At 39.2% G+C, this 72089-nt stretch overlaps 3 protein-coding genes across 4 annotated transcripts; 2 read left to right on the top strand and 1 right to left on the bottom strand.

Annotated features, from left to right (window-relative positions):
- The first annotated feature begins 13251 nt into the window (after nucleotides 1-13251).
- LOC138905675 (uncharacterized) lies at nucleotides 13252-13653 on the top strand. The gene has a single exon (XM_070194194.1). The coding sequence runs from the start codon at nucleotides 13252-13254 to the stop codon at nucleotides 13651-13653; it is 402 nt and encodes a 133-aa protein (XP_070050295.1).
- Nucleotides 13654-21639: 7986 nt separating this feature from the next.
- Nucleotides 21640-22770, top strand: LOC138905674 (uncharacterized). The gene is made up of 3 exons (XM_070194192.1): nucleotides 21640-21798; nucleotides 22228-22428; nucleotides 22669-22770. Exons 1-3 carry the CDS (start codon nucleotides 21640-21642, stop codon nucleotides 22768-22770), a joined length of 462 nt encoding a protein of 153 aa, XP_070050293.1.
- A 22596-nt stretch (nucleotides 22771-45366) lies between these two features.
- LOC104088552 (mannose-6-phosphate isomerase 1-like) lies at nucleotides 45367-48870 on the bottom strand. Of its 2 annotated transcripts, XR_001967781.3 has the most exons (6): nucleotides 48352-48806; nucleotides 47541-47708; nucleotides 46716-46928; nucleotides 46300-46566; nucleotides 45445-45811; nucleotides 45367-45413 (listed from the first exon to the last, which is right to left on the bottom strand). XR_001967781.3 is itself a non-coding variant. In XM_009593253.4 (5 exons), exons 1-5 carry the CDS (start codon nucleotides 48658-48660, stop codon nucleotides 45509-45511), a joined length of 1260 nt encoding a protein of 419 aa, XP_009591548.1. In that variant the 5' UTR covers nucleotides 48661-48870; the 3' UTR covers nucleotides 45367-45508. The 2 variants fall into 2 exon arrangements, 1 of the variants encoding a protein (XP_009591548.1); XM_009593253.4 differs by having other exon boundaries at nucleotides 45367-45811; nucleotides 48352-48870.
- Between the last annotated feature and the right edge of the window lie 23219 nt (nucleotides 48871-72089).

Below are 72089 nucleotides of genomic sequence, written 5' to 3'. Positions count from 1 at the left end.
AAAACCGACTCAATGTCACATGCACTCATGGCTTGAACACACAACATCATAGAGAAGTCTAATAATGTTACCTATCCCTCGTGAAACCACGTGCCCTCACAACAAGAACAAAAGAGCGAGTTCAATCCACACATTCGAATCTCATGATCAAATATATTTTAATGACTCACATATATCAAAGAAAATCGCTCACTCTCATAAAGAAGTCACATGCATGCAATTGGTACCATAGGCTTGCCCTTATTGTAAATCTCTACTAATGTAAGCTCGCTCGATCTAGAATCAATTAGAACTTTTTCATGGTTGTAATGTGGGCTAAGGGACGGGTAGGATATATTTTAGGAATAGTGACTCAACCTCCTAAGCACTTTAACACATCACCAAATAACTTAAGCGCACATTCTTCAACACCATTTCAATTTCACAAACAATATCACCCCCAAAACAGTCCCTTTTTCTTTAAGCACTAGTTTAGTTCATACCTACTAGCAAGAACAAGACAACAATTTATTCATTTCTATTTTTCCTTCTTTTTTTTTCTTTTTTTTTTTCCAACTATTTTTTTCAATTTCCGCTAGTGGTGTATTATTTTACAAAACAAGTGCACCTTTCTTCCTTTCATTGGTTCCACTCAAAAGCCACCCCACACTTAGTTCCTTCTTGCTTCTTTTAGCGCTCATCTAACAACTAAAGTTCTTCAAGAGGTAAAAGGATCAAAACAATGTCAATTAAGAATAAAAAGGGTATGGGCTTGTAATGTGGGTACCAAATAAAAGTCAATAGGCTCAAAATGGTTAACTAGGGATAGATTTTATTTGTGATAAGCAATAAGCTCAAAAAGATCAAAGAAAGCCTAAAATCATTTTTCAAACCGAGCATCACCTCAAATTTCGCTTCAACTCACATACCGGGCAAGTTCTAGACACAAGTACAATACATGAACAACACAAAAATCTCACCCCACATGGCACATGACTCACTAAGGACGATCACATTCCGACTCTCAAATAATGTAAGTATTCACGGAGCAACGAGATTTAAGCATTAAGCACAAAGTGAACATAAGTCATGTAAACGATACATAGGTATCACAAAACATGCTATCCAATTTATAAAGGCTTCATGATCAATTTTAAAACATAGGAAAGGCACTACACATGCCAAAGCCTGAATATGCTACTATCAAATAAGTCAAGAGCCCCCTAGGAATCTCATATTTCTTCCTCCATTTATTTTCTAACTCTAATCTATTCTAAAAGAAAAAATTTACTACCCGGTTCAAAATACATCCCATGGAAAAGAACCGATGCACAAAGAAAAATCACAGGGGATTATTACTACCTATACAAAATTTTTACTAATTACTTAAGGCTACTATTTTTTTTTTTAAAACTAATTACTAATTTGAAGAATCAACTGAGAGTTACTCCATATAGATGAATTTACTACTATTACATGCCATTAATCCAGTGAATATTACAGCCCCCAACAGTCAAATTGTAACAGTTAAGTACATTCATCCACAAAAAAATATGAATAACCCCCGCCCCATACTTAGAACTGTGCGTTGTCCCCAATGCACACAAATAAGGTAAAGTAGGGTGAGAAGAAACTCCCTCAAGTCAAGGTGGAAGGCTCATCCGCAGTCTGTGGAAGAGCATCTGCATCCATGCCATTCATCAAGACCCCCTCCGGCCTTGCAATATCATCCTCACGCATAGGGAGAGCTGTCATTGTCCTATCATCACCAACTGGAGCTGATTCTATAGCAGGTGGTACAATGACCTCAGTAGGCCTGGTGTGTGGAGCCTCAGGGACTATAGGAGGAACAGGAGTGGATGGTCCGGCAGTGGACGATGCAATCAGTTGTGAGATGTCTATATCTGCACGTTGAACCAGAGCTCTGAGGAGTAATGATATCTCCCTCATCATCGTGGCCTGCTCAGTCTGGACTCGGCTTAAATCCGCACGAGTCTGACTCAACTCATCCCTGGTGGCACTCAACTCGACACGAGTCGCTATCAACTCAGCCCTGTTCTCTTGCATATCTGCTTGCATCTGCTCAAATAACTGTTGAGTGGTGAGCTTAGAAGACCTTCCCTTGTTTGGCTCTAGAACATGAGTAACATCGTATGGTCCTGGAGCTTTAGCCTCAATGTCGTCATTCTCCTTGTCCCATAGTACTCCCATCTCTGTCAAGAAAGCCGATAAGGTATTTGCAAAGAACAGCCTCCACTTGTAATTCATCCTGGTGCGCTGCATTTGATCATGCATGATGGCTCCTAAGTTGAGTGGTATCCCCTCCAATAAAGCATACAATACTAGTGTGCAGTGTCGAGGGACATCAGTTTTGTGTTGGCATGGCATCAGGCGGTTGCATATGAAATTTAGAGCCACACGTGCTAACGCACTCATGAATTCCTTGGCTATAGAATGGTACTCCATACTCCCATGCTTCCAATTTGCATCCTTCCTAGTAGGGCATAGGACAGACTTAATGTGTGCATAATTTGGTGTTTTGCATATGGAGTCAAACCTATCTATTAGTGTGTGTGGCACCCCTAAGAAATTATTCAGAGCTTCAGCTGACACATTAATATCTACCCCTCGTACTCTCACAATGTTGCCCCTGGAGTGACGCCAATTGGCGTAAAGCTCTCTAACGATAGTGAGGTTGGCTTTGCCGTGACCCTTCAAGATGGTTCCCCATTGTTGCACCTCTCGAATTGATTTTAGAAACTCTGGGTACTTTTTCGTAAGTGTTCCGATGTTGATCGGCTTTTCTGGAATGTACTTCTTTGAACCCAGTATCTTATTATAGGCTCGGAATGCCTTCTCATTAACAAAGTTCTTCTCCCAAGCAACTCGGTCTATGGGTTCACCCTCATCTTCATCACTCATGTCGACATGTAGAAGGTCATTATCCGAATCGGATTCGGACTCAGATTCTGCAGTAATGTTCTCCTTTCCTTTATCAGTCGGATCACTCTTTTTGGAGGCTTTTCTCTGGTATGTCACAGGCTCTCTTATCTCTATCCCTTTGCTTGGTGGATTTAATGATGTTGTTGTAATACCCTTCTTCACTGTCCTCCTGACTAATGGTTCCTCTTCTTCTTGCTCTGAATCATCAATTAACTGCATAGGCTGCAGTTCCTTTTCTTTGTCAGTCCGCTTCCTTTTTTTCTGTGGATTTGGAGCACCTGTTGCCTTTCCGGTGGGCTTTTTGGGTGGTTGTTTGTTATTATCTTTGTCTTGTTGCTTGGATGGTTTACTCGTTGCTGCCATTTATGAACCTGAGTACCTGCAATGCAAAGAAATCAACAATTAGCGTATAAAACAGTGAAGTTTAGCTATAAAGCAGTTGCAACAGCTTGCACTTCCAATTATGCGCAGAGTCATACCATTCAATACTTCATGAAACTATAGCTCATGGCTTTCAGTAGGGATGTGATACTCTATTCAAATTTTACAAATAAGCATTGCGCTATATAGATATCATTATGCCCAACATGAGGTTTATCCGAGCGACGCTCACTAACCATGTCCAATTGCACATAACACCTCACTCGACCCCACACTTATTCTCATAACATATCATTACGCATAGCGCTCACACAATTTAAATCGAGTAACACTTTATAATTCACGATGTCTAGCATGTGCCGGATGTTCAATTTATTTAGACAATATATCATAGGCTCAAAACATTGCTGTACACAATCAACACAAATGACCTCACACTTATTCACTAGCATAGACTAATGTTGCTCGGTTACTCAGACTTACCGATGCCTAAATTTACCTCTCGGGCAATTCGTCGAACAGGTGATATGCAACAATTGTGCCTAGTTTCTTCTATCAGTGGGGTAATTCGACTACCCTCCCAAAATTAATGAGATGAAGGGAATTATAGTTTATCATCTCGCAACCATTACAACCAATAGGAACCAACAGGAACGACAACCAACAGGAACGACATGTGTGACCTTTAAATTGGTAAACTTAACCTAGAGGAATTTGGGGCGGGGGTTCTGTTGCTACCAGCAAGAGAGAAAAGAGAGGGGAGTGAGGAGAGTAAAGAAAAAGAATGAAGAGAAGAGAAATACATACCTGTACGCGAGAGAAGAGAGAAGGTGCGTTCGGTCGCAAGTGAGACGAGAGGGGAGTTTTTATGTTAGAATTGTGTTTTTGGCCTAAGATGTGTTAAAATATAACACTTACCTGTGCGTGCGAGCTTGGACGCGACGCATCCCCACTGCTTTCTCTAAAAATTTGTTGGACGCGACGCGGACGCGATAGGCATGCTTCACTGCCTTGGGCAATTGGTCCGTCAATGTTTTCATGCTGAGGGGGATGCGACGCATCCGCCTCGTTTTCCCATATCTGGACCCTTTTTTTTATATATACATACAAGATCTAATTCCTACAAAACAATGAACTAACTAACTTGGGTGGCCTCCCAAGAAGCGCCTGATTTAACATCGCGGCACGACGCAACACGTTCTTCATGCCTCCACTAAATCCATCGAGGTCTTGTGACGTGCAATGTCACCACCCCAATAGTGTTTTACTCTCTGGCCATTTACCAAGAATGTTGCATTGGAACCCGTATCACACAATTCCACCGCACCATGAGGTTTCACACTAACCACTTCAAACGGACCCGACCATCGAGATTTAAGCTTTCCTGGAAAAAACTTTAGCCTTGAATTAAACAAGAGAACTTCTTGACCTGGCTCAAACTCACGATGTTGGATGTGCTTATCATGCCACCTTTTGGTCTTTTCTTTATACAATTTGGCATTTTCATACGCATGCAATCGAAACTCATCAAGCTCGTTGAGTTGTAGCAATCTCTTCTCACCGGCCAAGTCCATCTCCATATTTAGCTTTTTAATCGCCCAATATGCTTTGTGTTCAAGCTCGACGGGCAGATGGCAGGCCTTCCCATAAACCAACCTGTACGGAGAAGTTCCTATGGGGGTCTTGTATGCAGTGCGATACGCCCATAATGTGTCATCCAGCTTCCTGGCCTAGTCCTTTCTATTCCCACTTACTGTTTTTTCCAAAATCTGCTTTACCTCTCTGTTGGAAACTTCTACTTGACCACTCGTTTGGGGATGATAGGCAGTGGAAACCTTGTGCTTAACTCCATATTTTGCAAGAATATTATTCAGCAATTTGTTACAAAAGTGAGTTCCCCTGTCGCTTATCAACACTCTTGGAGTCCCAAAACATGTGAAGATGTGCTTCTTTACAAAGCTTACCACTACCTTTGCATCATTAGTAGGAAGAGCAATGGCCTCCACCCACTTAGAAACATAGTCGACCGCCACCAAGATGTACCTGTGCCCATTAGAATATGGGAACGGTCCCATGAAATCAATCCCCCAAACATCAAAAAGCTCTACTGCCAGAATATTTTGCAAGGGCATCTCGTGCTTCCTCGTGATAGTTCCGGTTCTTTGGCATCTATCACAATTTTTAACAAAGGCATGTGCATCCTTAAACAATTTTGGCCAATAGAAACCTGATTGTAGCAATTTTTGGGCGGTTCTATTCCCGCCGTGATGACCTCCATATGGCGAAGCATGGCAGTCATGCAGTATAGCATTCATCTCTTCCTTAGGAACACACCTTCGCACCAACTGATCTGCGCACTGCCTATATAAGAATGGCTCATCCCACATGTAGAGCCTTACATCATGTAAGAATCTTCTTCTATTGTCAGGTGTCAATTCTAGTGGCGTCACCCCACTTGCAATAAAATTCACATAATCTGCATACCATGGGGCTTCACCTGAGGTGACTGCTAATAATTGCTCATCGGGAAATGTTTCTTTGATTGGCCCTCCTTCAGCTACATGGTTCCGACTTTCTAATCTGAACAAGTGATCAGCCACTTGATTTTCTGTCCCTTTTCGATCTCGGATCTCTAAGTCAAATTCTTGCAAGAGGAGGACCCAACGAATCAGCCTCGGCTTGGCGTCTTTCTTTTCAAACAAGTATCTGATAGCTGAATGATCTGTGTAGACGATGACTTAGGTTCCCACTAGATAGGATCTGAACTTGTCAAACGCCCACACCACTGCACTAAACTCCTTTTCTGTAACTGTATAATTCATCTGAGCTGGATTCATAGTTTTGCTCGCATAATAAATGGAGTGAAAGATTTTATCCCTCCTTTGCCCCAAAACCGCTCCGATTGCTATGTCACTTGCATCGCACATCAACTCAAATGGTTGTGCCCAATCTGGGCCAATGATAATTGGTGCAGTCACCAATCTTCCCTTCAGCTCCTCAAATGCTTTCAGACATGCATTATCAAACTTGAAGGTGACATCTTTCTCTAGGAGCCTGCATATCGGAGAAGAAATTTTCGAGAAATCTTTAATGAATCGACGATAAAAACCTGCATGGCCCAAGAAACTGTGAATGCCTTTGACGGATGTCGGTGGGGGCAATTTTTCAATCGCCTCCACCTTTGCTTTATCCACCTGTAGACCATCTTTTGACACCTTGTGCCCCAAACCTATACCTTCACGTACCATGAAATGGCACTTTTTCCAGTTTAGCACCAAGTTCGCCTCTTCACACCTAGCAAGCACTTTATCAAGGTTCATCAAACAACTATCAAAAGAACATCCAAACACAGAAAAATCATCCATGAACACTTCTACAAATCTTTCAACCATGTCAGTAAAAATAGCCATCATACACCTTTGAAAAGTCGCAGGTGCATTACAAAGACCAAAGGGCATTCTCTTGAATGCATACGTGCCATAAGGACATGTAAATGTAGTTTTCTCTTGGTCCTCTGGGGCTATAGCAATCTGATTATACCCTGAATAACCGTCCAGGAAACAGTAGTATTCCTGGCCAGCTAACCTATCAAGCATTTGGTCAATAAAGGGAAGGGGAAAGTGGTCTTTCTGGGTGGCATTGTTCAATTTTCTATAATCTATGCAAATTCTCCATCCAGTGACAGTTCTTGTAGGAATTAACTCATTATTTTCATTAACTACTACAGTCATCCCCCCTTTCTTCGGCACACATTGAACGGGGCTTACCCATTTACTATCAGAGATTGAAAATACAATACCTGCATCAAGCCACTTAATCACTTGTTTTCTTACCACTTCTTTCATGATTGGATTTAGTCGGCGTTGATGCTCTACACTTGGCTTGTGTCCGTCCTCCATGAGGATTTTGTGCATACAGAAAGCTGGACTAATGCCTTTAATGTCAGACATTGTCCACCCAATTGCTCGCTTGTGCTCACGTAGCACCCTCAATAGCTTTTCTTCCTACAATTTAGACAAGTGAGAAGAAACAATAACAGGTAAAGTGTTAGAACTACCCAAATAAGCATATTGAAGGTGAGGGGTTGGGGTTTAAGCTCCAATTTTGGAGCTTCTTCAATTGACGGCTTTGGAGGGGGCCACTTGGCCTATTCAGGGGCTCAAACGGGTGTATTCCTTGCATGTAAGCACATGATGCATCTAGGATATGCATCATCTCCTCAACCTCATCATCAATCATCAAGCTATCAAATAACATGATTGCTTTTTCTAGAGAGTCGTCTAGATATACACTCGTGTCGAGAAGTTGCGCATCCACCTCCACAATAGATATCATAGAGAGCTCCTCATAGTGGCGGGGAAGTTGGATTGCTTTGTAGACATTAAAGACTGCTTCCTCGTTGTCCACCCTCATAATCATTTTCCCTTCTCTCACTTTAATTATTGCATCACCAGTAGCCAAGAGAGGTCGTCCCAATATGATTGGAACTTTTTCATCAACCTCAAAATCCAGAATAATGAAGTCAGCTGGGAAGATAAATTTCCCAATTTGCAGCAGCACATCTTCAATCACTCCTTCAGGGTAGGCTATGGACCTATCAGCTAATTGCAACATCACAGTGGTTGGTCTTGGAGCTCCCAGACCCAATTGCTTAAATAAGGACAATGGCATCAGATTTATGCTCGCACCCAAATCACAAAGAGCACGACCCACATCAATATTACCGATTCGCACTGGAATGGTGAAACTGCCAGGATCCTTAAGCTTTTGAGGAAGCTTGTTTTGGACCCTTGAAGTGCACTCCTCAGTAAGTGCAACTGTCTCGAACTCAGTCAATTTCCTCTTGTGAGCCACTATATCTTTTATGTACTTAGCATACTTTGGAATTTCACGAAGTACATCCACTAATGGAATATTTAATTGAACCTGACTCAACATAGAGAGAAATTTGTTGAACATGCGATCGTCATTCTTTTTCTGCAATCTCTGGGGGAAAGGTGGTGGTGGCCTTGCAGTCTCCATTCGCTCTGAACTTGCATCATTATTATTTGACTCGTGTATTGCCTTAGGGGTCAGCTCCCCCTCAGGTATAGGTTTGTCCTTTCTCTTCTTTGGCATTTCCTCTAGTTCCCTCCCATTTCTAAGTGTAACTGCATTAACTTGAGGGTTCTTCTCTGTATCACTGGGAAGAGAGCCTGTAGGTCTAGTATTTTGATCTGCTGCTAACTGCCCCATTTGCCTCTCAAGATTTCTGAAATCGGTCCTGAGCTGTTGATTGTCTAGCAACAACTTTTTCAGCAAGTCATTCGTACTCTCTTCTATTTGTTGGGGTGGCTTCTGAGGCTGATTAAAATTTCCTTGAGGCCTATACTGATTCTGATTCTGTTGATTTCCGCCCCATGAGAAGTTAGGATGATTCCTCCAATTTGGATTGTAAGTGTTCCCATATTGTGCATGTTGATTCATAGGACCTCTGTTTTGTTGCCCCACATAGTATATAGATTCAGGATTCGTGGGGCACATGTCACTCATATGACTGTCACCACATATTTCGCAACAAATAGACATTTGTTGTACATGTTGCGTTTGTTGTGTTGTCATTCGATTCATCTGATTTGCCAGCTTTGCAATATCTGCTCTCATGGCTGAGAAGTTATCAAGCTCAATCAACCCGGCTGACTTCTGTTTAATTGCTCTTCTTGCATCCCCATCTCCTTGCCAATTATGATCATTAGCTGTGAAGTTGTTTAGCAAGAGTTGAATTTCACTGTACGGCCTCGCCATGCAACTACCCCCACAAGCTGAATCCAGATTCATCTTTGATGCCTCGTCTAGCCCATCAACAAAAGTGTGACCCAATACCTCATCAGTCTGACAATGATGCGGGCAGTCTCTGAGTAGCTTCTTATATCTTTCCCAAGCTTGACGAAGTGTCTCACCATCCCATTGTTGGAACCCAAGAATTTGGCTCCTCAGCGATTTTGTCTTCTTAGTAGGGAAAAACTTGATTAGGAATTTCCTTGCTAAATCATCCCAAGTGTGGATTGAGTTTGCGGGCTCCTTTTGCAACCATTCCTTAGCTTCCCCCAATAGTGAAAAAGGAAATAATGTCAGCCTAACATAGTCCTTGGAAACGTTGATAATTGTAAGTGTCCGTAATTTCCAAGAAGTTCTGAATGTGCCTCTGTGGGTCTTCATGAGATAGACCCACATATTGTCCTGTGGATTGAATCAGCTGTACCATGTACTGTTTGAGTTCAAAATGCCCCGTGATTTCAGGCTTCACGATAGCCTGAGTCATATTAGCAAGATTGGGCCTTGCGGCTTCTATCACTGGACGCTCTTCATTACCTGCCATCTCTATTGGCTGTGGTTGAACTACGATGTCCAACTCCCTTTCTATTCTCGTTCTAGCTTCGACTTCCTTTCTCACTCTATGAAGTGTTTGTTCAATTTCTGGATCAAAAGGAAGTAGGTTGTTTGCACTTCTACTCCTCCGCATTCAAGAGAAGAGCCTGCGTTAACACAAAAAAGGCAAACTGAAAATTAAAACTTGAATAAATAAGTAATAAAAGCTTAACTCAGTCAAGTAACTAATTTCTAGGTCCCCGGCAATGGCGCCAAAAACTTGTCGGGACCAAACACACTCACGCAAGTATACGTGGTCGTCAAGTAATAGAGTAGTGAATAGAGTATTGTTCCCACGAGGCTTATGATTAACTTTTGACTAATTTAAACTCAAATAGCTTATCGATTCAAGCGATTTCTTATAAAATAGATAATTGTCTAATTTACTACCTAAAGACTATCAAGTAATGAAATACTAGAAATCAACACAACACTTAAATAGTTTTAAATAACAATCAATGGGAGATAATATTCCAGGGTCACGGGTTATTTAACAATCATGTTCCATTCTTAGCTTAAAATAACTAATTGATTTATCTGGATTGTTGGTTGACAGGGTTGATATTACTCATAAGAATCTGTCGAGCCCTTACTCGCCTATTCAAGCTAACTCAATATCTATATGTCTATGGACTTAAATTTAACAAGAACGCATTTACAATTCCTGTATTGCAACCGAGCAAGGCAATTAGGTATATGTCTATTCCAATTGCGAATCCTTTTCCCGATGCCCGGGTTTAATAACTTGCTCTAGTTTATTCTATATGCAATCTAGGGTTCCCACTTTCGAGTTCAACTCTAGATTCATAGATAGTATTTCACTGTTAGCTACTCAGCAAAATAATTAAAAACAGAATTAAATAAACAACCCAATATGATAAAATCAAATTCGTCAAATTAAACTTCAAACATCAACATTCATGTATACCCATGACCCTAGAACAATAGGGTTCTTAGCCACTCATATTCAGGCAATCATCAAAAATTCACAAGAGTGCATAAGAATCAATAAAAGAAAGAGAGAATAGGAACTCAAGACGAATTCCGTGGTTTTAGAACTTTGTTGTGGCTTTTTCCCCCTCTCCAATATGTTAGATGACCTAAAGGAGGCATTTTTGGCTTATATATTGCGTACAAAAGTCGTGGGCCAAAGTTCTCCTATTCCTAGTCCAAATCGGCTTCAGGGATTGATGCTAAGGTGGATGCGACGCATCCACCTCGTCCTCCATTTCTCAGCTTCACATGCGAGGGTGGATGCGACGCATCCACCTCGTCCTCTACTTCTCAGCTTTGCATGCGAGGGTGGATGAGACGCATCCAACCCTTGTTCCTCCATCTCAGCTTTGCCCAGGTGCGGATGCTATAGAGGATGCTATAGGCCTACTTCACTACTAAGGGTGCATGAAATCTAATTTTTTTCTAGATTGGATGCGACGCATTCAATCTCTCTTCCTCTACCTAGAGCACCTTTTCTTCATATTTTTGCACTCCAAACACCCTAATTCACCACAAACAACTCAATTAGTCATAAAACCAATAATTAAACCATGTTGGGCATTTTAAAGATCAAATAACATCAAAAAGCGGTTAAAACATGGGTAAAGTAACATCAACACATATCAAAATATGCCAAACATCAAGCCACAGCCTGAGGAGTGCGTTCCTGGGGCGTGTGTTCTTACCTCTGATTTTAAGGTCGATAAAGGCTCATCGGTTCCCGGCTGATACAAGCCAGTATCGAGGTATATGTGTTCGATAACTGAGAGGCACCTCAAACAGTTACAGAAAGATTGCAATTGGGAGAACAAAGAAATAATAATTCCTTCTTCTGACGAAGATATCACCACTTACGTCAAAGGGTTATAAGTGTGTATACTTACCCTTTCACGTTGGGTCCCCTCGACTCTGTTATCATTGACTCCTGCCATCAATATCAAATAACCTAAGCCAGGTCCATCCTTCTTTTTGGTGGATCGTTATTTTGATTTGATACTTTATGAATAAAATCGAGGGGATGTCGTTCACCCTCGACCACCTCATCTGATTGTACCATCCTCGCCTTTTTCGCGGAGGGTTAATAAAACTTCAGTGTCGGGCTACCAAGGCTCTATTTTCGAGCATTGATGAGGACAAGGATCGAGGCTGGATGGGCAAGTTCGTTCAAGTAAGACTTCGGACTTGATTTCGATTAAAAATATGCCTTTTCCCGAGGAGTGGAATATGAAACGTAAGTGTAGTTATGTTGTTACTTCCTTCTATTTTGCCCTTTCATTTCTTTTCTCACCGATATTCCTCTTTCTATGATGCAGCGATCTCCTAGATGCCCGGAGCAGTTCCCGATCGATCTCAAGGACTGGGTACAAGCTCTAGCTTCGACCTTCATATACGCCGAGCGCTTATGGCGTGATTTGTCAAAGGGCAAATGGGAGGCCAAAAATCATGGTAAGCCCTTTTCTCGTACCTTTTGGTTGTTCGAACAAGACATTTTCCATATACTTTAATAAAATTTCCCATATGTAGGTGTGGGCAAAGATGCGGTTTTGAGGCCCTCGCCCATCGAGGAAGAGGCTTCGACCTCTGTCCCAAAGCCGGTGAAAGATAATAAGAGGAAAAGAGCCTCTGTTCCCGAAGATCCAAAACTGAAGAAGAGGATGGCTCATAAGCCGAACAAGAATACCATTCCTTTGACCGTAGAATCAGTTATGCATTTAAGGGATGAAGATGAAGAAGAAGAAGAAAATGATGGGTCCGTGCTGGCGGCCCGAACGAAGAAGACCACCAACGTTCCACAAGCAGCTGGATCGATGGTGCTTCATAAGGCTCCGCCTCGAACTGAGGATATATCGGAGAAAGATTCGGGCAGAGTCCCCGAGTTGTTGGAGATCGAAGATGCTTCCCATCGAAGCCAACGGATGGGGGATATGTCTGAAGGGGCTCTCCCCGAATCTCTTCGAACCGAAGAGAATGCTCCAAGTGATTCACTTGGGGCAGTAGCAATCGAAGACTCTCCTACTTTCCCTGCTTTTTCCGTAGGGACGATTCGGAAGCCCAAGCTTTGAGGGCCCTCGAACTAGACAGGCCCCATGATGGATAGGATCCTTTTCATGACCTGTTTACCAGTGTTGAGGACATTGCCGGTACTAGTGATGCATCAGACCTTTTCCATGGGGTGCAGCTGGTTTTGAATCAGGTAAGCCTTAAATTATTTTGTTGGCATTACCTTTATGTTTTCTTTTCTTTCCTAACTTCGTCTTTTCTTTGCAGGCCGCGACAGCTCATCGAGAAGCATGTTATTGGTCCCGAGCCGAGCTGCATTGATATGAGGCCGTTCTTCAATGGGGTACGGAGAAGAGGAACTCCCTTAAACTCCTCTTAGGGCAAAGGGGAGAGGAAATAAATTACCTCTGAGCTGAGTTGGCCAAGGCTCACCAAGATCAGACCGATCTATCCGAGCAGGTAATGATACTTTTAAAAGCCTATGGGCTCGATACCGAAACAATAGCTAATTTTTTGGTCTCACAGCTGCATCAAAAAATTGCAATGATTGAAAAGCTCCGTGAAGAAGTCGATGTGATAAAAGCAGAGTCTTTAAAGTGGAAAGAAGGAATTGACCGCTTTGCTGTAGAGAAAGAAGCTGCCCGATCCCAATTATCATCGGCCGAAAACCAACTTCAAAAAATGAAGGAGAAAGTCTCGGTCCAAGCAAGAATAATAGAGGAGCTTGAGGCTAGGTTGGCCTTTGAACTTGCCAAGGCCGAATCTGATGTCGGAAAGGCAAAGGCCGATGCAGATAAACTCGTGGACGTCTATCGGGCCGATTCTGAAGCTGCCCAAGTCCAAGCAAGAGAGGCAGCCGAGACCGCCGATACTCGAGCACATTGGGTCGTTGAACTTGCTATGTGCCGATCTCGGAGGGAGACCCTCGAGGAGATCCATGTTTGAGGTTTCGACCTCGCTGAAGATATTAAAAGGGCCAAAGAACTCGAAGTCGATGCTGAAGCCTTGGCTTTCGATGATGACGATGATAATGATGAGAGTAAAAGCGGGTCCAGGGGGCCGGTAGAGAAGAGACCGCTCCCGGAGATAGCCAAGAAACTTAGCCCTTAGTTTCTATGTTGCAATCAATCATGTAAACAATCTTGTATATATAAATATGTTTTTGTTTTACCGACTTGCTTCTATTTTGTTTCTTGCCTTGTGAAGATTTTATTCATGCTTTATGAATGTTTTCATAAGAATTTAGGCAATTTAATCGAATTTGGACTTTGTAGCTTTTATAACTGAGTGAGCGCTTACTCAAGCTTGAAATAAGGTAGCCCATAGGCTTATAGCCCATAGGCATAATAGTCGAGTGAGCGCTTGCTATAACTCGGAATAAGAGTAGCCCGTAGGCTTATTAGTCAAGTGAACGTTTCGAACTTGAAGTAATGTAGCCCGTAGGCATAGTGGTCGAGTGAGTACTTGCTCAGACTCAGAATAAGAGTAGCCCGTAGGCTTATTAGTCGAGTAAATGTTTCGAAATCGAAGTAATATAGCCCGTAGGCATAATGGTCGAGTGAGTGCTTGCTCAAACTCGGAATAAGAGTAGCCTGTAGGATTATTAGTCGAGTGAATGTTTTGAACTCTAAGTAATGTAGCCCGTAGGCATAATGGTCGAGCGAGTGCTTGCTCGGACTCGGAATAAAAGTAGCCCGTAGGCTTATTAGTCGAGTGAATATTTCGAACTCGAAGTAATATAGTCCGTAGGCATAATGGTCGAGTGAGTGCTTGCTCAAACTCGAAATAAGAGTAGCCCGTAGGCTTATTAGTCAAGTGAATGTTTCGAACTCGAAGTAATATAGCTTGTAGGCGCAATGGTCGAGTGGGTGCTTGCTCGAACTCGAAATAAGAGTAGCCCGTAGGCTTATTAGTCGAGTGAATGTTCCGAACTCGAAGTAATGTAGCCCGTAGGTGTAATGGTCGAGTGAGTGCTTGCTCGAACTCGAAGTAATGTAGCCCATAGGCTTGATAGTTGAGTGAGTGTTGCTCGAACTCGTTGATTTACCTTAAGCCCGTTTGCATAATAAAACTCGAAATAGGGGGATCTTTCTTGGATATAAGATATCGGTAAAGAAGAAATTTTTCTTTGCAAGTCATTATACATGTGTCCGTGTTTTGTGTCAGGGTTCGGGCCAACTACATGATCATGGTTCGTTTTAACCATTTGGATCTTACAACTTTTCTTATTGGAACCCCGTTGTTTTGAAATAACTTTCTTGCATCAAAACTTGATATATTTGAGGGCTAATGCTCCCCTAGTATTCGAGGTCGATTGTAAAGAGACCTCGGATATTGTTGAATTGTTTCTAAGTTTAGCACGATCACTGGTTGCCTCAATAAAACCTTACCAAAAACCCATTTGGGATAAAACCGGTCTAAGGGAAAAAGAGTGCAACACGTGCTTTCAGACCTAGGGCTTCGTATTGAAGGATCCATCCTAGCTCCTGATCGGACTCCTGCAGGGGTTAGTTTCAAAATGTAAACGAATATATTTAGGGGGGGGTCTCGTACCTTAGCAGTAGTATCGTTTTAGGTGCGACATATTCCAATTGCTTGATAGTTATTTTTCATTTATAATACCGAGCTTGTATGATCCTTTTTCGACCTTTTCGAGAACCTGATACAGTCCTTCCCAGTTTGGTCCTAGTTTTCCTTCGTTTAGATTTCGGGTACTGAGGGTGACTTTCCTTAGCACTAAGTCCCCGAGTTTAAAATGGCGAAGCTTTGTTCTTCGATTATAGTATCTTTCGATTCGCTGCTTTTGGGCGGCCAATTGGACGAGAGCAGCTTCTCGTTTTTCATTCTGTAATTCGAGGGTAGTGTTCATAGCCTCGTTATTTGACTCTTCTATTGTATACCAAAACCTGGCACTGGGTTCCCCGACTTTGAATGGAATCAAGGATTCGGAGCCATATACTAAGGAGAACGGGGTCGCCCCCGTACTAGATTTTGATGTTGTTCGATATGCCCAAAGAACTTCGGGTAGGATTTCTCTCCATTTTCCCTTAGCGTCATTCATCCTCTTCTTTAGGTTTTGAACGATAGTTTTGTTTATTGATTCGGACTTTCCATTCCCACTAGGATGATACAGTGTTGATAATATCCTCTTTATTTTGTGGTCTTCGAGGAATTTCGTCACTTTGCTGTCGACAAACTGTTTCCCATTGTCACACACTATTTCGGCGGGTATCCCGAATCGACATACGATATGATCTCAGATAAAGTCTATAACCTCTTTCTCTCTTACTTTCACAAACGCCTGTACTTCAAACCATTTAGAGAAATAGTCAGTCATAAATAAAATAAACTTAGCTTTACCTGGGACCGATGGCAGAGGGCCGACGATATCCATTCCCTATTTCATGAATGGCCATGGGGATAGGACTGAGTAAAGTTGTTGTTACACCATGTGCGTCCCAAGATGATGTAATGAATATGAGACTTGTTAATCATTATTTAAATAATTTTAAAGTCATAATATGTCTATATATGATGTTTGGATAGAAAATATGAAGTTTGGGAAAAATCGAATTAAAGTTGCGGAAACACCGACTAAGGATTTGCCCTGTAACAGTGCTTTTTGAGAAATATATATCATGTGATATATGAGGTGTTTTTGGGACATATTATATACCAAATTTAAGGTCTTGGAATATAGTTTTCAATGCTCTTAACCGTTCGTTCATATGATAACTGGATAAAAAGATATAAGCGTCGGAAGATGGGCGAATCAGAGGGTGCCAAGCTAGCACCTTTTGACTTTTCAAATGTTGATATATATTTTGTTAACTCGTCTCTCTCTCTCTCTCTCTCTCTCTCTCTCTCTCTCTCTCTCTCTCTCTCTCTCTCTTCATTTTTACATAGCATATGACCAGATAACTCCATAAAAATGGTTCTTGAGCTCTCTAATAGTGCTTCAAACAAGACTATCATCTCGGACACGAAATCAAGAAGCGATAACATTAAAACGATCCCTACGACATAAGTATCGCTATATCGCCTCTCTTTTTCTTTGTAGTTTGAGTTTTGGAAGATACTTAATAGTTAAGAAACGTGTACCTTCTGTATTTAAGTTTTTAAATATCAAGGAATGTTGATAAATTCATTTTCTAATAGTCAGAACTCACGGGACGGTGATCGGAAGCTGTGAGTTCGAGTTATTTGACTGGTAGTGGACTGTTTTGTGGGCTGTTTCGTGTTGCCTTTGGGCTGTATATTTTTCTACTGTTTAATGGAGTTTTAGAGGATAAATTGTATGGAGAAACACCACATAATGATGGAATGGTGGGCTGGTCGTTCGTTGTTATATTTTTTTAAGTTGTTTGACACTACTTTGGTTGTCGTTTTATATATGAAGTAATTAGGATGTGTGGGCTATTTTGTGGTATATTGTGATGGAGATAAGGTTGGAAAATGATTCTTACATTTTTGTATTGTTGTGTTCTTGTTGTTGTTGGTATATGGTATTGGAGGAGGGCCTAGTTACAGGGGAGATGCTGCCCAAATTTACGTAAACGAGCTACTAGTTTAAGTTGAGGACTTAGCCTTTACTATGATTTTGAATCTCCTTATGATGTGGTAGATTGGATTGAGTTATTTGAAGAATTTCTTGGAAGGTATTAAGGACTCAACGGAGTTAAGGTATGTTAAGGCTATCCCTTCTTTCCTTTTGGCATGATCCAAATAATACAAAACGAAACGAGCAAAATACGCAACTTTCATAAATGACTCTATTCATAGAAATACTAGGGGTGTCTATATTCTTGATTCTCCATGTGAATTATTATTATATCATCTATTCATGGGTCTCAGAAAAATACGTATTTGATAAAGTTTGTTCGAAAGGCATATTAATTTTATGATATTCGAGAAATCTTATTAACGTATTTCTTATGCATTTCATGCATTTATACATGTACATTGACCCATGACTAGAAGGCGTTATATACGTGTATATTATATGTATATGGGATATGTGAAAAGGTTATGGCGTTATATACGCACCACCACCTGATCAGCTGGTATACGTTGATGATTTGCCCACAGTGACCGAGATGATATGATGGGATACCCTCAGAGGCTTGATGATGTTATGAACACATATACCTATGCATGGTATGACATTTATACGCACATGCATGACATTATAATATTAAATGATTCACAGATCTATTCAGACTTATATGTCGAGTCTTTTACTCCATGTTTCTCTCATGTCTATGATTTACTGATTTTCATTCCTTACATACTCGGTACTTTATTTGTACTGACGTCCCTTTTGCCTGGGGACGTTGCGTTTCATGCCCGCAGGTCCCGATAGACAGGTTGAGAGTTCTCCTAGTAGGCTATCAGCTTAGTAGAAGGTGTTTGTGCACTCCACTTGCTCCCGAGTTGCCTATTTGGTCAGTATGATTTGAATATGTATTGTTTGGTACGACGGGGCTCTGTCCCGACCTTTATGATATTTTTGTACTCTTAGAGGCTTGTAGACAGATGTCATGTATACAGATACTGGTATGGCCTTATAGGCCAGTACGTAATATGTATAAGTCGGTATATCAAGTTAGGTCACCCTATATTGAGTATTTCCTCATGTTTTGTTCTACTTATCTCACGACAGCCTCTTCGGCTCAATTACCTATGATAGTATGATACAAAAGATACGTTACGTTGGTACTCGGTTGAGTAAGGTACCGGGTGCCCGTCGCGGTCCATTGGTTTGGGTCATGACAAAAGTGGTATCAGAGCAGTTCTGTCCTAGGGAGTCTACAAGCCGTGTCTAGTAGAGTCTTGTTTATGGGTGTGTTGTGCACCACACTTATAAGCAGGAGGCTACGGGGAATTTAGGACTGTCACTCTTTCTTCTTACTCTAGATCGTGTGGTAGAGATCAGTTGTAAGAAATTCAAACTCCAAAGTTCTATTTTATTCGTTATACAACGACATCTACATCTAGAAAGACAGTTGGTAAGAGATTGAAGGTGGTTGTGGAAGAGTTGAGTCAGAGGAACTCGATTTTGTGTCATGCTTATGATGAGTAAATGTAAGGCCTTCAGTAGATATGTGTGTACTACGACGTGTGAGCCTCTTGATAAGGAGCCCTAAGGTATGAATATCTATCTACCCCTATGGTTTAAAAAAAAGGCAACAAGAGAATCAGAAGGTAGATACAAGTTTCAACAAGTTAAAGAAGTTAGGTGAAGAAGGATACGACGTACGCAGTTAGTGAAGATTATCTGTATTTACAATTGAGGCAGAGAAATATAAGCATTCTGAGTTACTTTTAACAATAACAAAAATATATTCACTTGACAACACCCATTTCGGTTATGCCTTGTGGGAGCTAACAGATATAATTTAAGAGAAGGATGTGCTATCAACATCCAGCTGGGGTTAGAGTAACCCAAAATTGTGGATGGATTGTTATCATTAGCTCACATTTCTGAGGGATATTGCAAGCGTGTTAATGGTTCTCCTTGTGAGACACCCAGATAGTGCACTCTAGAATAGTACAATCAGATATGAATACTAGAATATTCAGAAATTTTAGAAGATTGTTATTGGAATCCTAGAAGGGATAAATATTTACCTTTATATGGCTCTCGTCCCTAGTAAAGAGAGAGTGTTAGGCGACCCGAAGAGCCAGTAAGTTGAATCAAGGGGGGCTAAAAGTGAAAGAATGTTTTGAAGAAGTTTTCATAATAAGGTGATAGACAGAAATATTAGCAGGAAAATAAGAAGAAAGTAAATGAAGCATTATGAGTAAGATGTGATAAATGGATGATAACGGTAAATCAAAACATGAAAAGACTACAGATTCTATAGTCAAGTAAAGGAAAAGACAAGAAGTTACATGCCTTGAGACAACAAAAGAGTATAAGCCAAAAAGTCATGTCCCCATTTCGAGAAATGAGTTGGTGACTCAAATGTGATTACGAGAAAGAAAGGTTAGACCCCCGTAGTAATATAAATTAGTATGGGCTAGTGAATAAGATAAACTGAACATGAATTCAGGACCGAAGGATTCGATAATAATTGACATCGTGAGAATTTCAGAGATAGCGTTTCGGTGATAATTGAATGGACAATAGAAGAATAACCTTTAAAGGTCATTCAGGAAGACGTTTCCCTAAAACAAGCATTGTGAGCAAAGTTAAGCTTAAGGGACTAAGTGTGCCAGTTAAACTAGGTGTCACCTTTGTGTGTAAGAAATTAAATTATCCCTGATATAGAAGGGTTACCGCAAGGCAAGTAAGAGTTCGTGAAGATGTGAAAAGACGCCAAATATGAAGAGGTGAAACATTTATAGGTAAATCTTCATAGCAATAAATGTTAGTACTCCCCTAAAGGGGGGAAGATGGTGTGATATGGTATTAAGTCGGAGTTATGTGGTTAAGGTAACTATGAAATATTAAAGGAAGAATGTAGTAGAAAGGCAAAAGGAATAAGATTGCATTTATTCAGATTATGGATATGATACGACTCCAGAACATTATGTAAGCATGACAACGGGGAGAGGCATAAAGGGTTCCATCACTAGAAGTTATTGATAAATAAGTACAAATGAACATTGGATACATAAGGAGCCAGTGTACGGGGTAAGTTAAGACAAAGGATATAACCCAAGAGATATTACGCAGAATATAGATATGAGAATGGACTATCGTGTAGTTAGTAGTTGATTTAGGAAGAACCTAGCCATGGCTAAACAAGAGGATACAGACAAATCAGCAGGTTGTGCACGATAAACATAGTGAAACCCAACATAGGGAATTCAGTCTCGTAAATATGATGACATCGTAATCATTGAGAAATATTCAGATAGGAGTTGGGGTTGTTAAAGGTACCGTATAAGTGTTACCAAAAAAAAAAAGAAAAAAACGGTGCCACTGAGAAGACAGTCAAAAATGTCAGTTCAGAATCAACCTTACGAGCACAAGGGCGTGGAGGTAAGTAATTAAGGATAATTATAGGCTATTAAGAACGTCAAAAATGCTTTCGGGTATATGATGTAATAAGCTCGCAGCTTTACAGAAGTCAAAGGGTCTCTCTTAAGTACTACAAAGAAAGACTAGCTAAGGGAATAAGGAAGAAGGCTTAAACTTAAGCATAGTGACATGAGGAAAAAATGGTCTTGTAACAACAGTCTCACAACAACATTGTAAGCACTCCATAAGAAAGTGGCACTTATCGTGGCTAATGAACTGGAAAATGTTTTTTTCAAAAGATGATATTTAAGATCATATGAGTTACAGGAAATTCCAACATCTGTGGGCAATGAGATAAGACATGTATTCATGCAACAAGTAGCAGAACGACCATGAAAAGTAATCACTTATGTTTAAAGACAACTAAGAAAGTACGAGAAAAATTATCCGACCCACGATTTAGAGTTAGCGGTGATTCGTGCACTAAAGATGTGGATGCACTATTTGTATGGCATTCATGTTGATATCTATATGGATCATAAGAGCCTTAAATATATCTTCAATCAAAAGAAATTGAATTTACGCCAAAGGAGATGGTTGGAGCTACTGAAAGACTATGGCATTGATATTTTATACCATCCAGGAAAGGCGAATGTAGTAGCCGACGTCCTCAACCGTAGATCTATGGGTATCCTGTCATATTTACAGCCAGAGAAGTGTGGGATAGCCCATGAGATTCATCAACTAGCTAGTCTTGGAGTTCGATTACTGGACTCAGGTGATACCAGAGTTACTATTCAGGACACGACAACATCCTCTTTAGTAACTGAAGTGAAGGAACGCCAGTATGGAGTCCTCAGATATCGAGGTCGATTATGTGTTCTAATGTGGCAGGGTTGTGCCAGCAGGTTATGGGAGAAGCTCACTATTCTCATTATTCTATTCATCTAGGAGCGACGAAGATGTATCATGATATCAGGGGAATATACTGGTGGGGCAAAATGAAGAAGGATATAGCAGAGTTTGTTGTTCAGTGCCCAAATTATCAACAAGTTAAGATTGAGCATCAGAAACCCTGTGGATTATTACAGGCTATAGAGATTCTAACTTGTAAATGGGAAGTGATTAATATGGATTTCATCATAGGCTTACCTTGTACCCAATGTAAGTTCGATGCTATATGGGTTATTGTCGATAGACTTACATAAACAGCCTATTTTCTGTCTATCATGACTACCTACTCAGCAGAGGATTATGCAAGGTTTTACATTAGGGAGATAGTACGACTTCATGGTGTCCCTATATCTATTATCTCAGATAGAGGTGCTCAGTTTACAAGTAATTTCTGAAGGTCCTTCCAAAAAGGATTAGAGACTCAGGTAAGTCTTAGTACAATATTTCATCCCCAGACAGATGGTCAGGTTGAACGTACTATTCAGACGTTGGGGGATATGCTACGGGCTTGTGTGATGGATTTCACGGGTAGCTGAGATGATCATCTTCCACCTATTGAGTTTGCATATAATAATAGTTATCATTTCACCATTCAGATGGCTCCATACGAAGCTCTTTACGGACCAAAGTGTAGGTCTCCTAAAGGATGGTTCAAGATTGGGGAAACTAAGTTAGTAGGACCAGAGTTGCTACAACAGGCAGTTGAGAAGATTAAGCTTATAAGGGAAAGGCTATTAGCAGCACAAAGTCGTCAGAAGTCCTATGCAGATAATCGACGAAGAGACTTGGAGTCTCAGGTAGATGACTGGGTATTCCTAAAGGTGTCACCGATGAAAGGCGTTATGAGATTCGGTAAGAAAGGAAAGCTTAGCCCTCGGTACATTGGACCTTATAAGATTATATGCAGAGTAGGCCAAGTAGCATATGAGTTAAACTTGCCTTCCAAATTGGAGTCTGTACATCCAGTATTTCATGTGTCTATACTCCGTAGGTGTATTGGAGATCCCTCTAAAGTCATTCCAATTGATGATGCTCAGGTTACAGAGCAGCTATCATATGAGGAAGCTCCCATTGCTATACTAGATAGACAAGTTCGGAGATTAAGAACTAAGGATGCAGCTTCGATTAAAGTACTTTAGATAAACAATAATGTGGAGGAGATGACTTGGGAAGCTAAAGAAGAAATGAAGACTAGGTATCCTCACTTGTTTCCACTTCCGGAGAAGGATCAGACTGAGACATCGCAGCTTTTAGGTACGTATATGGTACTTGATTCTTATGTTAGATATTGTTATTGGTCGTGTGAGGCCATTGGTGTTATTGATGATTGTGGCCATGTGTGGCTTTGTATTTTTGGGTTTGTTTTGTGACAAGTTGGTATTAGTACCGTTACATAGGATACTCTGCCAAAATTTCTATAGATTTCTGGGAGTTTAACATTCGAGGACGAATGTTTCTATGGGGGGAAGATTGCTACACCCTGTGCGTCCCAAGATAACGTAATAAATATGAGACTTGTTAATCATTATTTAAATAATTTGAAAGTCATAATATGTCTATATATGATGTTTGGATAGAAAATATAAAGTTTGAGAAAAATCGGATTAAAGTTGCGGAAACACCGACTAAGGATTTGCCCTGTAACAGTGCTTTTTGAGAAATATATTTCATGTGATATATGAGGTCTTTTTGGGACATATTATATACCAAATTGAATTTCTTAGAATGTAGTTTCCAACGCTCTTAACCGTTCATTCATACGATATCCGGATAAAAAGATATAAGCATCGGAAGATGGACGAATCAGAGAGTGCCAAGCTAGCACCTTTTGACTTTTCAAAAGTTGATATATATATATTGTTAACTCGTCTCTCTCTCTTTATTTTTACATAGAATCTGACCAGATAACTCCATAAATATTTTGCTTGAGCTCTCTAATAGTGCTTCAAACAAGACTATCATCTCGGACACGAAATCAAGAAGTGATTATATTAAACCGATCCCTACGACGTAAGTATCGCTATATCGCCTCTTTTTTTCTTTGTAGTTTGAGTTTTGGAAGGTACTTAATAGTTAAGAAACGTGTACCTTCTGTATTTAAATGTTTAAATATCAAGGAATGTTGATAAATTTGTTTCCTAATAGTTAGAACTCACGGGACGGTGATCGGAAGCTGTGAGTTCGAGTTATTTGACTGGTAGTGGACTACTTTCTGGGCTGTTTCGTGTTGCCTTTGGGCTGTATATTTTTCTACTGTTTAATGGAGTTTTGGAGGATAAATTGTATGGAGAAACACCACATAATGACGGAATGGTGGGCTGGTCGTTCGTCGTTATATTTTTTTAAGTTGTTTGACACTACTTTGGTTGTCGTTTTATATATGAAGTGATTAGGGTGTGTGGGCTGTTTTGTGGTATATTGTGATGGAGATAAGGTTGGAAAATGATTCTTACATTTTTGTATTGTTGTGTTCTTGTTGTTGTTGGTATATGGTATTGGAGGAGGGCCTTGTTACAGGGGAGATGCTGCCCAAATTTACGTAAACGAACTACTAGATTAAGTTGAGGACTTAGCCTTTACTCAACACTGATTTTAAATCTCCTTATGATGTGGTAGATTGGATTGAGTTGTTTGAAGAATTTCTTGAAAGTTATTAAGGACTCAACAGAGTTAAGGTATGTTAAGGCTATCCCTTCTTTCCTTTTGGCATGATCCAAATAATACAAAATGAAACGAGCAAAATACGCAACTTTCATAAATGACTCTATTCATAGAAATACTAGGGGTGTCTATATTCTTGATTCTCCATGTGAATTATTATTATATCCTCTATTCATGGGTCTCAGAAAAATACGTATTTGATAAAGTTTGTTCGAAAGGCATATTAATTTTATGATATTCGAGAAATCTTATTAACGTATTTCTTATGCATTTCATGCATTTATACATGTACATTGACCCATGACTAGAAGGCGTTATATACGTGTATATTATATGTATATGGGATATGTGAAAAGGTTATGGCGTTATATACGCACCACCACCTGATCAACTGATATACGTTGATGATTTTCCCACAGTGGCCAAGATGATATGATGGGATGCCCTCAGAGGCTTGATGATGTTATGAACGTATATACCTATGTATGGTATGACATTTATATGCACATGCATGACATTATAATATTAAATGATTCACAGATCTATTCAGACTTATATGTCGAGTCTTTTACTCCATGTTTCTCTCATGTCTATGATTTACTGATTCTATTCCTTACATACTCGGTACTTTATTTGTACTGACGTCCCTTTTGCCCGGGGACGCTGCGTTTCATGCCCGCAGGTCCCGATAGACAGGTTGAGAGTTCTCCTAGTAGGCTATCAGCTCAGCAGAAGGTGTTTGTGCACTCCACTAGCTCCGGAGTTGCCTATTTGGTCAGTATGATTTGAATATGTATTGTTTGGTATGGCGGGCCTCTATCCCGACCTTTATGATATTTATGTACTCTTAGAGGCTTGTAGACAGATGTCATGTATACGGATACTGGTATGGCCTTATAGGCCAGTACGTAATATATATAAGTCGGTATATCAAGTTAGGTCACCCTATATTGAGTATTTCCTCATGTTTTGTTCTACTTATCTCACGACAGCCTCTCCGGCTCAATTACCTATGATAGTATGATATGAAAGATACGTTACGTTGGTACTCGGTTGAGTAAGGTACCGGGTGCTCGTCGCGGCCCATCGGTTTGGGTCGTGACAGTTTCTCTCTGGGCTGATGGATCATTGGTGCAAACCTTTGACATTTGTCACATTTTAGAACAAACTCCTTTGCATCTTTGCCCATATCAATACAATAATACCCTGCCCTGATTATTTTTCGGACTAATGAATCGGCACCGGAGTGATTCCCACAAGTGCCCTCGTGCAACTCACATAGGATGTAATCGGTGTCTCCTGGACCTAAGCATACCGCCAATGGTCCATCGAATGCCCTTCGATATAGCGTTCTATCTGCAGTCAATGTGAATCAAGCAGCTTTGGTTCGTAGGGCCCTCGAAGTTTTAGGGTCCGATGGGAGCTTTCCACTCTTTAAGTATTCAATATATTTATTCCTCCAAGAGTTGAACGACAGTCCCCGATCTTATCTCGCCTTCCTCGACCGATGATCCCAAATTTGCAAGTGCATCAGCCTCACTCTTTTGCTCCCGTGGAACATGGTGTAAAGTCCATTCTTTGAAATGGTGCAAAGTGACCTGCAGTTTTTCCAAATACCTTTGCATTCTATCTTCTCGAACTTCGAAGGTTTTATTTACTTGATTTACTACCAGCAAAGAGTCACACTTGGCTTCGATGACTTCTGCTCCCAAGCTTTTAGCTAGCTCGAGACCTGCAATCATGGCCTCATACTCGGCCTCGTTGTTAGTCAACCTAGTAGTTTTGATAGATTGCCTAATAGTGTTACCCATGGGTGGCTTTAAAACGATGCCTAGCCAGACCCCTTCACTTTTGAAGCCTCATTCGTAAAAACGGTCCATACTCCCGATGGCGTATCCGATTTCAATAAGAGTTTTTTTTGACTTCGGGTATGATGGTTGGCGTGAAATTGGCCACGAAGTTTGCTAAAATTTGAGAATTGATGGATGTACGGGGTTGATATTCGATATCGTACCCACTGAGTTCGACGGCCCATTTGGCCAGTCGGCCTGATAGTTCGGGCTTGTGCAAAATATTACGAAGCGGGTAAGTGATTAATACGCATATGGGGTGACATTGAAAGTACAGTCTTAACTTTCTAGAGGCGCTTATCAGTGCAAGTGCCAATTTTTTTAGGTGCGGATATCTAGTTTCTACTTCTCATATGGTTCGACTTATATAATAAACGGAAAATTGCGTACCTTGATCTTTTCGAACTAGGACACCGCTTACCACGATTTCTGATACTGTTAAGTACAAGTAAAGTTTTTCCTCTATTTTTGGAGTATGAAGCAGTGGTGGGCTCGATAGATATCGTTTTAATTCCTCTAATGCCTGTTGGCATTCCGGGGTCCAAGCGAAATCGTTCTTCCTTTTGAGTAGAGAGAAAATTTGTGACTTCGATTTGACGACCTCGAAATGAATCGGCCTAAGGCTGCAATCCGTCCCGTTAGCCTCTGTACGGCTTTCACGATGTCCATGATGGTGATGTCTTTGATGGCCTTGATTTTATCGGGGTTAATCTCGATCCCCCGATTTGACACGATGAAGCCGAGAATCTTGCCCGAACCGACCCCAAAAGCACATTTCTCGGGGTTGAGTTTTATGTTGTATTTCCTTAAAATCTCGAACGTTTCCTGCAAATGGGTCAAATGGTCCTCTGCGCACAGGGACTTAACTAGCATGTCATCAATATAAACGTCCATTGATTTACCTATTTGTTCCTCGAACATTTTATTCACTAGGCGTTGGTAAGTAGTTCCTGCATTTTTTAGCCCGAAGGGCATCACATTATAACAATATGTTCCATACTTGGTGACAAATGAAGTCTTTTCCTGGTCTTTTGGGCTCATTTGGATTTGATTATACCCAGAATAGGCCTCGAGAAAAGTAAAGATCTCGTAGCCAGCCGTGGCATCGATCATGCGATCGATGTTGGACAACGGAAAGGAATCTTTGGGGCATGCTTTGTTCAAATCCTTATAATTTACACACATTCTAAGTTTGTTCCCTTTTTTAGGCACTATAACTACATTGGCTAACCATTAGGGATATTTCACCTCCCGAATGGACCCTATCTTGAGAAGTTTGGTTACCTCGTCCTTTATGAATGTGTGTTTTACCTCGGACTGGGGTCTTCTCTTTTGCTTCACCGGTCTGAACCTAGGGTCTAAGCTTAGCCGATGCATAGTTATATCTGGTGGGATCCCTGTTATATCTAAATGGGACCAGGCAAAACAATCTATGTTATCGATAAAAAATTGAATAAGTTTTTTCCTGAGTTCAGGGGTCAACCCCGTTCCCAGGTATACCTTCCGTTCGGGCCAGTGCTCGATTAGTATGACTTGCTTCAATTCCTCAATCGTTGATTTGGTAGTACCGAATCATCGGGAACCATGAAGGATCGTGGGATCCTTTGATCATCATCTTCATCGATCTTCTGATTATCTGGTCGGGTTAAAACTGATGTCTGTGATTGCTATTTGGTATCTCGTTCCCCTCTTGAGCCCGATCCCTTTATTGACGAAGGAGAGGATATTGGATTCGCTTCTTCGATGGCAAAAATTTCTCTTACGGCCGATTGTACTCCTTACACTGTTTTGACTCCCCTCGATGTTGGGAATTTAAGGACCTGGTGTAGGGTCGAAGGTACAGCTCTCATGTTGTGGATCCACGGCCTTCCAAAAAGGGCATTGTACCTCATGTCGCCTTCGATTACGTGGAACTTCATTTCCTAGATGGTCCCGACCACATTTATCGATAGAATTATCTCGCCTTTGGTGGTTTCACATGCCATATTGAATCTGTTTAGAACCAGGGTTGCGGGTACGATCTGGTTCTGTAGGCTGAGTTGTTCTACGACCTTCAATCCGATGATGTTGGCCGAGCTACTTGGATCAATCAACACACGCTTAATTTAGTTTTATTCATAAGTACGAATATTACCGGTGCATCGTTATGAGGTTGTATGACTCCTTCTGCATCTTCATCATTGAAGGACAAAGTTCCTATGGGTGCGTAATCTTGAGTTCGAGATCTCTTTTCTCTCACAATCGATGTCTTAGTGCGTTTAAGCACCGATCCCTGAGGGGTATCATTGCCGTTGATGATCATGTGAATGATGTGTTATGGTTCTTTTTGTTCGTTTTGCTTGCCGAAATACCTGTTTTTAAAATGATTCTTCGCCATATCGCTTAAAAATTCTCGAAAGTGCCCTTTGTTGAATAACCGGGCTACCTCCTCTCTTAGTTGCCTGCGATCTTTCATTCTGTGGCCATGGGTGCCATGATATTCGCACATTTGATTGGGATTCCTCTGGGAAGGATCGGTCTGCATGGGTCGAGGCCATTTAGTGTCTTTGATGCGTCCGATAGCCGACACGATGGCGGATGCATCGATGATGAAGTTATACTCCGATAACCGAGGCGCTTCCTTAGATCCGGCAGGCCTGTCGAACCTACTTTTGTTCATCAGCCCCCGGGTCCCTTGACCTCAATCATTTCTTTTGTTATTTTGTCTGGGGTTATGTCTCAATTCACCGATTCTGTAATTTCCGCTATAAGGTCGGTATCGATCCCCAATCGGACCTTGTTCTCGATTAATATCCCTTTGAGTAGCGGGTTCAGACCCCAATTGATCATCTTCGACCCTAATTTTCGATTGGTACCGATTGTGCACATCGGCCCATATGATGGCTGGTATTCGATCAGGTTATGCTTCAACCACTATGACGCCGTCGAACTTTGTTCGTTCAAACCTTAAGTGAAAGCCTAAATAGCCCAATCGTCTGTGACTGGTGGAAGATCCATTCGTTCCATTTGAAAACGAGATACGAACTCCCTCAGCATCTCGTTATCTTTTTGTCTTACCTTGAAAAGGTTCGATTCCCTTGTTGCAACTTTTATGGCGCCGACGTGTGCTTTTACAAAAGAATCTGCTAACATGGAAAACAAGTCGATGGAATTCGGTGGTAGGTTGTGATACCAAATCATTGCTCTCTTCGAGAGGGTCTCTCCGAATTTTTTTAACAACGCATATTCAATTTCATCGTCTTCTAAATCATTGCCCTTGATGGCACACGTGTAAGAAGTGACGTTTTCATTGGGGTCGGTCGTTCTGTTATATTTGGGAATTTCGGGCATACAGAATTTTTTGGGGATTGGTTTTGGAGTTGCGCTTTAGGGAAAAGGTTTTTGCACGAATTTTTTGGAATCCAACCCTTTTATCATTGGTGGAGCTCCCGGTATCTGATCGACCCTGGAGTTATATGTTTCTACTTTTTTACCGTTGGCTTCGACTCGTTTTGTGAGCTCCTCGAGCATTTTAGCAATTTCGGAAGTAGTCCCCGATTCTTGCTCACTTGACCTCACTATGGCTGGCTCCGTTCTGTGGGCGATTTCTCAAAGTGGACTGGGCTCCGGCCTGCTCGGTAGTTAGGTTTGCTTCTGCAACTGAGCTATTGCTGCCTGTTGAGCTTGCAACATTTCAAAAATCATGCGCAAGCTGACACCGTTTTTCTCGACGTTATGGGTATCTCGATCTGCAGACCGAGTGCCACCATGAATGTTATTTTCAGGTTCAGAATGTAGGTTCGCCTCAATGGCCACATGCGAATTGATATCTATCGGCACTTCGTTTCGAGCTCCAATGGTGTTGACAAGTGGTCTTTCGGTACTGGGTGTCAAGTTGTTGTTCTCATCTTGAAGACCGGCTTTGTTGTCGATAGGTGAGGCCATTTGATTGGTATTTAGTCGTTGCTAATCCGCAATCCAAGATACTTTCGGAAACAAGCGCAAAACGGTGTGTTTTTGCAGATCCGCATCAAATAACCACTATTATCCTTAGCCCCGCGGTGGGCACCAAACTGTTTGCCCGAAAAACGGATAGAGTTAAATTTGTACGTAGTTCTAGGATATGTGATATAGATTGATACAAATCATAAGGACAAATAGAAATATCAAATATGGATTGCAAAGAATGCAAAATAAGCAAGGTTGGAAAGAAGATGATTGTTTAGACTAAGCAAAATGAATCAATTAATAAAGCCTCAAAGAGTAGTCCTTGAATATAAGAGAATATGGTGCTTGAATTACAATGTAAGAAAAACAACTGCCCTCTACAGAAATGTAGTCATCCTCTTTATAGTAGAGAATCCTACTTTAGATATAATTAAAAATACGTCATGGAGAATCCATGATAAATCAGCTTTTCCCTAATTTTCGCCGAGATTCTCTCCCTTAGTGTGTTTGCAACGGCTCTTGTCTGTAAGTTCGAGCTCGATCGGCCTCGGTGTTGGTCGGTAGTGCTTCTAGAGCTCGATATGGACTCAGGATTAGGTGATGATTCGGACTCGGTCCCGGTTGGCCTCTGCCCCTTAAGCTCGAAATCATCTCATCATAGTTCGATTAAGACCCGAGCTCGATGATGACTTCGAACTCGGTGTTTGACCTATACCTGGAATCCGAAGCTTGTTTGTACCCTCTTCGGAACCCATCTCGATATTACGAAGTCTTTTTTCGACCCATTATGTTACGACCTCGAAAGCCGAAATCTATTTCCACCGTATACACTTGCAAGTTTTTTTTCCAGGGAAATTCACTTTTATAAGTTTTGAATTCATAGAGTTTCACTTATATATATAAGTATTGAAATTCAAAGAGACATGGTCCCAAAATTTTATTTATATAAGTTCGAACTCCGGGACATAGTCCTAGAGTTTGACGTGCAACAATTTGACTTGCTAAGTTACAACTCCTGAACATGGTCTTGGAGTTTCACTTACAGCACTTCAAATTTCAGGAAAATTCCCTGGAATTCATATAGTTACTTTTGCTGTATTTTAAAATTATGGCTCTTTTTTCCAACTATTTTGCAACCAACTATATTACAGTTAGCAGCCATAAAATGGCTACTTTGATATCATTTTACGAAGTTTTTCGAAATATTTAGCTACTCAAATGTGTTGTTGAAATAAATCTCCATGTCATCTTTATCTCTAGACCATTCTGCTACAATTTTATTTAGAAATATTTAAGCTGCACTAATGTAATATATTTTTATCCAAACAGCTTTCTACTGCAGTATTGGCCTTTGATTTTAGCTTCCTTTATTCCACCTTCATGATTAAAAGATTTTAAACAAACATAATTTTTATCAAAAGTATCCTCAGGACTTCTGAAATCAACACTTAAGCTAAAGAATTTTGAAGAAGTACTTGGCCTGTTGGTCATGAAATCATGATAAAAGACACGTGTACATCATAGAAAGTTAATTACACCGGATGTAAAATATAAAGATTGAAACATAGATGAAAATGGAAGAAGAAATGGTTTTTTAATCTTAAGACTTTTATATAAGATTAGTAAAGGCTAAGCAGAAAATATTAAAGTGAAGAAAAATTATCTTTTGACATATTTTTTTTTTCAAATTCATTAAGTAGTGTATTAGTTACCAGAGATGATTAAGTCTTACACCTATTATTTTAGGTTTGATTCTCTAAGAAAATATTAGAAATGCAAATAGCACAAAAAATTAATTAAAAGAGCATAAACAAAACTACGATTCAAAATTGAAGATTTTGATCTATATATCAATATTAGTATTATTTGGATATTAGATTACACTTTGAATGTCAAAAGTTTTGGATGCACATATAAGTCCAAATTAGAGTGAGTGTTGCATTATTTTCTATTTAATAAAACTTGCAAATATACTACACTCTTGAAGGAAAAAAAACCCCTAAATGGAGGCATGAATTTTGGAAAAAATCCATTTTACTTCAATTTTTGTTGTCTTATTAAAATGGTTAAAAGTATTTTTATAATTACATGGAGAACCCATAGCTAGGTTTTGATGACTACTCCAGCTCTACAACACTTTGCTCTTTGTTGGTATCACGATCCAAAATCATAACCTATCGTGATGGCGCCTAACGTGGTACTAGGCAAGTCGATATTACAAAATATTTCCAACACTTTTAACATAAAATGAATTAAAGCAGTTTAAATAATAAAAGTTCTCATAAACAGGACAGAAACCCAAAACTTAACGCGGAAGTTCTCAACTATCGGGGTGTCACAGAGTACATGAGCATCTATACATTAAAAGTCTGAAAAATACTGTATATGATAGTCTGAAACTAAATACAATAAGCGGAAAGATAGAGAAGAAGAGACAAGGTCTGCGAAACACCGGGCTGCTACCTTGAAATCTCCAAACGATCAACTGTGCAAAGGAATCAATACCCGCAGTGTCCGAAAATACCTGGATCTGCATACGAAGTATAGGGTGTAGCGTGAGTACAACCAACTCGGTAAGTAACAAGACTAAATAAAGAACTGAAAGTAGTGACGAGCTTCATAGTTATAGTTCAATTTCAGTAATTTCAATACATAAAGGTAGGCATGCTTTCAAGTTCGACAATTTAGGCCACAACAGTTAATTCATGTCAAGTTCAAGCGAAACAGAATATAATATCTCTTAGAAAATACGAGACGGTGATATATGACAGCTGAAGTGTAACAGAAATGGAAGTGAAATGTATCCTCTCAGAGCAACAGTCACTCAGTCCTCCCATTCACTCCAACCTTACAATCACTCATTCCTCCCAATCGCTCAGCACTCGGTACTCAACACTCGGTACTCGGCACTCGCACTCAGTAGGTACCTACTCTCACTAGGGGTGTGTACAGACTCCGGAGGGGCTCATTCATCCCAAGCGCTATAACAATCCAATCATGACATATATCAATGAAACATGTTGCGGCGTGCAGCCTGATCTCATAAACATTCGCACAATCAGGCCCTCGGCCTCACTCAGTCATCAACCTCTCCAGTCTCTCGGGCTCTCAGAAATCATGATAATCAGTCCAAATAACAATGATATAATGCATCAATAATGAACCATAGAGACTGAGATGTAATATGCAAGTAAAATTGTGACTGAGTACAAAACAATAATTTAGCAGATAATTCAACATGTACACGACCTCTGTGGGTATCCCTACAGTGTCAACACATGCTCTAAACATGATTTCTAATATGATTTGCAGTTCAATTTATCTAATACGTGGAAAAATATACGGATAACAACAGATTATTCAACTATACAGTTCCATGGAATTGACCAAGTCACAATTCCTACGGTGCATGCCCACACGCCCGTCACCTAGCATGTGTGTTACCTCAAAACCAAACACATGATACATAATACGGGATTTCGTACCCTCAGAACTAAATTTAGAACTGTTACTTACCTCAATCCGAGCAAATCTCTACTCCAACACACCCTTACCTCGCGAAACGGCCTCTGAATGCCTCGAATCTAGCCATAAACAACTCGATATAATCAACACGGGCTAAGGAATTAATTCCAGAAGAAAAATACTAAGTTATTAATCAAAAGTAAAAAATTGACTCAAAAGACGGCCCATCCAACCATGAGTCCAATTATACCAAATTTACCAAAATCCGACACCAAATCGTCACTCAAATCCCCAAATCAAACTCTCCATATCCCTAACCCCACACTTCTAAATTTGACCGTAAATACACACAAACTAGGTGAGAAATTCAATGGGTAAACAAGATTACTGATAAAAAATAAACACAAAAGACTTACCTCAAGAAACCCCTCGAAAATCCTCTTAAGAATCGCCAAACCCCGAGCTTGAAATGTTGCAAATGAAGAAAAATCTCGAACCCTCATTTTTAAATAATCTGCCCAGCACTCTCACTTCTGCGGCCACTTACCCGCTTCTGCGGCGTCTCAGAAATGACTACATACCCGCTTCTGCGGCTTCATCTGCTCCTGCGGACTCGCTTCTGTGAGCCGCCAAGCCGCTTCTACGGACCCAGTTGCCATGCCTATTTCTGCTTCTGTGATCCCCCTGCCGCATCTGCGGTCATGCATGTGCGGTAATTCACTCGCACCTACGGCCCCCTGCACACTCCCCTCCAAAGTCGCATCAGCGCAACACATCCCGCACCTGTGAGCTCGCACCTACAATCAAAGCTCCGCAGGTGCGGTTGCACCAGCAGAGTCCGTGCTTCAGCCATGCACCACGTCTCATTTTCGATCTGTTAACTATTCGAAATCAACCTGAGGCCCCCGGGACCTCAACCAAACATACCAACAAGTCCTAAAATACGATACGAACTTAGTCGAGCCCTCAAACCACCTCAAACAACATCAAAAATACGAATCGCACCCCAATTCAAGCCTATTGGAACTAAGGAATTTCAACTTCTACAAACGAAGCCGAAACCTATCGAATCATGTCCGATTGACCCCAAATTTTTTATACAAGTCACATTTGACATTACAGACCTACTCCAATTTTCGAAATCGGAATTCGACCCGGATATCAAAAAGTCCACTCTCGGTCATAGTGTTTATTGATGATATCCTGGTGTGCTCCGTAAGTGTTTGAGAAAATTCTTAGGATTTCCATAAGATTTTCTTATTATCTTTGGGTTTAATTTGGTGCTTCACTTGGGAAGAAAAGGGGCTGGTTGGACCTGCTTTGGATTTCTATATGAAAAGATAATACACGGACGAACTATGCCCTCTATTTAAGTTGGGGTGTTTATAAAAGAACGAAAACTTTTGAAAGTTGTAATTATTAACCGGTCATAACATTCGTGTCGTCGAAAAAACTTCTAAAAGTTATGATCTTTAATATGACAAGGCTATGAAAGCTTCCATTAGAGGCGAAGTGTAAAGTAGAGTCTAGTTGGATATTGATAGATAGCTAGATAAATTCACCCCTAATAAAAAATTGGTAACTTACGCACAAAGCTAAAATTGTTATAAGAAAAATCAAATTATGGTGGATGTTTACTCTTCCTCCATGATCTTCTCAAATGCTTAATGACATATTTTTATGCTTAATGACATATTCAATGACATATTTTTCATCACTTTTCATGCCTATATAAAGGCCTTGTAATAGATAGGAAAATACACACATAATTGAAGAAGAAATAAGAATCTCTCCTCTCTTTCTCTCTATATCTCTTAGCTTGTTTTTCCTTATTCTATATTGTTACTTTAAGCTATATTTTATAACACGTTATCAGCACGAAGTTTCTAACCTCAAGGTTGAATTCTACTTCTGGTAAGGTATATCTCGATGATCTATTGTCAAAATTATCCAGATTTTATTCAAAAAGGTATGTAGTGTTACAGATATGTCTTTCTGCTACAGCAACAAGTCCGAGCTTTAAACCAGATAAGTTTGTACCACTATTTAGAATAAGCAATGGTCTGGTTATTAGAAAATTAGTATTTATGTGGCTGCTAAGGATGTCACCTTGTTAAATTTTCATGAACTAAATAATATGTGGCATGCAGTATACTAAATAATATACAAAATTAAAATTATACTTTATTATATATGCTTATGGTTTTACCTTATAATACTATTTTAGTATGCCTAGTATAATGATTATACATTAGTTTACTATCAAATATAATAATAATAATAATAATAATAATAATAACTATTTTATTTTGATAAGAATAATAATAATAATAATAATAATACATAACTATTTTATTTTGATAAGATAAAATATTAGTACAAGAAGTATGTACTACACCAAATTTTTCATTGATGATAGTTCTTATCAAATTAACATGTTGAATCATTTCTATATGGAAAGCATATAGTAGTAGATAGTAGACAGAGATTTGTCCACTATTTTTTTGATTCCCTGATTGACTTAAAGGTTCTGCTATATCTTTTTATTTTTCTAGAGAGCATAATACTTAGTTTTCACAAAAGTGCATGGTAACTAGTAGTACTATTATTCTGTTTGATACATAATTTTTCCTTAATGTTCTAGTCATATCACTTTGATCTTGAAGTAAGCTTATTGCAGTAAAGACCATATGTGAATTTTTAATATTATTTTGTATTTTCATATATCTGTTTGACACTAATTACTTAGCTGATTTGAGTAAACGAAAGTCTATTGTTGAGAATTATATCCAAATGACATTATGAAGAGTTTAACTCAAGAGGTAAGCATTTCCTTCGTATTTGAAATTGTTTTTGTCCTTTGCTATTAATGATATCAACTTCAATGAGTTCAAGTCGCAATGCACCATGAGGGTAAGACATCAGGATCAAGTCCTGATGCTCCATGATGATAAGAGTTGGGTTTGAGTCCCAATTTATTATGGCCTAACATGCCTTTATATTGGTAAGACATTGGGTTTGAGTCTCACTATACCATATTGATGATATAATGATAACTAAAGAAAAATAATATATTTTTCATGAAAAGACATGAATATTGTCCCACTTGATTTGCTCCATTCTTGAAGTGAATGTGGTAGCGGCGCATAATAAGTCTAAATGAAGACAAGTGGTTGAACAATGAACGTGGGCGTTCCAAAGATCAAAATAATAATAATCATCACTATGATTATAAAAGGAGAACAATAAGGGTTCTCAAAATAGTCCTTCAAAATGTGAAGGCAATGTTTACCATCAAATTGGTATGAAAAATAATAAAGCACGCCGCTGATTATGATCCATTCCTTGAAGAGAATGTGACTTGTGATAAGCATTGAGAATGCAGACCCATTCCTAAAGGTGAATGTGGCAATATGTGATAAAAGTAATGAATAAAGACATGCAATGCATGAATAGATAAATACCACACAACTCACCTCTAAGGAAGGTTTGAGTGAAACAAAGAGAATAAATATTATTGTGTGGTTACATGAATATGTCATTGGTCGCGTACATATGATACGCCAAAAAAAAATATTTTGTTGTGCCTTATAAAAGTTTATTAAAGGCAAAATTAAAGCAAGAAATTATTTTGCTTATGATGATTTTGACCATGACAATATATTATGATATAATTTTCTCCGTGAAGGAGATATTTACCATATGAATGGTGTGACAAAAGATCTTGTAGTACAAAAGTTGTTAAGAGCTCCGGAAAAATTAATTTATTACTACCCGGATGAATAAAATTATTCACGACATTGATATTGTAAAGTCTCAAAAGAAACTTTTTGAGTTTTAAATGTATAAGTCAAAGTGGTTGGCATACTGAGACTATAAATGAAAGGAATATTGAATATCTTCATATTTCTATAATCATAACGGGTAAATATGAAAGGTTACCCGATTTTCTTTCTATTTGTACTACACAAATATAAGCATGATGATGGAATCATATGTCACAAGTAAACTAGAGGTTTACTGAATTAAATATTAGTTGGCATGACCGGTTGACCATCCGGTTCAATTATGATGCGAAAAATTAATTGAGAATTACATTGGCATATATTGAAGAAATAGAAGATTCTTCAAGAATTCTCTTGTGCTGCTTATTCTCATGATATACCAGTTAAGGTTGGGATTGAATCCCTTGATTTTTAAAAATAAATAAAAGGTGATAAATATATGGGCCCAGTCACCTTCCATGTGGACCGTTTACTATTATATGATTTTAATAGATGTATCTATTCTATGGTCACATGTGCATTTGTTATCAACTTGCAGTTTGGCTTTTGCAAGACTGATTGCTCAAATTATTAGAGCACAGTTCCAGAATATAAATTATGATGATTTATCTTGATAATACTAGTTTAAATCCAAGTTGGTTTAGCAGAAATTGTATGCCTCCAATTATATCTAAACCATTGGTTATGAGAACAAAACTGCCAAAATAAAATTTGGTATGTGATGTATTATTTAATATACAACAGCACTTGTACGCATCTAGCCAAGTTATGATAAGTTCTCCCTATCACAATCGGTTCAGGGTCAGGAACCAAATAATTTCCATCTAGAAATATAAATGTACTATATGATTTAATTATTCCACCACAATGCACAAAGATGGATCCCCAAATAAGGCTAGGGATATGTGTTGGTGATCCCAACAATAGGGGAAGAAAATGGGCAGCTGAAAAAGTAATGCATATAATGAATTATTATGAGTACATCTAGATCCTCGTACGAAAAAATGTGAACTTGAAGTTCAAGTGATAATTCATTTGCAAAATATTGTCAGGCGTATTTGCTGACCCAAAGCTAAATGTCATATTCAGCTGCTAATGCTCCAAATAAAATAAAGTTCATAATGAATAGAGTCTATGGCATGCATGAAGCATAATAGACTAATCGGTTCCAAAGATAAAACTCCTTGAATAAGGAGAAGAGCAAATGTTCAAGATGGTCATAATAAGGAGGCAAGTGCTCTAGAAGAGCACCATGACATAACACTTCATAAGACCTCATGGGAGAGGCTCAGGTACCTGAAAATAATAAGATAAAGAAATCTCAATAAGTTATGTCTTTATTGGGTAATAGTAGAACCGATATAAAATGATCATCGACGATATTGTTAATATAATGTAGCGCTCAATATTATTAATATTGACGAGGATCTTGAGCTCAAATCTGTCATGAAATTTGGACAGATAAATGATTGGCCAAATGAAAAATACGCAATGAAAATTGATTTTACCTGAAAAATATGAAGTTGGACGGATAGTCCCAATACCTGGAAGTATAAAGCCAGTGGAGGTATAAATGTGTTCTTGTGCGAAAAAAAAAGGTCAAGTCGATAGACATAAAGACGACTTGTGTCACAAGAATATTTGTAAATATCCTGGCATTGATTATATAGAGACATGTTCTGCTGTGGTGGATATCGTCATTTCAGGTTTTAATCTGGCAATACAAGAAAAATATGTTATGCGTATAATGGAAATCATTGAAGGATTTAAAATTTTCTAAAGCATATTAAGGTTTTCAAGAAATTTATTAAATAAAGCTTCAAAAATTCTTATACGGATTGAAACAATCAGGGCGCATGTGGTATAATCGCCTGAGTGAGTACCTGTTGAAAGAAGGGTACAAGAATGATTCAATTTGTCCTTGTGTCTTTATAAAAAAATCTGGATCTAAATTTGTTATAATCACCATGTATGTTGATGCTTTAAATATCATTAGAACTCCTAGGAAGCTTCCTAAAGTAGTAGACTATTTAAAGAAAGAATTTGAAATGAAAGATCTTGGAAAGATAAAATTTCGTCTTGGTCTACAAATTGAGTATATGAAAGATGGAATTTTTGTCCATCAATCAGCATACACTAAAAAAATTTTAAAGCGATTCTATATGGATAAAACACATCCATTGAGTACCTCGATGGTTGTGAGATCACTCGATATAAATAAAGATCCATTCCGACCTCATGAAAATAATGAAGAGTTTCTTGGTCCCGAAGTACCATATCTTAGTGCAATTAGTGCACTAATGTATCTTTTTAACATTACAAGGTCTGACATAACTTTTTCAGTTAATGTCTTAACAAGATATAGCTCTGCTCCTACAAGGAGACATTGGAATAGAATCAAACACATATTGCGGTATTTAAAAGAGACTACCTATATGGGATTATTTTATGGCAATGATTGCAGTCCCGATCTTATTGGTTATGCCGATACTGGGTATTTATCTGACCCACACGAGGCTCGATCTCAAACAGGCTATATGTTTACATATGGAGGCACTGTCATATCTTGGCGATTGACTAAGCAATTAATCGTGGCTACTTCATCTAATTATGCTGAGATAATTGCTATTCATGAAGCAAGTCGAGAATGTGTATGGTTGAGGTCTATAAAATACCTTATTCGAAACAAATGTTGTTTGAAGTGTGACAAACTACCCACAATTTTGTATGAAGACAATGCAACATGCATGGCCCAATTGAAGGGAGGATTCATAAAAGGGGATAGGACAAAGCACATTTCACCAAAGTTATTTTTCACACATGATCTTTAAAAGAATGGTGATATCAATGTGCAACAGATCCGTTCAAGTGATAATATGACTGATTTGTTCACCAAATCTCTACCGACGTCAACCTTCAAGAAACTAGTGTACAAGATTAGGATGCGAAGGCTCAAGGATGTGAATTGATGCTCTCATCAGGGGGAGTTAATACGCGTTGTACTCTTTTTCCCTTACAAGGTTTTGTCCCACTGGATTTTTCTTGCAAGGTTTTTAACGAAGCAACCAAAAGGCGTATTTCTAAATATGTGTACTCTTTTTCCTTCACTATAATTTTTTTCCCATAGGATTTTTTCCTAATAAAGTTTTGACGAGGCACATTATCTATGGACATCCAAGGAGGAGTGTTATAAGAAAAATCAAATTATGGTGGATGTCTAATCTTCCTCCATGATCTTCTCAAATGCTTAATGATATATTCAATAACATATTTCTATGCTTAATGACATATTTTTCTTCACTTTTCATGCCTATATAAAGGCCTTGTAATAGATAGGAAAATACACACATAATTGAAGAAGAAATAAGAATCTCTCCTCTCTTTCTCTCTATATCTCTTAGCTTGTTTTTCCTTATTCTATATTGTTACTTTAAGCTATATTTTATAACATGTTATCAGCACGAAGTCTCTAACCTCAAGGTTGAATTCCACTTCTGGTAAGGTATATCTCGATGATCTATTGTCAAAATTATCCAGATTTTATTCAAAAAGGTATGTAGTGTTACAGACATGTCTTTCTGCTACAGCAACAAGTCCGAGCTTTAAACCAGATAAGTTTGTACCACTATTTAAAATAAGCAATGGTGTGGTTATTAGAAAATTAGTATTTATGTGGCTGCTAAGGATGTCACCTTGTTAAATTTTCATGAACTAAATAATATGTGGCATGCAGTATACTAAATAATATACAAAATTAAAATTATACTTTATTATATATGCTTATGGTTTTACCTTATAATACTATTTTAGTATGCCTAGTATAATGATTATACATTAGTTTACTATCAAATATAATAATAATAATAATAATAATAATAATAACTATTTTATTTTGATAAGATAAAATATTAGTACAAGAAGTATGTACTAAGCTATATTTTAAGCTATATTTTATAACAAAAATGAAGTTGATAAACTAAATACACTGGATTGAAAAAGGGAGTCTTTGTGTAAAATTAAGCAAAGTGAGACAGTATAAACAAGTTGCAGATATCTATTGCAAAAATAAAAATACACCTAACTATTTAGCCAATTCTGAAATATGTAATAAGAATAGATCTATAAAAGTTTATGATATCTCAAAGAAAACTTCACTAATAAGTTATCACCATAGCATGACCAGTATGATAGAGAGTTAGTAGCTGTTATTGCCAAGGTTTCTTCAAAACATTCTGTTAAGAACAATGGGAATTATGATCAAAACTTACGTAGAGATTCTTATTGATCTTTACCTGTGTAAGATGTTTCTTGCATTAGAACTTAGTATGAAAGATGTGCTAAGTAATTAAATATTTGAACAGACATGTTTATCACTTTATTTCTAGCGTTTATGATCACTCCTACCTAATGGCGGACCCACATATAGAAGAGTGGCTGTTGAAGCACCCATTAAACTGCTAATGAGTATATATAATTATATTGATATTTTAATACTATATGATATAAATCGTTCATTAAGCACCCATAGTGCATTGGATAGTCTTCTGGTGCATGGGGTTAAGAGGATTCACAAAGGGTGCTAAAACACTTCGCCAGAGAATGGTTTAGAAGTAATCTATTCATTTGGAACTTATTTATTTATGTCCATGTACTGACTGATGTACAATTATTCAGAAGATTCATATTTAGCTAGAGTAATACAAAAAAATGATGAATTTATCATTTAAATGTAAAATGACAACCACCTTTTCAGAAGTATGGTTCTTCTCTCTTTTCACAGGTTACAGGTTGCGGCTAATTAAGACAGACCCACACAGAGAAGGGTGATTGCTCGAGCACCCATTGACTAAAAATTCTAGGTCCGCCACTAGTCCGACTCTTGAATCTTTTTGTGCTGATTTTTTCTTCCACTAGAAACATGAGGTAACGCCCGAAGTTTGAATTCAATTCAATCATAGAACAAAATGGTGCTCCGTTATAGCACCTATTCCTACTCTCTTAGCTTTCTTTTAATTGTCTCTTGCAAAATCCTGCAACTTGAGTCAATGCGCATCGTATATTAGTTTCCTTTAAATGTTTGTAAACTTCTAAATTTCCTTTAAATGTTTTCCCTACGTCTTTGACTTTGACAGTTAATACCATGCTTTACTTATTAGGAGATTGGTTACTGTTGTAATATTTTCGCTTGGCTTGGAAATTTGTGTTTAATTTTAATATGCTCAGTAGCTTTTAGTTGAGTTTGAACTTTGAAGTAATTCACCAAGATGACAAAAGGAACATAATAAATATGCATTTGAAGAGGTGCTGAAATCCACTCAGGTAAACTGGTTTTATGTGTCTTAAAAGCCTGTATGTGTTACCAAGCTCTTCTTTTTATCAGTTTGAGATTGTGTATGTTGTTGCCAAATTTTTGTTTGACCACTTTTGGGTGAGTTCAATTTATACCAAGTTGCTTTGATATTTTTTTAAACATTCTCTACCTTTCTTTTAAATGGTATATGGTATACAAGATTAAAATATTTTTTAAAATTCTAATAACCGTTATACATATATTTACCTTTAAACTTACATATTAGTACCAAATTTATATTCCATTCTTAAAAATTGAAAGAGCATAATCCAGATTGCCATCTTTGATGACAAATATGTTTTCTAGACAAAACAGTATAAAAATATTAATATTTTAGGAAATCAGATAAAAATTTAGAACAAGCAATTTTCAGTAATGGTGCTGCAAGTTAAAATATTGTTGCATAGTTCAGTGGGTGCGATGGAGATGGTGGCAAACTGTTATGTTGAACAATTTTTGAGGATTATTTCAATTGAAATAATAATTACTCAATTTCTTGTTTTCAAATAGAATTTATGTGCAAACACAACTTTAACTTTCAATTATATTTTTTTAACTTTAAGTAATTTATTTTTCAACTTTGTCAAATATTTGTCCAAATGCCAACAATAAACTATATTTTTTATGTTATGTAAATTAAAAATAAAGTTAGTAACACAAATAGCCATAAAATTAAATAAGAATATCAATGTAGTAGTATGACAAAAACAACGTATACAATAAATTACAATGCCAATATAAAAACTGTAATTAATTTTTAGACTACGTCTATCAAATGGGGGCCCATGTTTTCAAAGATTTGTACAAGTAAAAATTGCACGGGGCGTCCTATTTGGTTGCCCCTATTTAACCTATATCTATTTTTTAAAAAGTTATAACTTATACCCACTTTTTAAACAACTGCAGGCCTCTTTCTCCTCTTTTGTTTTATGAATACTAAAGTTTGAGATATGGTTATGCGTTCTAGCCTGATGATTCATATATATTTGCTTGTCCCATTATGTTCAGTTTGGTTTTATTCACAATAATTTAACCTCTTAGATATTTTAGCTTTACATGCACATTAATTTTTGGTTCTAATTTATCTTATAGTAACTTGTTTTCATGTCGAAAATATTTTTCATTCTTTAATCTTTGAAATGAACAGCATCAATCGCTGCTAATCATGATCTATTAAATTCGTTGTTGTTTAATACTATTTCGTTTATGTACAATATGTTTTTTTGTTGAATTCGTTTTTTTGAAAGATTATCTTCCTCATTTCCGTGTGCAGACTTAGAACTTCATCTCTAAGAATGCTGAAATTCAACAAATATAAACAAAAACTTCAGCTCCTAGAATACTGAAATTCAGCAAATACAAAACAAACTTCAGCCCTAGAATGCTGAAGATCAGCAATTACAAAACAAACTTCAGCTCCTAGAATGCTGAAGTTCAGCAATTACAAAACAAAAATTTTAGCCAAAACATATTGTAGTTTTATTGAGCTGAAGTTTGCCATTGGACTATGAATTGAAGTTTGCGTGATTGCCTTTGCAAGTGAGGCCAAACTTCAGGCAAAAATATTTGAAGTTTTGCTACACTTCAGGCAAAACATTTTGAAGTTCAAATTTCATACATAAATTTTTGGTACTTCAAACCCGTATGTCTGAAGTTACCCAAAAAGTGAGTACACTTATAATTATTTTTGTAAAGCGGGTAAAAGTTAAAATTTAACCAAAAAATTGGGTATAGATGGTAAATACCCCTTTTTACAACAACACATGGCCATGACAAAACTCGTATACTGGGCAAATGATAAACATAGAGTTAGTTTTGGGAGTTGGGACCCACATTCTCCAGATAAAGCTTTGGGATAATAATGGTGATGTATGTTGAGAAAAGCAAAGGTCAATTCGGTCTTAGTACCTCAAATATCTATATGGAAGTTAGAGTAAGATGCCTTTTTATCCAATTAAATTGCTACATTTCATGTGAAATTACCAGAATGCCCTTGAAGTGCCAAGCAGGACCTCCTGCGTGCTTAGTTAGGGGTCGTTTGGTAGGGCGCATAAGAACATTATTGAATAGGATATATTACTAATGCTAGTATTAATTAATGCATGGGTTAGTAATGCAAGCATTAGTTGTACAGAAATTATTTCTTATGCATTGTTTGGTGTGGTGTATTAAAAATTAAAATGCATTGCATAATTTTTAAGAAATTTAATTGTTTACAAAAATGCCCTCCATATTCTTTAACTTAATAGTCTTTAAGGATAATTTTGTCTTTAACCATGCTAATGCATGCATTAGTAGCCTTTGTATTGCTAATACCATGATTTTCTATGTATTAGTTATACATAGGATAATACCAAATAAAGTGTATAACTAATGCTTGTATTAGTTATACATAGGTTGAAAAGGTGTACCAAACAAAGCATTACTAATACACAAAGCTAATGCATGCATTATTTTCTCTAATATACTCTACCGATAGACAATAGTTGAGACCTGAAAATTTAAAAGGAACCCGTGTTTGGAGATTAAAAACTCACTGATTTACCTGTTATTTTTTTCCTTCACTTTCTCCACACTCAAGCTTATTCCATTCAACAACTGATGTAGATACGTGACGATTGTTGCTGTCTTTTGTTTTGTTCTTTTTCTGTGGAGGATTGATCTGGGATTGTGTATCACTGAACCCGTATAATGAGCTAACTATAACAACTTTCCACCCTTCTACTGATATTTTGCTTATATACCTGATTTACAGAAGTGCAAGTACATATATACATGCACACATTTATATTACAAGGTTGGATCAGCCAACTTTAGCAGATGTAACACAACTCACTTCTCAAAAAAAACTGCTGCTTACTCCTGCTCTATATAAGTGCAAACCAGAAGATGTTGCTACTGTAATGCTGGTGTTTGCAGCTGCAAATAAGACGTCCCCTTCACAAACAATCTCGCCCGATGATGTGGTCATTGTTCCCTCTCCCTCCATGACCATAAAAATGGAGGGTCCAGGAATAGCAGGAAATTCAGCAGTTGATTGTTTGGGAAGAATACAGCGATCGACCTCAAATTCCTCAAAAGGAGGAATGTACCTCATAGTGTGTGGATTTACTGCAGTACCATTCAAAATTTCAGGAAAACCCTGCAACAAAGAACGAATTTATATGCGTAGATAAATAAGCAGACACCCAATACCATTTTAATTGCACTTAATTAAGAGACTCTTGCCAAATATTTAGCCTGCCCACACAGCCAAAATTGTGGAATAGCCCAATAGAAACTACAAATAGGGTATACAAGGAGATGTTCTAAATATCATTGACCAAGTTCCACGAGCATGACTAGTTTAACAATGTACGCATCAATTGGCAAGACAAGTGACTTGAACACTTAAAACATTCTTGATGGAAATTAGACTCTTAAAAGATGCTCAATATATGCATTATAATCCTAAATGTCCTAACTAATATTAGTTAGTAACTCGATGTCACAATAATGCAACTCTTTCCTAACCTATTTCAACCCCCAATGTTTTGAAGTACATAACAAGGTTGCTGCTATACTCAAAATCCAATCAAGCAGTTCAATTTTAAAGAATGACCTAAAAATGGTGTCTGTGACAGTTCGTACCTGTCTGTAAGTGAGCATTGAGCTTAGAGTTTTAACATCCCGGTGCTTTGGAGTTAAGCCAGCACGTACCACGTTGTCTGATGTTGCCATGATTTCAACACAATCACCATATATATAAGCATGAGGTTCATTTGCCCCTAAATACAAAGCTTCACCAGGTTTGAGTTTTACATAATTTAACAAGAATGCAGCCAAGACACCAACATCAGCTGGATATTGCTTCTCGAGTCTTAGGACCACTTGTTCTTTCTCAGTCAGCTGCCTTGCCTATAACATGAAAGATGAAAAAGTCATAATTACCGTCCACAAGAATTAGTCTCCACCATGCAAAAGTACAAAAAGAAGAGTTACAACTACTGCTGAGATTTACAAACACATCTTAACTTATAGTTGACCGGGGACTACTATGACTTTACCTGATTTTTTATGTGTAGGCGACTAATCAGCTTGGCTATCACTTCAGCAATCATATCCTTGCTTGCTGACATTATCTCAGTAAACACTGATTGTAGCACTAATTTAACTTTCTCCTTTTCACCATCCTCATTCAAGTCTAATACTTGCTCTGCGTGTGCATTGCCGACCACTTCGATAATCTCGGGCACAGTTTGAACAATCATCTTAAGCTCCTAAAAAAATTCATACGTATTTGTTAAATCACATCGAACTTGTCTTTTCGTTTTTCATATACTCATGGAAGTTTAAGTCCATTTATTATCTCAAGCTAAAGAGCACAACAGATACTGCTTCTCAAGTGAGCCAAAATAAGTTTAAGTTACACCATTCTTCTATATGCAATATTAGCGTTTATGCTACAATAAGATCAAGGACCAGGATAAAGCTTTTCCAGGCTTGCAGTCTAACAGAATATGGATGGCAAACCGGTAGCAAATGTAACTATGCCAGTTTCAAAGTTGAAAAAATTGCAAATATTATAGACCAAAACAAAATTTTAATTTAAACAATTCCAGTAACGCCTTTTTCTTTTAAGTCAGACAGGTCTATGTACATGGCAGCAGCCAGGTGGGGTTTTTATCTACCACACCGAAGCACCTCATCCTCTAAAACGCAACCCAAAATATTACATAAATATAAAGAAAACAAATTTCTTAACTCTGGCAGAACTCATTTTTACCCGGATTGTAAATTTAAGGGCACCTCAAATGTGCTTTACCCTGGAGTACGAAAACATAATTCTAAAAAATTCACTAGACCTACAAAACAACAAAGATGTTGAGTACCTCAAGACTTATAAATCCACATAAGGCCTCAAATTCTGTCAATGCCAATGCCATCTCCGGTTTGTGATTGTCATCCTTATAAACATCCGGGAGCTCATTATGCAAACGAGTGGCCAAATCCTTGTCTGGATGGGCCTGTATGGACAAAGCTTTTGCAACAGAAAGTACCTAAAAGTCGACACACGTTAGACAGGGGCGGATCTAGATCAAATATTATGGGTTCCCGTGAACCCATTAACTTTTGCATAAACTATAAGCTTTTGTAGTAGGAACCTATAAGCTTAAAATTCTGAATCCGCCTGTGACATTACACACTTATCAAAACCATACTGATAGACAACTACAAAGGGATTTAGCTCATCCAAAGTGTATCAACTTAGATAAATAGAATTGTCTCCTTATCTGATATTTGGAGTACTCTCAACTCTGGTGTTTCTGCTTCTAATTTTATATTGACTCCATTACTACATGAAAGAGTGCACTTTTTTCATATGATTTTTAAAACTGCACTACTTTTAATGTAGTTCATTAGTATCAAAATCTCTTTTAATTATTTGCTTAAAAATGAAATCTATGTTCGAATTGAAACCGAATATTAGATAATTTGGCCCTGAATCAGTAGCTATTATAGAGGAATATAATTATACGGGAGAGCAAATAATGAAAAATCAAAACTTGATACGATTCCAAAGGAAAGTGGCTAACAATCCAGTTATAATTAAGAAATCTACCAAATATAAAATTTCGAAAGCAGTAACTCAGATGGGTAGAGTTGCAAGAATTCTTAGACAAGCGATTGAAGGGAGCAAACCTTGAAGAGAAAAGGAAGGTCGGTACCCCACTTGTTCACAATCTTATCTCCAACAACACTTGGGTTGCTTTCAATCCAATTCTTCAATGTCAACGCCAATCCATTCTCAGCTGCTCTATCCACAACATAGGAAGGCCCAGAATCGTGAGTACCAATCCAAAATTCCGCATAAGGCTTGTCCTGCTCAATAGTATGGTCACCATTATTTCGCGAATAAAGGCGCGCAACACGAGATTCCTTCCCCAGTCTTCCCCAGTCGTAATTCTTCACACACCCTTTCAACCTCACCAGCCCTCCTCCTTCCTCCATAGAATGATTTAAGTAAAAAAAACAACCTTTTCCTTCTTAAATTGTCTACGAAACTTGTAGTAGTCTCTGTTTATGTTAGAGTGAAATGAAAGGCTATGAAGAAGGAGGAGGATCGTGGGGTGCAGAGGAGCAATAAATGTTTGCTGCTTCTCTATTCAAAGGAGTGAGGGGGGGCTTCTGTTTGAAGGCAAACTGTTCAAAGGAGGGAACGAGGAATAATCAAAGGAGGGACGGATCTAATAAAGAATTTTTAGCGTTATCACGCAAAGTAGCGGTTTCACACATATAAATAAGAGAAAAAAAAAAGATTTATTCTCAATTGTCAACGTCGAAATAGTACTAATACTGTACAAAATAAGATTTTGTCAACTTAAGGATAATCAATACAAAATTATATTTTGTCAAGCTACTAGTTATTAATGCAAATTTGGATTTGCATTGAACACGGTAAAGGCCACCAAGTCATAAATTAAACAATTGTATCATAGGTGAATTTATTGTAAGTAATTTTTATTTTTTACTTCACAAGAAATTATTTTCGTTACTAGTACTTAGAACTTTTTTTATAACTAAAATATATTATTAATCACCAATAAATAATACAAAATGGACCAGCAGCCTCCTCAGTCAGAGTTCGCTGCATCGGGTTTGTCTAGTGCGGTTTACGTCTCATATTTGGTTTATAAGTTATTGTACAGTAATCGTGTTATCCAGTGCACACCTAAAAAGTAACGGCTGCGAGTTATCCTTGAAATTTTTCCAAAAAAATAATACAAAACAGCTTAACACATTTTGTTGGTTGTCTTAAACAACTGCTACAAGATAGGAGGATTTCCTTTTTCCTTCAAAGTACACAGAATGACAGAGAAAAACTCAAAATTTAAGTAAAGAAAACTAAACGGCTAAAATAAAAAAACGTCTAAATTAGACATGTATGCTAACACCTCTAGCAATATCATTTGCAGCCCTGCTTCTCTTCTTAAACACCTCAGATAGCATGAATTGTCTCACCATATACCAATAATTGATTTTTCATTAGCATATATTCTTCAGAGTCCACTGTAAGTTCTGCTCCCACTGTAAGGTTGCTTCTGAAGCCATATCAATAGCATGTTCCATATACTTCTGGCAAAAACACATTCAACGTATATATATATATATATATATATATATATATGATTCCTGCAGCTTTCAGGATAAGATTGACAAAATACATAATTTGTATCGACATTGAGTCCCCATTTAACATGTCTGTCACTAGTGAGCAGCTTATCTTGAAGGTGAAGCCACATACTAATATATAAATATAATATAAACTTTGGCCTTAGCTTGCATCATTTTTGAACATTAATGAAGCACTTCCATGATACCTAAGCAGAGTTTCCAAGTATATGTAAATACAATTGTCTTATCGGTCGCTTTTCCTCAAATTTCGATCGATATCGGTCGGTTATTTTCGACTAAATTAGACAGTTTTCTAGTAATATTTATACCTTGCATTCATAATTTTTCTAACCATCCAACAAGCTTGTTTTGGAATAAGCATGCTATTAATAATATAACAAGAATTCTTTTGAAGAATGATATGAAATTACACTCCCTCAATCCCAATTTATATGATAGTATTTGATTAGACACAAAAAAAAATTTAAAAAGAAAAAAAACGTTTGAAACTTATAGTCTAAAATGAGATATATCTATTTGTGTGGCTATATATTATCTCATTAAGGATAAATCGTCATTTTAAAGTTAAATAATTACTAAATATAAAAATATTATTATTTTGTAATTAACAAAAAAGAAAAAGTATCACACGTAATGGTACAGAAATTAAACTTAAAGATCACTTTAATTAATCTGAATTTGAAATATAATCATTATCATTAATTATTGATATTGATATATTAAGTTTAGTGCACATATATATCAAGAAAAAGGGAAAAAAATTATATTAAATTTGGTGGAGAATACGGGAAATATGCAATTATGTTTTTGGTATAATACGGAAATATGCTCCGAATTGCGGAAGAGTCACGCACGCCGTTATGATCTCAAATCTCAAGCGGTGAGTCGGTAGAGTTCGTCATCAGTTGATCATGTGGTCCTCAGCTGCAGCCTTTCTTTTTTCGGCTTCCACGGTACACGTCATGCTTAGGCACACCTTTATGTATTTCTATAATAAAAATATATTTGACTTCAAACATTTATTCTTCTTTTTCATTTTTTTTCTTTTTGTATGAAATAAATTGGTGACTAAAGTTCTACAGTTCTAATCGCCATATACAAGTTTTAATCTTTTTAAGTTTCCTAGCCACTCTTGTCTAGCTGTATTGATCATTGTTGTTTTGTTGAATTTTTGTTTTGTCTTTTAAAATTGTATACGGGTGAAACCGGGACTAACGCATACCCTGATTTCTCGATGGGTCAAACGCAGCAAGGATATGACTACATGGGATCGGAATCGAAGATAGGAACTTCTCGCATCGGGCCCCGAACGAAATGCTCGCCACCAGGCCAGATAAGACAACACCTTCTCGAACCCAGAACGAGCTCCGAGACCTCGGAAAGCATGGTAACGGTTGCACGCAATTGATAGAGGGCCGTGATATACACGCCCCACCGGATATCACGGCGCATATCTCGCCCGACGTCGATAGAGGATCAATAATTGACAAGAAAGGAGAATTTTTATCTTTTTTAGAATTGTACTAGGGATGAAACTCTCCTACTATATAAAGGGAAAGCTTTTATTTCAATAGGACACATTGTAAGACGCATATCAAGGCAATACAAACTTATTTCTCTACTTTCTAGCTATTGAAAAGTTCTTATTTTAATTATTGTTCTTTATATACATTTGGCTTCGATTCGAGGGTCCGGCCCAGGACAAAACTATTGTTCAGCTTAAATCCGAGCCTGACATTAACGTCACAACTGGTTTGTCTATTCATTTTATCTTTAATTCGTTTATCTAACATTCTTGATTATTTGTGTTGAATCAATTCACGTATCCTTAAAATCGCATACAAATTCAATTGTTATCTGTTTTAAGGGTAAACAGTTTGGCGCCCACCGTGGGGCTAAAGATAATAGTGGTGGTTTGATACAAATTTCCATAACACACTCTATTTTACGCTTGTTCTTTAAGGTTTCAATTTCATGTCAGCTTAAAAATGTCAAATTTCCAGTCTGCTCACTTGAACGTTGAGGCTGAGTTTGACCATCATGGAGAAAACAACAACCTGGTGCCTAGCAATAAGGTGCCCCATGTTGACCCCAATGGAGTCCAAACTGCCAATCTAATCAACGCCAATTCACACATTGCTATCGATGCCCACCTGCCAATTGACCCCGAAAATAACATTCGCGGAGGCCCTCGACCAACAGTTAGAGAAACGCCCGAAGGCGAAGGTGATGGGATAAGCCTGCGGCTAATCTTCGAAATGCTGCAGGCTCAACAAGCTGCGATAGCACAGCTTCAAAATCATGGCCACCTTCCTGGTAGGGTTGAGCCGAAACAATTCCGGCAGAACACCCGAAGAAACGAGCAAACCACCGAGAGGTCGGATGAAGCTGAGCCCAGGGCCAACCCCGAGATAATAAAAATGCTTGAAGCATTGACCAAGCGGGTGGAATCAGGTGAGAAGAAAATTAAGGCCAATGATAAAAAGATGAAGACATATAACTCCAAGGTCGATCAAATCCCGGGAGCACCCCCGATATTAAAAGGACCAGATTCTAAGAAGTTTATCCAAAAGCCTTTCCCTCCGAGCGCCGCACCGAAGCCGATACCAAAGAGGTTTTGTATGCCCGATATTACAATGTATAACGGAACCACAGATCCAAACAAGCATGTGACCTCCTATACGTGTGCTATCAAGGGGAACGACTTGGAAGATGATGAAATCGAGGCGGTGTTGCTAAAGAAGTTCGAGGAAACTCTATCAAAAGGAGCAATGATACGATATCACAACTTACCCCCAAATTCTATTGATTCGTTTACTATCCTTGTAGATGCCTTTGTGAAGGCTCATGCCGGGGCCATCAAAGTCGAGACAAGGAAATCAGACCTTTTCAAGGTTAAGAAAAGAGACAACGAGATTCTCAGGGAGTTTGTATCAAGATTTCAAATGGAACGGATGGATCTGCCTCCGGTTTCGGATGATTGGGCCGTTCAGGCATTCACTCAAGGACTTAACCCCCGAAGTTCCTTGGTTTCGCAGCAGCTAAATCAAAATTTAGTAGAATACCCGGCGGTTTTTTGGGTCGATGTCCATAATAGGTACCAGTCAAAAATCAGAGTCAAGGATGACTAACTCGGAGGCGCCTCTGGGTCTGTTTATCCCATTAGAAACGATGACAGGTCTAAGAGAGTCATCAATCATGAACCAAGATTGATCCGAGACCAGTATCAACCATACAGTGGAGTCGAAGGGGTAACGGGTACGGGTGTCACCCTACGAGAAACGAAAAGAGAAGTGATCGAGGGTCTAATATTCAAAGTCTGATAAGAAAAAACATTTTCGATAGGCCGTCGGGGGCTAGGGAGGCACCAATATTGTCGGAATATAACTTCAACGTCGATGCTGTCAGTATCATGTCAGCCATCGGGCGCATCAAGGACACCAAGTGGCCTCGAACATTGCAGTCTGACCTTACCTAGAGAGATCCTAACTTGATGTGAAAATATCATGGCACTCATGGCCAGCCACAGGACCGAGGACTGTCGGCAATTGAGAGAAGAAGTTGCCCGGTTGTTTAATAACGGGCACCTACGAGAATTCTTAAGTGATCGAGCTAAAAAACACTTCAGAAACAGGGACGCCAACAAACAGACCGAACAAGAGGAACCTTAACACATGATCAACATGATCATTGGAGGGGTAGATGTCCCTCAAGGATCGATGATAAAATGCACTAAAATATCTATCACAAGGGAGAAACGCACCCGAGATTATATCCTAGAGGGAACCATTTTGTTCAGCAACGAGGATGCTGAGGGAATCGTACAACCTCATAATGATGCACTGGTAATATCCGTACTTATTAATAAATCTCCAGTTAAACGTATGTTGATTGATCCAGGTAGCCCGGCCAACATCATCAGATCGAGGGTCGTAAAGCAGTTGGGGTTACAAGACCAAATAGTGCCAGCATTAGGGTGTTGAACGGATTTAACATGGCATGCGAAATCACTAAAAGGGAGATAACCCTACCAGTGAATACCGCGAGGACCATCCAGGAAACAAATTTCTATGTGATCGAAGGGGACATGATATATAACGCTCTATTCGGAAGACCATGGGTTCACAACATGAGGGCGGTACCTTCCACCTTACACCAGGCGTTAAAGTTTTCTACATCGGGAGGAATCAAGACGGTATATGGAGAACAACCATCTACAAAGGAGATGTTCATAGTCGATTAAGTACTCCCGGTGCTCGCCGTCTCGACATTAAGGAACACAGAGCCGACCAAAAGGCCGAAGTTAAATAGTAACCATCGATGTTGGTCCCGGCCAGACCGGAGGAACGAGGAGTCGACGAGGAAGATAATTAAAGAGTTCCGAGATCATTCATAGCTCCTGATAATACCGATGCCACCAAATTGACAGTCAAAGAGTTGGAACAAGTCACATTGATCGCACATCTGCCGGATCGAAAGGTATACCTGGGCACAGGGTTAGCCCCCGAGCTCAGGGAAAAACTCATTAATTTTCTTAAAGCTAACGTAGCTTGTTTCTCTTGGTCCCATATTGACGTGACTGGGATCCCGTCGGAGGTAACCACTCATAAGCTGAGTTTGGACCCGAAGTTAAACAGAAGAGGAGACCTTAGTCCTAGATCAAGCATACATTCATCAAGGATGAGGTATCTAAACTCCTTAAAATAGGGTCCATTCGGGAGTTAAGTACCTGTACTGGTTAGCTAACGTAGAGGTAGTGCCTAAAAAAGGAAATAAGCTAAGAATGTGTGTAGATTTCAAAGAATTGAGCAAGGTGTGCCCTAAGGATTCTTTTCCTTTGCCTAACATTGATCGGATGATCGACGCAACAGCCAGGCACGAGATACTTAGCTTTCTCTATGCCTATTCCCGGTACAACCAAATTCGGATTGACACGGGAGATCAAGAAAAGACCTATTTTATCACTAAATTCGGCACCTATTATTATAACGTGATGCCATTCGGATTAAAGAACGCCGGTGCCATTCAGATTAAAGAACGTCGGTGCCACCTATCAATGCATAGTAAACCGGATGTTCAGCGAACAGATAAGAAAATCAATGGAGGTTTATATTGACGACATGTTAGTCAAGTCCATGCAAGCAGAGGACCATTTGAAACATTTGCATGAAACCTTTGACATATTGAATAAATACAATATGAAGCTGAACCCGGAGAAGTGCACATTTGGGGTCGGATCGGGAAACTTCCTCGGGTTCATGGTATCCAATCGGGGACTTGAGATCAATCCCGAAAAAATCAAAGCCATAGAAGATATCACCGTGGTGGACAACGTCGAGGCCGTTTAGAGGCTGACCGGGCGTAAATCCGCCCTGCACCGGTTCATATCGAGATCCCCGTCAAAAGCCATCATTTCTTCTCACTACAAAAGAAGAAGAGTAATTTTTCCTAGACCCCGAAGTGCCAATAAGCTTTGGAAGAACTCAAACTCGCCCCTGCTGCACACTCCGAAGGCGGACAAACAACTGTACCTTTACTTGCGGTTTTCGATGTGGCGATAAGTGTAGTCTTAGTTTGGGAAGAAGAAGGTACATAATTTCCTATCTACTATGTCAGTAGAACTCTAGGCGAGGCCGAAACAAGGTACCCTCACCTGAAGAAATTGGCGCTCGCTTTGCTAAGCGCCTCCAGGAAGTTAAAATTGTACTTTCAATGCCACCCCATATGTGTCGTAACATCTTACCCACTGAGAAACATCATGCACAAACCCGAGCTCTCGGGCTGGTTGGCTAAATAGGCCGTCGAAATCAGCAAGTACAATATCAAGTATCGACCTCGAACCGCCATCAAATTTCAAATTTTGGCAGACTTCGTGGCCAATTTTACGTCGGCCTTGATACCTGAAGTCGAAAGGGAATTATTTTTAACCTCGGGGACTACCTCAAGGATCTGCACCCTTTTACGGACGGTGCCTCTAACGCAAAGGGGTCCGGACTCGGCATCGTGTTGAAACCACCTACGGGGAATGTAATTAGGCAATCTATTAGAATTGTGAAACTGACTAACAATGAGGCCGAGTATAAGGCCATGATTACAGGTCTCGAATTGGCTAAAAGCCTTGGGGCCGAGGTGATCAAAGCCAAATATGACTCCCTCCTCGTAGTAAATCAAGTCAATGGAACGTTCGAAGTGAAAGAGGAACGAATGCGAAGGTACTTAGACAAGTTATAGGTAACACTGCATCAATTCACGGACTGGACCCTGCAGCACGTGCCTCTAGATCAGAATAGTGAGGCCGATGCTCTAGCTAACTTGGGGTCTTCGGTCGATGTCAATAAGTTCGGCTCAGGAACTGTAGTACAACTCTAAATCGGTAATAAAAGAAGGCCACACCAAAGCTAACGCAATGAGTTTAACTTGGGATTGGAGGAACAAGTACATAGATTACTTGAAGATTGGAAATTTCTCTCGGATCCCAAAGAATCGAGAGCTCTACGTACCAAGCTGCCAGATTTAGCTTGGTCGAAGGGACACTGTTCAGGAGAACTTTCGACGGTCCACTAGCCATGTGTTTGGGGGGCCGGGAGATATCGAATATGCCTTGAGAGAAGTCCACTAAGTCACTTGCGGGAACCACTCAGGGGAAGAATATTTGGTGCAAAAATTAATCAGGGCCGGCTATTATTGGACCGAAATGGAGAACGATGCGAAGGACTTCGGCTCAGGAATAGTAGTACAACTCATGAAATCGGTAATAGAAGAAGGCCACGCCGAAGTAAACTCAACGAGTTTAACTTGGGATTGGAGGAACAAGTACATAGATTACTTGAAGATTGGAAATTCTCCCTTGGATCCCAAAGAATCGAGAGCTCTGCGTACCAAGCTGCCAAATTTAGCTTGGTCGAAGGGACACTGTTCAGGAGAACTTTTGACGGTCCACTAGCTAGATGTTTGGGGGCCGAGAGATACCGAATACGCCTTGAGAGAAGTTCACGAAGGCACTTGCGGGAACCACTCGGGGGAATAATCTTTGGTGCGAAAATTAACCAGGGCCGACTATTATTGGACAGAAATGGAGAAAGATGCGAAGGACTTCATACGAAAATGCGACGACTGCCAAAGACACGTACCGATGATCCATCAACCAGGAGATCTACTCTATTCGGTCCTGTCCCTATGACCATTTATGAAGTGGGGAATGGACATCGTCTATCCCCTACCGTGGGCACCCGGTAAAGCTCAATTCATACTATTTATGACCGATTATTTTTCCAAGTGGGTTGAGGCTCAAGCATTCAAAACGGTCCGAGAGAAAGAAGTCATTGACTTCATCTGGGACCACATAATATGTTGATTTGGGATATCGTTCAAGTTCGTGTGCGATAATGGGAAACAATTCATTGGAAGCAAGGTAAATAAAATTTTCAAAGATCACAAGATTAAGAAGATACTACCAACACCTTACCACCCTAGTGGGAACGGACAGGCGAAAGAAACAAACAAGACCATACTTCAAAACCTAAAAAATATGTTGACCGATGCCAAAGGGGAATGGAAGGAAATCTTGCCCGTAGTCCTGTGGGTATATCGTACAACATCAAAGTCTAGTACCGAGGCCACTCTGTTTTCGTTGGTCTACGGGGATGAAGCCTTAATACTAGTCGAAGTAGGAGAACCGAGCCTCAGGCTCCAATATGTGACATAAGAGTCAAATATCGAGGCCATGATCATGAGCTTGGAACTATTGGATGAAAGGCGTGAGGTCTCCCTAGTCCGGTTGGCCGCCCAAAAATAGTGGATAGAAAGATACTACAACCGAAGAGCCAACCTACGACATTTCAAGATTGGGGACTTGGTGTTGAGGAAAGTAACATTACACACTCGGAACCCGAACGAGGGGAAACTCGGACCGAATTGGGAATGACCATATCGAGTTGTCGAAATTACCGACAAATGCTCATACAAACTCGAAGCAGAAAATGGTGCACAACTACCGAACAACTAGAACGTGACACACTTAATGCGATACTACTGCTAAGGTACGATCTCAATTACTCTTTAATAATATTATGAACTGGACTAACACTTGTAGGTGATCCACGTCCAATCTGCACTTAATAGTGTGTGGAAATGGTCGTTGGAAAAATAGTACCCAACAAGAGTCGGGGTCGATTTTCACAGGGAGTTACTAGGGGTATTAGGAGTATACACTTGACGAAAGTGAAAGGAATAGCTAAATTTCACGTCTACAAAAGGTTTTGATTTCTAATTCTAATTTTACTCTTGCAATAATAAGCTAAGAAAAGAAACTAGAAGCGAATAAGTGTTTTTGGTATTTTTCCAAATACTTTAAAAGCCTAGGGATATGACTATAACCTTGGTATTTTCCTAATGGGTAAAATATGTTAATACTTATTTTATTCATTAGGGTGTATTATAGCTCTCAGTACCTCTCAATCAAAGAGTGATTTTGCCCAATTTAGTTTTTTCAAGTCCAAATGGGTATCAAACAAAATAGTTGATATGAGCTAAAGTCGGGTTCTCACTATCTCTAGTTTGAACCCTTTAATTAGGCTAATCAAACCCTCAATTAGCCCAATTTCTTGTTAGCCAAGTTATCTTAGACTAGGTCCCTCTTTCTCAAGTAGAGACTAAGCCAAAAAGACATGAATCAATATTTGCAACCATTAATTCTAAAATTAAAGCATAAACTAAGCTAATAATCAACACTCAACCATAAAAAAGCATTAAATTAGGTACCCATAAGGTTTGCACATTAGGTTTGGGTCACAACCCTAGTAAAAATCTAGCTACTCATAGTGAAAATTGAAGAAAATAAAGAATAAATTCTAATTAAACTCATAATCTAAGATTAGAATGATAAAATATAATGTTTAAATACTAAAATAGTGACAAACTTCCTAAAATGGCAAAATGAAACGGCTACAACAGCTCTAACTTTGAAACTTGATCTAAAAAAGTGAAACTCGTCAATTCATGGTGGCCCAAAATTTGCTGACAAAAATGCCCCTCGGGAGGTTATGCATCCACACAATTCCATGTGTGGTCTGCAGATTTCTTCAGTTGCAAGATCTTGGATTCTGCAGCTGCATAATTCTGGATTGCGGTTGCGAAGCATCTTCTGCTGCCGCACAATTCTTGTTCCTTCCGCACTTCAGCAAGGCTTCAGGACTTGGTCTTTTGCACACTCTCTGAACTTTGAATCATTTGTTAGTGCAGACTTTATTCTGTGGTCGCACAATTCATATGCGATCCGCACATTGGCCAAATTCCTGCTAGGTTCTTTCACTTGATCTACAACCGCAAATGAAATTCTACGGTCCCCACTTTCTTCTGCGGACCTCACTTCTTTAGTTCTGCGCCCTTTCTTGCCTTGTGATTCTGAACCCTCCTTTTTGAGTCGAAATTCATCGTGGGAGACCAAATTTCTAACATTTCTGTAATTTGCACACTTTCATTAGTTTTGAGAACATAAATCAATACTTTCAGACTAAAACAAAAGCAAAAGGTGCTAATAAGTAGTCAAAACCCCCACTTATCAACTCCCCCAAACTTAAGTCTTTGCTTGTCCTTAAGAAAATAAATTAGTTCCCACCTCCTAGAGTTAAGGGTCATTTCAGCGAGTCAAAGGTGAGCCATTCACACATCATTTGGGACCAACAATTATCCACACTACTCATGCATTATCAACAAGGTCACAAGTCAAATATTCATGCACATATAGTTTTAATGTGACATTTGATCTTCAACAATTGACTTTACTCATCAATGACTCTTGTTCTATCATGTATGTCATGGTGGACTCCAAACTCTTCCTCCTCTACTTTCCATTTTCCAAGCTCACTTAAACAATTAGAACTCAATCTTAGGATTCATGAAAGGTTCACTCGTCTCTTACAAGAGATTGTCACAAGTACGACTTTAAGTACCATATGCTTACCCCTCATGTAGATCGCCACTAATATAAGCTTACTCGGTTTGAAATCAAGTAGGACTTCTTTCCGGTTGTAATGAAGGCTTTTGGATTAGGGTAGGATACCATATGGGTAAGTGGTTACACCTTTCCTTAAGCACTCCACACTTTTATTTCTCGGCTCACAATTGCTAATTCTTAGAGGCATTTTCTTTTCACTGGAGACTAGAGAGACTTAACATTACTCTTTCTTCTTCATTTCATTTTTTTTCTCCCTTTTTGATTGTTCATGCTAGGGATCATTACCTCGTTTTTTTGATCCATCAACCCTTCCACTTTTTCACGTTTTGAATTTTTTTTCTTTTCTTTTCTTGCCTTCTCTTTCATAGAGATCATTTCTTATCTCTTTTTTGTGCCTTGATACCTTTTTCAAATTCCTCATCTCTCCCCCAAATTTATGTTTTAATCCACTTGTTTCACAAGAGTGTTAAGAAAAGACCGGGTGGCAAGAGAGGGTCATGATAAAACGGAAAAAAAGCTTATAACATGTTTATCAAATGAGAAAGGCTAGAGGCTCAAAGGGGTTGACTAGGGATTACGACATTAGTTGGCAATAGAAAGCTCAAACGGGCCAAGAAAATCCTATAATCACTTCTCAATCCAAGCAAAACTTAGGATTTCGCCTTGAAACACATTCGGAGCAAGTTCTAGACCCTTCACACGGATACTTGGACTAGCAACAATTCATCTCACCCCTCACACAACTAGATTGTAAAAGAGGATAGAGTCGAGGGCCTACAACAACTACATTCAAGTTTAAAGATCACTATGGTCCAACTAAACCACTCGATGATTGCCAAAGTCAACTCAAGAGTTACAAAGTCACTAACTAGAGCTATTTCTTTCAAAAACCTTGTCTCTTACCATAAGCCCTTAGTTAAGTGTGTTAGTACTAATTGAAGCATGGTTGACTCTTGGAGCATGACTTGATTAGGTCTTTTTATTCATTACTACTACTATTATTACCTAAACGCAAAAACGGACTCATTCCCTTAAGAAGGTTGTCACGCCATCCATCGTTAGGACGAGTCACCCGGTTCACACAACAACTACCTTTGGAAAGAATGGTGACGTTAAGAAAACCAAAGAATTATTATCTACTAAAGCATAAAAAGAAGCTACTTAACAAAACAAGAGCTAATATAGAAAAAAGAAGCTAATAAGCAAAAATTACTAAAGAGAGATAAATATACATAAGAGAAGAGAGAGAATCTAGATAAATACAAATAAGAAGAGAAAGAGTATCATCAAATTATTAAAGACCAAATGTATCAAAGTGTACCATTGTGTAAAATAAACTCCATCCCCCGAATAAAAGTAAACATTGTCCCCAATGCTTAGCAAAATAAGAGTAAAAGAGGAGAGGGTGAAGAAAACTCCCTATGGATCCTTGGACCTCTCAGTGTCCCCAGTAATGTCATCTCCCTCGGGATCTGCCAACTAAATCTCATCATCATCAAATCTAGGTGTGGCTAGGCTGGCGAACATCTCACGCACTGCCTCAGTAGTGTCAGCAGCAAGGTCTGGCTCATCAGACAGGCCAGCTGGTGCTATCGGTGCAGATAGTGCTGAAGGATCTGCGGTTGACTATTGCGGGTCAAGCAGCATGTCAAAAGGAAGGTCGCCAGCTGTAGCAAGTCTAGTCACCTCCCTCCGGAGCTTGTCCATTGATTTCTTGCTTACCTGGGACTTCCTCATCTTCTTTACTTCCTTTCACAGTTCCTTAATCACTGACCCGTGCTGTATCAAGGTATCCATGATCGTCTTCTGGTTCTCCAAAATCTTCTTCAGTGTCTCATCAATGTCAAAAGGAGTCTGTGGTGCTTGAGAAGTGGACTGCGCTACAACAGTACTAGACAGGTTAGACAACTTAGAAGTAGTTGTCTTCATCCAGTTGTTGAGACTCGCCAATGTCTGGGAGACTCGCAGAGCAGATAGGGGAACTGTAGGCATGGGCACTGGCTTTAGAGTAACTCTAGGGGCTGTGGTAGGAGCTGAAGATGATGGTAGAGGCATAGCAGTGGCACTGGTAGAGGGCTCAATAGAAGTGGATGGAAGATCAGCTGCCTCAGAAGCTACCACTGTTGGCTCATCAAACTGGCCTATGGTGATAGAAGGATGAACTTTCTTCTTTGGGTTACTCGCATCCATCAGAGAATACCAATCTAAGGGATTCTTTGCCTTCACCTTGGTGTCAAAATCCCTCGGATCTACCTTTGCATCGGTGAGGTACTCTGTGTAGTGTTGGAATAAGGGTAGGCCGAGCTGTCCTACCGTGCAATCACTGAAATATTAGCTGACAACATGGAACCCACATTAATTGGGTAACCGACCATGATGGAAGCCACCAACACTGCCTGAGGGATAGGAAGGTGAGTCTCATTCTTGCTCGAATCCAGTCTATTGCAGACAAAGGTTTGCCACACCTTCGCCTCAAAACCCAGAGTGTTCCGGTGGATGGGAACCCCAACAGAGATCCATAGTGGTGGTGGCCCTGGTTGTGTTATAATCTTAGCCAACCAAGGTCGGACTTCATCCTTCAATGCGCATTTCTCCAGATTTTTTTTCGTCTCAACATCCTCAAAGCCCAAATATGCATTTAGCATATGCTGATCAAACCTCACCTTGAGGTTGCGCACTTTGGTCACCTTCGTTCCTTTCTTGATTTGAGCAACATTGGCATAAAATTTACGGGCAAGGTATTCTTTTGCATCCTCTACCCTCTAAGTGAACCACATCCACCCATTTCGTGCCCTGAGCTGTCTCAGTATAGCTAAGTTATATTTCTCTAAGTCCTTCAATAGAAACTGTCGCTGAAGAGTTAACGACCTCACTGGCCACCACATACGGAAACTGGTGAAGGCGGCCAGGTTGACAAAGCGGTCCTCCCAAACCTCTTGCTTCTTTGATCTTTCAAGGCCTGAAGTTGTAGCATCACCCCCTCTGCCATCATCGAGGATGTCATCTATAACAAGAGCCTTAGGGGATGGTGCAGCTGATGGCTCAGAAGCCTGGCTAGCACTCTCCAACCCCTCAGAGGTTCTGTGAGATGAAGATGGATCGTCTCTGAGCTGTTATCTCCCCTGCAGCCTCGACTGTGTGGCCGTCTGCTCCTCCTGAACAGAGGCTGAGTTTCCATTTGACACTTCCCTAAATGGGACGTAGGAGCTAGACTCGGAGAGGTCTACACCTCTCCCTCTGCCGATTGTTGACTTCTTTTTTATTGTCTTGGGCTGGCCAAGGGGCAAGGCACTTTTGCCTCGACCCCGAGAAGATTTTCCTCTCCCTTTTGAAGTGTCGTCTCGTCCTCTTGATCGAACCATGATCTGTTTCAAGATGAGGAGATTGTTAGCTGCAATTTTTTGTTCTAACACATACAAGAGACATGTGGGTAAGGTAGAAACCATAGGACACAATGGGCTTGTACAGTTGAGTCATGCCTGCAGGATAAGGGATCTGCGGTTCGCACAATTAGTCCTGCAGCCGCAGATGGGATGTGCGGTCGAAACTTTTGAGTCCCCAAAAATGTGAACTCTCTCATGACATAGAAATGGTCAATCTACAACTGCAAGAGTAAATTTGTGAAAATTTGACTTGAGGCCGCACCTTTGAGTCTCAAAAGTAAAGACTCTCTGATGACAGGTAAAGGCCTAATCTACCGTCGCAAGAGGAAATCTGCGGTCTGCACAATTTGACATGCGGCCGCAGATTCCTGCCTCACATATAGGTGTTTAAAAATGCATTTTTGCGGACCGCCCAATTCAAGTGTGACTGCAGAATTCAAAAAATCACTAACCAAGTCCTTGTAGAACATCTATCAAGTTAACCCAGTTCAGATCTAGTCCATATGGACACATGATGGATTTCTAATAACAGATAGCCTAAAAAGAACTAAAAAAATCTACAAATTAAACTAACTTAAAAATTAATATGAAATTAAAGCATACCAGATAGAGTGAATGCACTGAGTGAGTAATCTAGGTGACAGTGTGTGTGGACACTTGAAATCTCCAAGAAAATTTAGCAGGGCAACAGTGTTTGTTCAAAGTGGGAAAATAGTAAAATGGGCTCTACTGTTCTATTTATACCGTTCAAAAGGAGAAGGGATCGGAGACGAGTGCGGCCGCACATTTTCATGTCCGGTCCACATTCTTTAATCTGGACGATTATTCTTTGAAACTAATATGCGGTCCACACATTTTTGGGTGCGACCACAGATTTCACATGTGGTCGCAGATCGACCTCCGCACTGACAAGCTCAATTTTGCGGTCTGCAAGATAAATATGCGGCCGCAATGCTCATCTGCTATGGCATATGAAAATGTGCGATCATCACAAATACAGTGTGGTCCGCACTCCCTTGAACACTTAGCCATATTTTTGTCCACAATTCTTGTAAGTCACACTCACCCCTGAAGCACACTTCAAATCAAGTTAGAACAAAAATAACACCTAACTAAAAAAAAGAAAGGAAAAGAAACATGGGTTGCCTCTCAAGAAGCGCATGATTTAACGTCGTGGCACGACGAAAATTACCCTCAAGTGAGATGAATGATTGCCACCACTTGGCTATCTCCAACCTTTCCCAAGTAGTGCTTCATCCGATGACCATTGACTCAGAATACTTCATTGTTTTTGTTCTTCAAGTCTAATGCACCAAAAGGTATCACACTCACAATTTCAAAAGGACCACTCCATTTGGATTTTAGCGTCCCGGGAAATATCCTCAACCTTGAGTTAAACAACAACACAAGATCGCCCACCTTGACCTCTTTGTTCCAAATGTATTTGTCATGAAGATATTTCATCTTTTCTTTATACAAGGACGTACTCGCATAACCATGGTACCGAAACTCATCCAATTCATTCAAGTGTGCAACCCTTAAATTAGCAGCTACATCCCAATCAAGATTCAACTTCTTTAGAGCCCACATGGCCTTGTGCTCTAGCTCCACCGGAAGATGACAAGCTTTTCCGAACACCAACTGGTATGGTGACATTCCGATAGGTATTTTGTAAGTCGTCTAATAATCCCATAATGCATCATAAAGTTTCTTGGACCAATTCGTCTGATTAACATTCACCGTTTTGGACAAGATACTCTTTATCCCCCGGTTGGAGACTTCCACTTGCCCACGTGGAGTACCAAACCTTTTGAAAATATTCTTCTTCAAGAAAGCCACCACACTTCTTGCCTCATTGTTGGGTAAAGCAAGGACCTCAACCCATTTGGACACATAATCCACCACGACCAAGATGTAGGTGTTTTCACAAGAACTCACAAAAGGGACCATGAAGTCAATACCCCACACATCGAAAATATCAATCTCCAAAATGGTTGTGAGAGGCATTTCATTTTTCTTTGAGATTCCACTGACCCGTTGACATTCATCATATCTTTTCACTAACTCACTAGAATCTTTGTAAAGAGTAGGCCAATAGAAACCGCAACTAAGCACTTTGGTAACCGTTCTTGCTCCACCATGATGACCACCATATGGAGAAGAATGACAAGCCCCAAGAATTTCACCTTGATATTCTTCCGGTACATATCTTCTAATCACCCCATCCGTACAAATCCGGAAAAGGTATGGTTCATTCTAATAATAATCTTGACAATCTCGTTTGAGATTCTTCCTTTGGATTGAAGAGAACTCATCCGGAATAGTTCCAGACACAAGAAAATTTGCTAAATCCACGAACCATGGAACCTCTTTCATCGAAATAGCCAAGAGTTGCTCATCGGGGAAGGATTCATTAATTTCAAGGACATCATGCGGCATCCCCTCCTCCTCCAAATGAGGCAAGTGGTCTGCCACTTGGCTTTCACTACCTTTTCTATCTTGGATGCTTCGCCGCATGATCCGTGTGGACAATGACTTTTGCACCCATTAAGTGCGGGCAGAACTTCTCAATTGCAAACAAAATGGCATGGAGATCTTTCTCCATAACTGTATAGTTGACTTGGGCACTATTGATGGTGTTACTAGCATAGTAGACCAGATGAAATTTGTTTTTGATGCATTGCCCAAAAACAGCCCCAACCGCTACGTCACTTGCATCACACATGAGTTCAAAAGGCATACTCCAATTTGGAGCGATGATGATGGGAGTAGCTGTCAACTTGAGCTTCAACAATTCAAAAGCTCTCATGCAATCATCGTTGAAGTTAAACATAGCATCCTTCTCAAGAAGCATGCATAACGAGTTCACCACTTTAGAGAAGTCTTTGATGAAGCACCGGTAAAAACTCGCATGGCCTATGAAACTCCGCACACCCTTCACAGAAGTTGGGGGTGGAAGCTTAGAAATCACCTCAATATTTGCCTTGTCAACTTCAATTTCTATTCCTTTAGATTTTGTAGCCAAGGACAATACCTTCCTCGACCATGAAATGACATTTCTCCCAATTGAGCACCAGATTTGGTTCTTCACATCTAGCCACCACTTTGTCCAAATTTGCAAGACAATCATCAAAAGAATCTCCAACCACCGAGAAGTCAACCATGAAAACTTCAAGGTAGTCTTCCACCATATCCGTGAAAATAGCCATCATACACCTTTGAAAAGTCACTGATGCATTGCACAACCCAAATGGCATCCGCTTAAAAACAAAGTACAATAGGGACATATAAAGGTTGTTTTCTCTTGATCTTTCGGAGCAATGAGAATTTGGTTGTAGCCCGAGTACCCATAAAGAAAGCAATAGAAAGCAAGGCCGGCTAATCTATCGAGCATTTAATCTAAGAAAGAAAGTGGAAAGTGATCCTTCCTTGTGACTTTGTTGAGCTTGCGATAGTCCATACACACCCTCCAACCAGTCACCGTTCTAGTAGGAATCAACTCATTCTTATCATTAATGACCATCGTCATGACCCCCTTCTTTGGGACATATTGAACTGGAGAAGTCCATGAGCTATCAAAGATGGGGTAGACAACCCCGACATCCAACCACTTGATAATCTCCTTCTTGACAACTTCTTGTATAGCCTCATTGAGTATCCTTTGATGTTCAATAGATGGTTTGGCGCCATCCTCCAATTTGATCTTATGCATGCAAAAGGTGGGGCTTATTCCTCGAATATCCGCCAAAGTCCACCCAATAGCTTTATTCCTCTCTTGTAGTACCGCCAATATGGAATCTACTTGCACGTTAGTCAAACAAGAGAAAAGAATAACCAGTAAAGTAGAACAAGGACCAAGAAATTCATACCGAAGATATGGAGGCAATGGCTTCAACTCCAAGGTAGGAGGCTCTTCAATAGAAGGTTTTGTCGGAGGAGTTGTCCTATTTTCAAGATCCTAGGACAATTACAGGGGTGCATAGTTGTACGACCCCACTCCTTGCAAAGAATTCACACATTCCATGAAGCCATCCATCTCATCATCATAAAAGTTGAGCAAGATGGCCTCCAACATATCACCAACATTGATTGTAGCACTTGTTTCATCAATAATAACATCGGTCACCAAGTCCGCAGAAGAACACACCTCATTGCTATTTGGTTGCTGCATGAACTTACACACATGGAATACCACTTTTTCATCACCAACCCGAAAAGTGAGTTCTCCAGCTTCAACATCACAAAGAGCTTACCCGTAGCAAGGAAAGGTCTCCCAAGAATAATCGGTACTTCATAATTAACCTCACAATCTAGAATGACAAAATCCGCTGGAAGAATGAATTAATCAACATGAACCAAAACATCTTCAATCACTCCCAAGGGACTCTTCATGGTACGGTCTGCCATTTGCAATCTCATAGAGGTGGGTCTTGATTGCCCAATTCCCAAAGTCTTGAAAACCAAATAGGGCATCAAATTGATACTTGCCCCAAGATCACAAAGAGCTTTAGCAAACTTGGCATTTCCAATTGTACAAGGAATCGTAAAAGCACCGGTATCCTATAACTTATGAGCCATTGAAATAATAATTACACTCATTTGATGAGTGACTTTGATGGTATCAAAATTCATTGACCGTTATTTTGTCACAAGATCCTTCATAAACTTTGATAACCGGGCATTTGTTCTAAAGCTTCAACTAATGGCTCATTGATTGAGAGACTCTTCATCATTTAAATGAACTTCTTGAATTGATTCTCACCATTTTGCTTGGCAAGTCTTTGAGGGTATGGAGGTGGAGGCTTAGGCAATGGTGCCTTATCCTTTTGCACTACCGGCTCTGGTATGTCAATAATGTGTTCCCTAGACGGGTTAACCTCCTCTTGAGTCTCTTCCAAACTATCATCAATATCAATATGAACTTCATCATTATGTTGCACCACATTGTTTGGGATCTCTTCTTCTTGCATCACTTGATCATCATCAATAAGTTGCCTTCCATTTGAGGTGGGTGCATTCCCGCCTCTTTCACTTCTTTAAATAACTGCCATGGCATGCCCCGTGTTGTTACCACCCTTTGGGTTTACCATCGTGTCACTTGGTAGTGCCCCCTTAGGATAAGAATTTAAGGCTTGAGAGATTTTCGCCATTTGCACCTCTAGGTTGCAGATTGATGTGTTGTGTGAGGAAAGTTGGGCATCCGAATCGACATTCTTTTCCATTATTTGCTTGAACATATTTTCAATACGCCTCATCTAATTGTTTGAAGAACTCGAACCATGAGAAGGATAAGGATATGGGTTGCTTGGTTGTTGGTACATTGGGGGCCTTTGAAAACCCGACCCCCGGTTGCCTTGATTGTTGTTCCATCCACCTTGATTGTTACCTCCCCAATTTCCTTGGTTGTTTCCACTCCAAATTCCTTGATTGTTGTTGTTATGCCAATTCCCTTGCTTGTTGCCTCCACTCCAATTTCCCTGATTATTAGAATTCTAATTGCCTTGATTGTTTTGAGGTCGCCATTGTTGTTGACTTGGGCCTGGAAATTTTTCTTTGCCCTTGAAAAGTATTCACATTTTGTACTTCTTCTTGTTCTTGTTCATTATAGGAATCATCTTGCTCAAAACTACCATCTTCTTGCACATAGTTCTCCACTCGATTTTGTACTTGTAGACCCTTGGTCCTCCTTTTGTTTACCATCATGTTCGCTCCTTCCATAGCATTGACTTACTTCAGAGTTTGCACTTGATTTAGTTGGGCCTTTGCTAGTTGAGTCATGGTGGTTGTCAATTCGGTAATGGCTTGCCCATGGCCTTGCAATTCTTTATGAAGGTGGATCATATTCGGGTCACCTTGTGAAGCATTGGCCCGGGATTGCCAAGCCGACGATGTGTCCGCTATCTCATTCAAACTCTTGCATGCCTCCGCATAAGGCGTAGTCATAAAGTTCTCACCGGCTAGTTGATTCACTACACATTGGTTGGTTGTGTTAATCCCACGATAAAAGGTTTGTTGAATCATGTTTTCTGTCATATCATTGTTGGAACATTCCTTGACCATAGTTCTATAGTGTTCCCATATCTCGTGTAGTGGTTCATTTGGCTCTTGCTTGAATGCCAAGATCTCATCTCGAAGTGTAGCCATGTGTCTGGGAGAGAAGAACCTAGCAATGAACCTTTCCGCCAACTCATCCCAAGTGTAAATTGAATGGTTCGACAATTATTCCAACCAATCTAAAGCTTTTCTCTGTAGAGAGAAGGGAAAAAGCCTTAGCCTCAGTGCATCCACAGAGACATTTGTTTGCTTTCTCCCCAACAAGTGTCCACAAACCCCTTCGAATGTTTATAAGCATTTTATATTGGAGCACCGATGAAGAAACCCTGTTGCTCAAGCAAAGTGAGCATCACATTGGTGATTTGGAAGTTGCCCGCCCTAATAAGAGAAGGGACTATTACACTAGCATAACCTTTGTTGGGCAATATTCGGTGAGGAGCCGCTCGTGGTGGAGGTGGGGGTAGAACCGGTACAGTGTCATGAGGTACCCGGCCTCACCAATTGGCTTGTGGCTCATGAGGTACCTCCTATACTTGCTTGTCCTCCCCATCCAAATCCCCCCAAAGGCAAATTTCTAAGCTCATTGTTCGCTATGGTTGCACCTAAGATTTCTCACACACGTTAGTAACACGGAAGGAAAATAAGATATTCCAAGAACAAACCCAAATATATAGCTAAAACCGTTTTAAATCCCCGTCAACGATGCCAAAAATTGATCAACGTCCAATCCGCACTCAATAGTGAGTGGAAACGGTCGTTGGAAGAATAGTACCCAACAAGAGTCGGGGTCGATTTCCTGTCACGACCTAAGCCGATGGGCCGCAACGGGCACCCGGTACCTTACTCAATCGAGTACTAACGTAACATATCTTTCTTATTACATCATCATATACACGTGACATACGGGCCTAATAGGCCAACATCATCATTTATAAACTCAAAACATAGGCCGGCAAGGCCGTACAATCTTTCACGTACACGACGTATGTCTACAAGCCTCTAAGAGTACATAAATGTCATAAAGATTGGGAAAGGGCCCTGCCATACTAATCAGTACGTGTCCTAGTCATACTGACCACATAAGCAATTTCGGAACAAATGGAGTGCACCAACATCTTCCGCTGAGCTGATCGCCTACTTGGAGGACTCTCGACCTGTCTATCGAGACCTGCGGGCATGAAACGCAGCGTCCCCAGGCAAAAAGGACGTCAGTACAAATAATATACCGAGTATGTAAGGAATAAAAATCAGTAAATAATAGACATGAGAGAAACATGGAGTAAAAGACTCGATATTTATGTCTGCATAGCTCTGTGATTCATTTCATTTTTATAATGTCATGCATATGCGTATAAATGTCATACCATGCATAGGTATATGTGTTCGTAACATCATCAAGCCACTCAGGGCATCCCATCATATCATTTCGGCCACTATGGGAAAATCATCAACGTATACCAGCTGATCAGGTGGTGGTGCGTATATAACGCCATAACCTTTTCCATATCCCATATACATATATATACGTGTATATAACGATATCTGGTCATGGGTCAATGTGCATGTATAAATGCATGAAATGTAGATTAAATACGTTAATAAAATCTCTCTGTATATCATAAGACCATTACGCCTCTGATTAATATCATGAAATAAACTTTACCAACTTACGTATTTTTGAGACCCATGAACAGATGATAAAATAATATGACACATGGGGAAACGAGAACATAAGCATCTCTAGTATTTCTATGAATAGAGTCATTTATGGAATTAGTGCATCTGCTCATTTCGTTCGTGTCGTATAGATCATGCCAAAAGAAATAAGGGATAGCCATAATATACCTGAGTCAATTCTCTTGACAATCCCTCTAACATACATCAATTGCGACAACACGTAACGGCAAGATCAGAGTAAGAAAAAATCCGTATGATGTTCTTGGAAAAGGTTGCACCGTACTCCTTTAGAACCGCAAAATCCCGTTGCTATTACCTTATGAAATCTCGTATGAATTTTTGTAGAAAATTTCATATGATCACTTTGTTAATTTGATCACAACCTTGCAAGGTAGTTACTGAAGTAGTAATGTTAGAGCCTTTGAAGTAGTAACGTTAGAGCCTTTATGGCTTTTTTTGGTGAATTCCCTTTTTTTGTGAATAATGCAAGTCTTGAATTTAAGAAGATAATTTTCAATCCTTTCTTTAAAGATTGCCACCTTGCAAAATTGTTCAAGAGTCACTTAATGACTCATGTATGTGGCTGCCACGTTTTGGCTTATTAACCTTATCCAAGATCTTGATTTATTTAATCACTAATTCCTTAATTAATTGTTAAGCTCCCACTAAAATCAATAATTATCCGATTATCCACATAATGAAGAATTATCTCAAATTACTTAAAATACTACTCACTTTTAACACACCTTATATACCTTACTATCATGACCGTGTGGTACCTTATATGGTACTAGTTCATAAATATCGGGTATTTTAGCTCGGGCCGTATTTTATCCCAAAATGTCAAACTTCGACGAAACTTATTTTTTTCGATTTGCTTACTCTCTCACCTTTACAAATTTACTTATTCCTTGTTTGAAATAGCATAATACTTATAATTTTCAAATAATCTTGTCCTTGAACTGATGTCAATTATCTTACGACAAATCCAACGTACAATACTACATGGTGTATCATCGTCGTAATTTAATGCTGCGGAGCGTAACATCATCGTAATATAATACTGTGAGGTGTAACATCATCATAATATAATACTGCGAGGCATAACATCATCGTAATATAATACTGCGGGGCATAACATCATTCCCCCCCTTGGAACATTCGTCCTCGAATGT

Source organism: Nicotiana tomentosiformis, chromosome 2, assembly GCF_000390325.3.
Source record: "Nicotiana tomentosiformis chromosome 2, ASM39032v3, whole genome shotgun sequence".
Classification (NCBI taxonomy): Eukaryota; Viridiplantae; Streptophyta; class Magnoliopsida; order Solanales; family Solanaceae; genus Nicotiana; species Nicotiana tomentosiformis.
The sequence above is the reverse complement of the archived record's forward strand: the minus strand, read 5'-3'. Positions and strand labels throughout refer to the sequence as shown.

Coding starts and splice junctions, on each gene's coding strand:
- LOC138905674 (XM_070194192.1), top strand. CDS start 21,640: ATGTATCATGATATCAGGGGAATATACTGGTGGGGCAAAATGAAGAAG. Junction 21,799..22,227: donor TTCTAACTTGTAAATGGGAA/GTGATTAATATG, acceptor TTCACCATTCAG/ATGGCTCCATACGAAGCTCT. Junction 22,429..22,668: donor GAAGAGACTTGGAGTCTCAG/GTAGATGACTGG, acceptor GATGATGCTCAG/GTTACAGAGCAGCTATCATA.
- LOC138905675 (XM_070194194.1), top strand. CDS start 13,252: ATGATTGAAAAGCTCCGTGAAGAAGTCGATGTGATAAAAGCAGAGTCT.
- LOC104088552 (XM_009593253.4), bottom strand. CDS start 48,660: ATGGAGGAAGGAGGAGGGCTGGTGAGGTTGAAAGGGTGTGTGAAGAAT. Junction 46,567..46,715: donor GCCTACACATAAAAAATCAG/GTAAAGTCATAG, acceptor TTCATGTTATAG/GCAAGGCAGCTGACTGAGAA. Junction 45,812..46,299: donor CAATGCTCACTTACAGACAG/GTACGAACTGTC, acceptor TCTTTGTTGCAG/GGTTTTCCTGAAATTTTGAA.